The sequence below is a fragment of the Calliphora vicina genome, chromosome 1 (assembly GCF_958450345.1).
Source record: "Calliphora vicina chromosome 1, idCalVici1.1, whole genome shotgun sequence".
Classification (NCBI taxonomy): domain Eukaryota; kingdom Metazoa; phylum Arthropoda; class Insecta; order Diptera; family Calliphoridae; genus Calliphora; species Calliphora vicina.
Genome location: NC_088780.1, coordinates 139,261,804 through 139,333,892, shown reverse-complemented (window position 1 = coordinate 139,333,892; position 72,089 = coordinate 139,261,804). Strand labels below are relative to the sequence as shown.

The following is a 72,089-nucleotide window of genomic DNA, read 5'->3' as shown; positions in this document are numbered from 1 at the left end:
AAATATAAATTGGAGTTAGCCATGTGATCAGACATTAGTGACAATTAGGATTCAATTACTACATGCCTAACTTCTGGGTTACAGCTAAATATGTTAAGGGTAAAAAACCAGATATCGAAAATAACTCGTCCATATACAAAAAAAACCCAAATTGTGATTTATATTTTTGTGATAAAAATAAATCACTGAAAATAACACTTATAAAATGATTTTTATTTAAAAGGTTTGGTATGACCTTTATTCGTTTTTGTAGTTTTTTAATGGTTTGGTGTGAGATAAACAATTCATTTGTTCTTGTTCTTAATAACTGTTACTTTCTCTTTTATTTACATACAGTAACATATTATTAGTCATTTTTAACAAATTATAGAAATAATATGATAAGTATGAAGTAATGAAGTCTGAGTAACAGAAATAAGATTATTTTTTTAATTTGTTATAAATCTTTTGATAAATTTTATATATTTAAGCGTTGATTTGCATCAAATGATTTTTTGCGATTTATTTTTTATATTCACAAATAAAAGTCACAAGCTAACCTTTACGAAAAAAATAAATTATAAATCACTCATCCAGATTATTTGTGTTTGTTTCTTTTCTATTTCTCTTAACCCCAAACCTAAAATGTTCTCGAATAAATCACTCTCTCAGTGATATATCACAAAAGTTATTTTTAAATGGCTGCGAACCCATTATTTTCGGTCTCTGTAATAAACTAAAAAAAATCACCGAAATCTTGTCTATAAAATTTAGAACCTTGTAACTTTTTACCGGATTGTGATAGAGTAATAACGCATATAACAATATCGCTCATCCATATCTGCCGAACAATACGTTTATACAACTCATAATCCAAATGATGAAAGTTGTAAAAACTATTCTTTTAGATTCAATGAATCATTTATTTTTCAACTTTATTTCATCACGGATTCTGAAATTTGTCTTTTTTTGCTAGTATCGTCATTTACACAAATTGATTAGCTTTAGTTTCCAAATCCTAAACACTTAAGAAATAATGAAAAATTAAGGTTGGTTTCATAGATGTTAAAAGAAAAGTGTTTTTGCCCATATACGACACTATTTTCATTATAAACTTTAAACTGTGCAAAAGAAGCTGTTGCTGAGGATGAAGTGTTGCTTTTTTTTCTTCTTCATTTCATGATTAACCATTTTTTCGTTGTTGTGGCTGTTGTTACTGGTGCTGGTGCTGGTGATGATGATGTTGATATTGATGTTGAGATGGCAGATGTTGTAGTTGTAGTTGTTTTAGTTGCTATGTATGATGTAAAACTGTTAGATATTATTATAAAATTTTGTTACCAGTTTATATTATGATGGATTATTTATGAGGTAATGCTTCATTCGCCATGTAGCTCGTGGTAATAATTCGTATGTTAAGCCACCACCAAACTGGTGGCCATAAAAAGGGAAAATATTGTTTTTTTTCTTTTCTTCTTTTTGTCAATTTGTATTTAATGTTTTTTGAGGAATTTGGTAACTTTTATGATTTTTATTTAAAAACAAGCCATAAAGTGAAAAGATTTTAAGATTTTATACAAAAATTCTGTGTTTGTTTGTTGAAAATCAAAAGTCTTAAGAAACAAACTTCTTATTGTTTGGTGGAAGAAAACAAAAGACTTAAGAAACATACTTATTGTTGTTTTTGTTGTTTATAATTTATGTTAGTTTTCTAAACGTTTTATTGTTATTTTAAACCTAACATTTTGTATTAACTCTATCCCTGTCCGTTCCACACTTAAGTGGCTGCCTGTGTGTGACAAGAAGATGGCACGGTAGCATTATATTCGTATTATTTTCATTAATTTCAAATTTTAACAACTCTATTCCAGTTGTAGTTTTGTTAACAAGGTTTTTTAGCTGCCATTCATTTCCATACAAACAATAGAGCCTCTCCGAAAACCATAATAAGTCCATGTTATCTGGTGGCTGACTTTGGTGTGTTATTAAAGTGTGAAATGAATAAAACATTTTTATTGTTTAATGTTTTTAATTAAATTAAGATAAATATGTAATTGGCTTTAAATGAAACTCTACTTGACATTTGTGTTACAATAACTTAAAAAAAATAAAAAATAAATGAAACCACAGCGAAATACTGAAACATATAAATTAGTAACGCCCTTCAAAAAGTTTAACTGAGTTTTAAAAACATTTTGCATAATTTTGTAGCCATTTCGTTCAGGCTATAAATTTACGCATAAATGTTTTTATTTAAACATAAAATTTGTTGTTATATGTTAAAAAAACATAACAATTAAATTAAGTTATACAAAAATTTCAAGAGAAAAGTTGTTGCATTCTGAAAATGCACAAATGTAATTTATCAGAAACCATTCATCGTTTCTAATTTTTGACTTCTTTTAACCCTATAATTGCCAATATTTACATACATAAATATTTTAATTCTAAAATAACCAAAATTAAATGTAAAATTTTTCAATATTTGGAATTTCTCATGGAAATAGCTATCTCATGGAAATAGCTAATTTTATATATTTTTGGTGAAACTTAGGAAAAATATAACATGATGTCTAGTATTTACAACAACAGTACAAATTGGAAATTAACCCTAAATGGCACTTGGGGTTAAGATGACACTCAACTTATAAACGTCTTAACCCCAACCGATTTATCTAAAAATTTTTTAACTCGTCCATATACCAAAAATCCCAAATTGTGATTTATATTTTTGTGATAAAAATAAATCACTGAAAATAACAGTTATAAAATGATTTTTATTTAAATGGTTTGGTATGACCTTTATTCGTTTTTGTTGTTTTATAATGGTTTGATGTGAGATAAACAATTAATTTGTTCTTGTTCTTAATAACTGTTACTTTTTCCTTTAATTACATACAATAACATATTATTAGTAATTTTTAACAAATTATTGAAATAATATGATAAGTATGAAGTCTGATTAACAAAAAGGAGAATTTTTTTTTAAATTGGTATTAATCTTTTGATAAATTTTATATATTTAAGCATTGATTTGCATCAAATTCATTTTTGCGATTTATTTTTCATGTTCGCAAATAAAAGTCACAAGCTGACCTTTACGAAAAAAATAAATTATAAATCACTCATCCAGATTATTTGTGTTTGTTTCTTTTCTGTTTCTCTCAACCCCAAACCTAAAATGTTCTCGAATAAATCACTCTCTCAGTGATATATCACAAAAAATTATTTTTAAATGGCTGCGAATGAGAATTTACCATTGAAATGAAAGTGAACCCGTTATTTTCGATCTTTGGTTAAAACAAATAGTATTCGAACGTGGTAAGGTCTGGACTATAAGGCGGAACTTCATTCCAAATACTTTTTAACAGGTATTACAACATCGTTGTCATGATGGAATATTACGGTTTCATGTCTGGCCGTATATTCTGGGCGTTTATCGGCCAATGCTCGCTTCAAACGGATCAGTTGCGTGCTGTACAAATTTCCTGTGATGGTCTGGTCTGGTTTAGAAGCTCATAATAGATTGGACACTTTTGCTACCATCAAATACAGAGAATTACCTTAGCGCCATGGATATTTGGCCAGATGGTTGGACGACTTCTTACGCTTCGGGTTATCGTAATGGATATATTTTTCATCGCAAGTAATGATTCGGTACAAAAATGATTTTCTTTTGTAGCGTTCGAGCATATTTCAATGTCTCTCAGTTGCAATTTGCATGGTACCAAATTTCCCTGGTTTTGGATGAATCCTGCTGCTTCCAACGGTTTCGAAATTGCTGCTTGAGTAAGCTCCCAATGATTTTGCAAGCTCTTGCTGAGATTTAAAACAATCTTCATGGAGTAATTCCTCCTATGTATACTTGGTCTTCAAACTTTTTTGACTTGCCTGGGAGATCTTTGTCTGACGTGTCAAAATCACCACTTCTGAACCGAACTAACTATCTCTCGCATGTTTTTGTAAACGTAACAATTCTTTATAACCTATTGGAACTGTCATAAAGTTAGAGTACTTTGTATGAACAAAACATTATATTCAAAGCAAAAAGTATATTAAAAACAAGTAAGAAAGTATGATCGGTCAAGCCCGACCAATTAATACCCTACACTAAGTAAAAGAGCAAAAACATTTTTGTTTTAAAATTTCAATAATTTATATCTTTGAGTGATTTTCGGAAGCCAGCCAGCCAGCCGACCAGACGGACGGACGGACGGACGGACATCGTTTAATCGACTCAGAAAGTGATTCTAAGTCGATCGGTATACTTTAAGGTGGGTGTTAGACTAATATTTTTGGACGTTACAAACATCTGCACAAACGCATAATACCCTCCCCACTATCGTGGTGTAGGGTATAAATAGGTCTAGAACGAACTAACTGAATAAATAGTTTTGTTGTGTATTAACAAATGCTTTATTCAAGTTCAAAAATTGTAACCAGCTTCTCGCATAATTTTCCACAATGGCTGCAGACAGGTTGTCTACCATTTGTCTGTGTTAAATATTTCACCTACTTTACTCATTCTAACACCTTTTTACTTCATTCAGGTCAAGGCCACCACAGACTTACGACCACGTTGGGAAAATCAAACTACAAAAAATACAATAAAAAAAGCATTAATACAATTATGTTTCTATGACATTTACATCAATACAATCAATAAATTATTTAATAAGAATCATCATTAATTTTGATTAAAACATCGCTAAATATTATTAAAAGAAACTGTCAAAACGAAAAACTGTCAAAACCTCATTAAATGTAACATGATACTCGCATTCATTGCAGACATAAATAAATAAATATTTAAATATTAATAATCGTAAAACACGTAAATAATATTATTACTAATGCCTTAATACATTCATATGCAAATAAAAAATCATAAAAAAATCATAAATATACAACATGTCGAACATATGCAAATTAGGATTATTTTAAAATAAAAAAAAAATAATAGAAAAAAAACGAAGAAAAACTGTTTTTTATCTTTATTATATTTTAAAGGTAGTTGGTTGGGTCTACATGGTCAAGTTGCAGTGAAAACAATAGAAAACATTATGTTTGTGTTTTTAAATAAACTTTAAATAAAAACTAATGAAAAAATACTTAAAAAAAAACTACAAGACTCTTAAGTGTGCAAGCAATTTATGACCAAAAGATTTGTTAAATGTGATTAGTAAAAAACACACATTGGGCCTTATTTTATCTTAAGTTTTATTCGAAAAAAGTGTGAAATTATGTTAATTTGTTAAAAACAAATATCTTTTGTTTACTGATAATAATATAATCTTAGCTATTAATAACTGATATCAAATGTATATCTTAACATGCCTACTTACTATGTATATAAATAAAAAATCTTTAAATTTTGTTTAGAAATATAATAAATGTATATAAAATTGAGCTTATGACAATTAAATTATATTTTATGATGACTTAAATCTCAGCAAATTATAGTAAACAATATAGTGTGTACAAGAAATTATTGCATTGTTTGAAAATATTTAAATTCGAAAACATACGCACGACCATTTATACTAATTTTGATGAATAACAATGGGGTATTTAAAATTTAAATTTTTTTCCGGTCTTTATTTCAAATTAAATCAATGATTTCTTTGTTCAATATGTCGCAATATTTTTTAATTTTTTTAATAATGGAAACCTTATTGTTTTCTTGGGAGACAAAGATAAAGGAACTGAAATTTGAAACAGTAAACATTTATTTCCAGGTTTCTTAAAGAAATAAATTATAAATTGACGAATTTACTGCACTCAGCTATTAATGTAAAATAACACTTTTTGCCAGAACTTGAAAAACGACCAGGCCTAGGTGTGGATATACTAAAAAAGGGACCTTTTTGGAAAAAAAAGTTCGATTTTGAAAAAAATAAAAAAAAGTGAAAAATTGCATGTTTTGAGTTACAAAACATTTATTTTGAAAGATATCCTACTCGCATCCCACTAAGCGACCAAATAGGTCTGAAAGGAAAATATCCAAGCTTTCTTTTGAGCAAAAAAAAATTAAAAAAAGGGTCCATTTTGAAAAAAAAAGTCACAAATTGCATGTTTTGAGTTACAAAACATTTTTTTTGATATATATCAAAATCGCATCCCACTAAGCGACCAAATAGGTCTTCAAAGAAAATATCTAAGCTTTATTTTAAGAAAAAAGGGCCCATTTTGAAGAAATATGTCACATATTGAACTGGTTTCAATTATTTCATAATTAAATCAAGTATTCATTTGCTCAAAAACAAAATTTCTTGATATTTTCTATTGAATTTTGAGTTTTGAATTTGATTATTTTGACAATTGAATATACAATTTTCGTTATTGGTTGAATTTCAAATACAAAAATTATTGAATAGATAATTTTCGTAATCGAAAACACATTTTTGTTATTTTTTGTGTTTCAATTACGAAAATTATCTATTCAATAATTTTTGTATTTGAAATTCAACCAATAACGAAAATTGTATATTCAATTGTCAAAATAATCAAATTCAATAGAAAATATCAAGAAATTTTGTTTTTGAGCAAATGAATACTTGATTTAATTATGAAATAATTGAAACCAGTTCAATATGGAATAAATGTTTGAATTGAAATATAATTTTTTCTGTGTATGCACTGTGGTAGAAATTACTAAAAAAAATGTATTAATGAAAACTTGATTAACTTTTACAATTTTCATCCGATTTGAATAACTAAAACCTTGTTTTGTTAAGAACTAAATTTCCTTTACACGTTGTTATAACTTTTTATAAACATTCATATAAAATTAAGCAATGAAAACCGACTAAAATCAAAAAAGTTGATAAATTTTGCATTTCTTTTGGATATTCTTAACAAAAACAATACTTATAACTTACAAATGTATCAAAAAAACCACACCATTTTAAAGCGTAGTCCAACAATTTAAAGTTGGACTAAAACTGACTGAGTTAAAGGTCGATAAGTTGACGAACATCACTGAAAATGTTTTTTTTAGAATAACTTCTGAATTTGAGGGTGTTTCTGAAATTTTTAGACATAATTTGTAATGTACTCAGCAAGACCTATAACCCACACTTGATAGTTTTCCAAGTTTTTTTTTCCATCGTAGCACCGTGTAATGGATCAAAGTCACATTAAGCCATGTCACAGTTTTTCATTTCGTAGAAAAAGAATGCAAACAAAATTATTGCAGCCCAAAATAATTTATTGAAAAAATGTAGGAGGGTGGGTCAATAACTCTGCGACTTTTCCAATTTCCCGGCTCTTAACTAAAAGGACAACACTGCTCCCATCAACAGACATCTGTCAGTTGACTTCTGTCAAAATTTGAACAAACTGCGTCATTTAGTTTGTGTTTAACAGCCATTGCTAGCCGACTACCTCGTGACTTGTGGAGAAATTGGGAAAAAGTTAATTTCGTCTGCTCATTAAGCATTATTTTTTGCAGAAAAGAACATCACTCAAATAAAGGCTAAGCTTGATAAATACTATGGGAAATCTGCACCTTCAATTTCAATGGTAAAAAAGTGATTTACTGAATTTCGTTGTAGCCGTACAAGCACGGAAGGTGCCGAACGTCCAGTTGAGGTCTCTATACCCGAAACAATTGAAAATTTTACGATATGGTGTTGGCCGATCGGAAATTTAAATTGCAAGAGATTGTGTAAGCCATAGGCATCTCACATGGCTCAGTGGTTTCAATTTTGAATGATCACTTGCATATGAAAAAGCTTTCCGCAAGATGGCTGCCGCGTTTGCTTGGATGCACAAAAGGCTATGTAAAAATCCATGAATTAGGCTACGACTTGTTCCCTCTTCCACCTTATTCTCCGAATTTAGCCCCGAATGACTATTCCTTATTTCCAAACCTGAAGAAATGTTTGTACAATATAAATTTAATCAAAGTATTGGCCTAGTTAAGTTAGCTATGGTCTTTCCCATCATGCTGGTAACATATGGATTCCGAGCCAAAAGAACTGCTCATCTTTTGAAAAATGAATTTCTTTTATAGCATTCAAGCATCATTTCGGACATGCAAAATCGTCTTTCAAGAACTCTCGACTTCAATTCGTATGGTACCAAATTTCCCTGCATTTAGAAGAATCCTGCTGCTCGCAAACATTTCGAAGTTGCTGCTTGAGAGGCTCCGAATTATTTTGTAAGCTCTTGTTGAGTTTTAAGACAATCGTAATGGAGTCTTCAAATCTTGGTCTTCAAACATTGTTTCTGGCCTGATCGATCTTTGTCTTCTGTGTCAAAATCAACTACTGAACTGAAAAAACTATCTCTCGCACGTTGAAACCGATGGAACACATTCACCATAAACTTTGGTGAGCAATTGGTGAGCAGCGGCACTTTTTTCAAATTAAAGAGATACAATACCAACAAACATTATCAACAGAGAGTATTTGTGGAAAATTTCAGCCAGCTAGCTCCTTTCAATTGCGCTCATCTCATATTTTCAACAGACAGACATACGGACGGACATTGCCAGATCGATTTAGAATTTCATAAGGACCCAGAATATGTATACTTTTGTGGGTATGCGATGAATATTTCCAAGTGTTACAAATGGAATGACAAAATCAATATACCCTCCATCTTTTTTGATTGTGGTTATAAAAAATATGAATGTATAAAAAAAATGTGAATAGATCAAATTTCAGATGCTCTATTTCTAAATGCTGGCAACAAGTGTCTTTGTAAGCAATTTCAAGGCATAACGAAAGATAAATAGATAAATGAGTGTAAGATGGCTAATTTGAATGTTTTAAACTCATCATCGAGTGAGTGCGGACAGACAATGTAAATAATATAAATAGGCAGACAATTTGTAGACAAATTAACAATCGAACCAATTAAAGATTTCTTATGCCGAATCAGTGGTTATTGGATTCAGTTGTTGATTTAGGTTTTAGGTTTAGTTTGTTTTCATTGTGGTTGTTTTTGTTCCTCATCGATATAAATTTTAATATAGTCTTTTGTTGTTAATAATTTTATTGGGCCAGTCTTAATTTGTTTATTGTGGGATTTTGATATGAAATTAATGAGATGTTTTGTATGTGAATGTTTTTTTATTTTTTGTGGTTCTTCTTTTTTTTGGTTGTTTGTTAAAATCTAAACAATAGCACAACATGACATTGAAATTATTAAATAAATTATGGATAAAATGTTTTTATCTTGTATTTTCATTCAGATTTGAGTGTTAATAAATTTGAATGTTGATCAAAAGAGATAATCTTATTAATACAAATTTAATTAAATCATAGTTTATTCTTATTATGCATTTGATGAAGGATAGATTATACAATTATTTAAATATTTTATGATTTATTTTTGATTTCTAACGTTTATGTCTTTATTAAAAGTTATGAGATTTTAAAGAAATTTTCAAACGGAATTGATTTAATTTTGGGTTCTTTATTATTATTATAAGACAATTGTGAATATTCTTGTCATTTTCTGAGGGAGACTAGGGACAAACGTTTCCCGATTTTTGCACTTTACACTATCATTTCAGAGTCCTTAGAACTAATTTGTGCAAAATTTTATCAGGACAGCCGCATAATCAACATCTTTATGACTGCTAAAACAATATTCCATAGACATTTCTAGGTGAATTCATGGACCGATATTGACCATTTGCAATACCAAACAAACCTTATCAACAGAAAATATTTCGTTTGGGCTATATCGTGTTTTCAACACACAGACAAATGGACAGACACAGCTAGATTGTCTTAGAATCTTATAAGAACCCAGGATATATATTGGGATTTCATGTCAAGTAAACCAACTTTTGAAATCGATGTCTTACGATCGAAGACAGCGTCGTAAACTAAAACACTGCATAGTGGGGCAGATTCATAATATTGTGGAAGTAAATCTGTCATTTCAAACTGTCTGTTCCGATTGACATGATTCACATGATTGTAGTAAATGAGTATTCGTGTTTAATTTTAGCTAGATGCTGAAAAAATCAAACAAAAAATGTTGTGCCCGATTGTACATTTCCATCATGTAATGATACTTTTCATTTCTCATCCGCTATATTTCGTACATGTATTTCAGCAAATAGGGAACTATATTAGCTGAATTTATAAGCAAAAATTTTCCAAGTTAAGGAAATCATTTAAATTATATTAATATTTCCTATTTTAATGTTCACACGATTTAATGCAACCTTGACTTTAAGCACACATCTAACGCTTTTGCTGCACATTTCAACAACAAATAAAATATTTCTGAAGATTAAAACACGTTTAAACTTCCACCTTAATTTTCATATTAAATATTAAAAAAAAATAAAAAATAAAGCAATTTTCAATAACAAAAATAATTACTTTATTCAATGGAATCAGTGTGAAACGAAACAAAACAAAGCCAACAACAACAAATTGAATTAACACTTTAACACAAAATTATATATTTGTAAATTATGGAAAATTTTTAAACATTCATGACTCCTCATTTATTTTGTTCCTCCGCTACAAAAAAAAAACATATTGGCATGATTATTAACTGTAGTGTTAAAATTGGGCAAGAGGGTTTGGTAAGACTTTACAAAATTTTGGGGGAAGGCTCAAAAAAAACCCAACAACAAAAGAAATAGAAAATACCAAAAGATTTCTTTTAAAAATGCAAATTTTGAGGTTACAGCATTTGGTATAAAAACGTACAGACCGTTAGACAGAATTGCTATAAACATGCATAATGGCTTGTGCTGATGATGATTTCAGTCAATTGGGCATAAATCATTTTGCATCTTCTTCTTAGTTCAGTACTTATTTTAACGATGTTGTTGTTTTGTTTATTTGTTGGTGCTAATGCTGTCATTATTTTTGTAGCAACATTACACTTACAACAAACTGCACAACACACACACACCTACTTGTGCACCTTTTGGAAAATCCAAACGATAAAGATATGGAAAAATGTATGAACATTTCAAACTGACAGATGATTTCCCAACACATTGTTTTCAAGTGTGTGTCGTAAAAATGGAAATAAGCAAATAATTTATTTTAAATACGAGCTTTTTGCAAATACTGATTTAGAGCTAACAATTTTAGAATTTTTAATGTCTTGGAAATAAAGCTGCAATGAAAAGCACTTTGAATCTCAGCTAAAACCTTTATTTTATATCCCAAGAAAACGTAATAAGGTATTTATTGAAACGAAATGAAAAATGTTGATCAATGAAATGAATTTTTGTACGTTTAAACCTACGTTCAGAATGCCGGAGTTACTACACTCTGCACTGCAGTAGAAAAAAGCTTGTACAAAATTGCGACCTGTAGTTTGATTACAAGGTTTACATGGACAGACAGACGTGTTTGTGTTTCTGAGCAGATTACTGTAAGGTGTTGGGACAATATTTCATCACGTTACAAACATCAGCACTGACCCAATATACCCTCTCCACTATGGTGTTGTAGGGTATAAATAAATAATTGCATCAGATGAAGTAGCATGCTGCCTTTCGTAGGCTAGCCAAGGGACATTATAATCCATTTTTAAAGAATGTTTCAAATTCATTTAAAAAAAATTTTAAAAACAAAGCTTTAGTTATTTTCAAATATTATTTTCGAAAAAAGTATGGAGTATTATTGAGTACCCAAATGAAAACATTCTAGTTGTATCGAATAATCCAAAGTATTTTACAGCACTAATACATTGTGTGTACTATGTATTTTATTGTTTCTATAATATCTTAATAAACCACTCGGTTTTAAATATTTTGAAAACGAAACAGCGGTTTTGAAATTCTTCAGTTTTTTGAAAACTATAATTTGAATTTTCAGCTTTTATAATTTTTTATCTCATATTAAAACCAGTCGTTAGCGTAAAAAACAAAGTTTGTTTTGCTTCGAAAATCTTAAATATTTTTAGGTAAACAAAATTAATTTTTTTTTCTAAAGTTGTTTTTTAATTTTTTGGAAAAAAAATTTTCGAATTGTTTTAAATTTTTTTTTTTTAATTTTAAAATTTTTTTTTTTTAATTTAAAAAAAAAAAATTTTTCAACTTTTTTTTCAAACTTTTGGTGAAAAAAAAATTCGGGTTAAAAATTTTTTTCCGGTTTTGACCCATTGTAGGTCTAACTTGCTCCAACTTGCCGTTGTCTTTGAAATAACTATCATTAGATATCCATGCTGTCTATATTAATGACTTAGTAATCCAGATATAGGTCAAAAATCGAGGTTGTCCTAGTTTTTTCCATATTACTCAGCCATTTGTGGACCGATTTTCGTGTATGAAAGTTATTTGGGGGCTTTGGAAAGTTGATTTCAACAAACAGACGGACATGGCTTAATCGACTCAGCTATCTATAAGGATCCAGAATATATATACTTTAAAGGGTCGGAAAATTATATTGTGGAAATTACAAACGGAATGACAAACTTATATATACCCTTCTCACAAAGGTGAAGGGTATAAAAATGATCTGAAGCACACCGATTACTCAACAAAACGTATGATGAATATTTTCCATAAGTTTCAATGTACGGGAGGTGGTTTATGCGGTTCAGAATGATTTTGATATGGAAGATAAAGATCGTCCACACCTGCCAAAAAAGTTTGAAGACCAAGAATTTGTCTTCAAACTTTTTGTTTGAAGTGACGCCCAGAATATGCGGCCAGATCTGAAACCACATGTTATAATACCTGTTAAAAAGTATTTAGAATAAAGTGATTGGGAAGTTTTGCCTCACCCACTTTATAGTCCAGACCGTGCCCCGTCGGACATTAGTGATTGCTACTAATATAACTAATTTAAAACCCATAATAGTGTAGGCCACAACATGTACTGTATTTATTCATACAACGCACTCAAAAGCTGAACTTTATGAACCGTTTCAGTCATGTTTGGTATTGGGTTAAAGTGCATTAAATAATACATCACAAACTGCTAAAATTATAGTTGTGAGTAACTTACTTTATTGGCAGTGAGCGGTCAAAGTCAAATAATTTTTACAAATTTTGCGTGCTGTTGTTAAAATTGAAAATTGTGATATTTCGAGAGCTTATATTTTTTGTTAAATCTGTTAAAAGTAGAAATATTAAAATGGAACCATCAACTTCAGGTATTTGAGAACATAAATAAATAATTTTTGTTTAGATAAATGTTTTGAAAATATTTTTTAAGATTTAAAGTTCTCCATTATTGGGGTTTTTTCGATATATAGATTGAGTTTAAAAAAAATCAGGGCGAGATCGGGTAAATTCCATTAAATGCTCTTAAAATATGAACTTTCAGCTTCTATATACAGAAAAAAAAAAACGTGCGGGTTTATTGAGGTTTTTTACTTATTTAAGATATAGTGAAAGAACTCCTCTAGCTAAAAAACATATTCTGATACAAAATAGGTTAAAAAATTTTTTACATTTTTTTTAAAGTTGTGTTTTTATGTATTTATGATTGTTCATTACAAAAATTTATAATATTGTCTTTTGTAGCTTTTTTTAACAAAATTTGTACATTTATAAAATATTATAAAATTTAAGTTTTGAATTTTTTAATAGCATATTAAGTATGCTTTTATTTCCAGTTTAATTCATTAACTTATCGCTTTCCATTCCAAAGTTACAGCATAAATTGTGAACTAAGGTCTTTTTTTTCCAAAAAAAACAATAATGCGCTTAACGGGTTAAATTTTTTTTATTTTAAATGCTGTGTTTTTATGTATTTATGATTATTCATTACGAAAAAATTATAATATTCTCTTTTATGACTTTTTAGGAAAAATTTTTAAATTTATACAATTTTGTGTAAAACAAAAATTGGATTTTAAATTAAATTTATACTAATATAAATACATATAATAAATTTATAATTTTATTTTTTTAGTAGCACATGAAGTATGCTTTAATTTCCAATTTTATTCATTAATTTATCGCTTTCCATTCCAAAGTTATAGCATAAATTGTGAGCTAAGGTCTTTTTTTCCAAAAAAAACAATAATGCATTTAACGGGTTAAAAAAAATTGTTTTAAACTTTTTTTTCTAAAGTGCTGTGTTTTTATGGATTTATGATTATTCAGTACCAAGGCGTATTAATCAGGTGAGAGCGTCTCGGCAACAAATACAACAAAGACAATATTTCTTAATTGTCAAGAGAGTGAGAATGTCAAAACAGATGTGACATATGAAAAATATAAAAAAACAAACAAATATAAACTAAATGAATTACTGGAAGTTTTTATATGATAAAAAACAAACAAATACAAAATCAATTATTGGTAGTTTGCTCTAGAAATGTTTTTTTGCAGGATTCAATATTAAAAACGTCGAACCGGAGCAAAAAGCTTGATGATTCCAGTGGAACTATCAACCTAACCATTTAGCTATGTCCGTCTGTCTGTTTGAAACACTCGCACTTCCAAAATACACAACGCAATTTTGCTAAGGAGTTTGCAAAAGCTATCCAGTAGGCAAACAAATCTTATGGACTAAAATGGGAATCAATCTCTAAAAAATTTGAAGAATTTTCTCCAAACAATTTCCAATATTTGCTTATTTTGATATTTGCTGCACAAATTTTTTAAACAATTTTCAATTTTTTATCATTTTCAATTTAAATATTTTGAATGTCAACAACAAACAGTAAACATCTTTTTGACACTTTCAAACACAACATAAATAAACAAACAATAATCAGCTGTGCTCGTAACTTCACCTTATTGAATACACCTTGTTCAGTACTAAAAAATTATAATATTCTCTTTTATGACTTTATTGAAAAAATTTGTAAATTTATACAATTTTGTGTAAAACAAAAATTGGATTTTAAATTAAATTTATACTAATATAAATACATACAATAAATTTATATTTTGAATTTTTTAATAACACATTAAGTATGCTTTAATTTCCAATTTTATTCAATAATTTATCGCTTTACATTCCAAAGTTACAGCATAAATTGTGAAAAAAGGTATTTTTTTCCAAAAAAAACAATAATGCGCTTAAAGGGTTAAAACATTTTTTTTCTAAAATGCCGTGTTTTTATGTGCTTATAATAACTCATCAATAAAAAAATATAATATTTTAAAACTACGGCTTCTATGAATTAATCGCCACTTTGGGTACCATTCAACCCACTGTACAACGCCTCATACAATTGTGTACGAATTAAATTTCTTAATAACATTGGCAATCGTATTTAACTGACATTATATCTACATATGTCACTACTAACAATATTTATTATGAGGAAGTTACTAAAATTAATTAATTATTAATTTATGAATTCGAGTTGATGTTTAACAATCTACATATGGGCAATTCCATATCATCGTACGTGACATTTGTACGCCTATAGAGTGCAATAGATTTTGCAAAAATAAGAGTATCTGGAAAATAATTTGGTATTTATGTTCCATTCAGAGGGTACTATATTTTACAAACATAATAACTTCTTTCGAAACATTATTGTCCAAAATATTGAGCGAAATAAGGGTATATCGTACGTGACATATAACGGAAGAAGTTTTGAAATATGAGAAAATTTTAAAATCGTGAGATGCGTTGTTTTCTTTTAATTTCTTACACTAAATCAAATATTTTTCCTTTTAAATCCGTCATATTTAAATAAAAACAATCTTTGGATAATATCATAATAAAGAAAATTTAATATCGTGCGTAACATACCGCACTTGACAGATTTTTCTCTTATAGTAAAACAATATATTCTGTAAATATATGTATATTTACAGAATATATTATAGAAAATATATATTCGGTTTCTAAAAACAAGTTGATAATCGCAAAAAACCAATCAGAGTCAAATTCATCTTAGCCTATACCAATTAAGTTTTTTTTATTATTTTTGCCCTTAAAATGTTGGAAGGTTTTTTGTTTTTTCAGTAGTGGTTGTCATTATCATACATATAAAATGTAAAAGAATGTTAGAAATTGTTTTTGTTAAGAAATAATCGAATTTAATTAATGACTTAATAACAAAAATAAAATGGAATTTGATTCGCTAGGAAATACCTAACTTTTATTTGCCTAGTAAGTTTAAAACTAGTTGCATTTACCAATTTTGTGTTGCCCTATAACATACATTTCAAACAAATATTTAATGGCTCAAAAACAAGTGAGATTAAATTGAATCTAACTACTTGCAAGCAACATATAACTTGTCATAATCAATTTGTTTCCACCTTTTTTCTAAATGGCATTGCCATACACAGATATGTTTCTATACAAAACTATGAAGATTTTAAGTGCTTAATAAAAAATATAAATAAATTATTTAAAATCAAGTTTATCAAAAGATTATAAACAAAACACACATTTCCGTAATATTTCAAACAAATAAACAAAAAAAAAAATTTATATGAAAATTTAATTAAGATATGATGTTCATGCAACAACGCATATCTATGCAACTTCAAATATGATGTAGCAAGATATATTTACTTGTTTAAATAGGGGAAAATACAAGTAAGTAAATGGCATAAGATGGGTAGCCTACCTTTATTGTAGTACTACAAAATGTACTGAGAACGAAAAGATCTACCATAAAATCATGAAAATATAAAACAAATTACTCACTTTTGAACAGCAACATGCCAAATACCATCCTATCCTTGTCTAGACCTGCAATAAAAAATAACTGTTATATTTTAGTAAAATTGTTTTATGCTAAATTCCCAATTTTTAATTTGATAAATTCACTTAAATTTATTGTTGGGGGATAAGCTAGTTCCTATGCGCATTTCACTGGTTGCTTAGGCCAGATCATCAGGAAACCTTTTTCCAAAAGGCTTTAGAAAAACTAAAGATATTATACAAATAAAACTATAGAGTGTTTGAGAATTACAGACACTCAAGTTTTATTTAGCAAAATCAAATGGAGTACGAAAAGTTTCAGCTAAAGAAATTCTAAATCAAACTAAAGCTAAAGGAAATATAATAAATAAAAATCAACTAAATATTTGATACTTTATAGAAAAATAAAAGTAAAAATCATGCATTTAAGGGTTAAGACCAAACTGTTTAGGATAATCTTAAAATTTTTTTGGTGAATATCATCCATACACGCAGAGAAAAAATAAAGTTGTGCATGTTTACTGTAACCATTTCTATATTGTCACAAGTTTTTTAGCAATAGTATAGTCACAGTAACAATTTACATGATTGTGGTAACCATAATATGGTTAATTTACGATTCACATAATTGTATCAACCATATATATGGTTACAGTAAACAAGTATATGTTTGTGACAACCATATTTATGATGAATAATTTTATCATAATATGTTGTAAGTCCTTCATCATATAAATGGTTGTCACAAACATATACTTGTTTACTGTTGATACAATCATGTATTTAGAGCATTTACAACATTTCAAGTGCAAAAATAATACTTTAAACTAACTTGGGGTATTCACACGGTCTACTATTTGGTCATATTGTCATAATGTCCTAATATATGATGATAGTTTAAACAAATTTTTGTTGTGTTTCAAACAAAAAAGTTCGAAACTAATAACACTATTTGAACTATGTGTTGTCATAAAATACTACTTTTTTTGTTTAAATTGTGTTGTCATAAAATACTACTTTTTTGTTTAAAACACAACAACTATTTTAATATATTAGGACATTATGACAATATGACTAATAGCAGACCATGTGAATACCCCTACTATATTTAATTTTTTATTTAATTAGTATGTTTTAGGCTAAAATGACGGTGAAAACTAAGCTCCCAAAAAATTTTGATAGATTGAAGAAATAGCTATCTAAATTTTGACCCCCTCTGACTAAGTGAGTTCTCGACCGTTCTTATTGAAAAAATGTGTCTGAATTACTACCCAATAGAACTACATTTCATCCGGATCGGATGACATCGATTTCAAAAGTTGGTTCATATAACATGAAATCCCCCATATACTGTATATTTACAGACAGATAAGAGAAAAATATGTCACGTACGGTATGTCACATACGATATTAAATTTTATATATTATAAAATCATCCAATAATTATTTTTATTTAAATATCACGGATTGTAAAGGAAAAATATTTGGTTTAGTGTAAGAAATTAGAAGCAAACTAATGCCTCTCACGATTTTCAAATTTTCGCATATTTCCACATGTACCTCAAAATTACTTCTGTTTTATGTCACGTACGATATACCCTTATTTCGTTCAATATTTTGGACAACAATGTTTCGAAAGTTCGTATTATTTTTTTAAAATAAAGTACCCTCTGAAAGAACATGAAAACCAAATTATTTTTCAGAAATTCTTATTTTTGCAAAATCTATTCCACTCTATAGACGTACAAATGTCACGTACGATGACATGGAATTGGCCATATGCAGAAGTCATGACAGAAGTCATTTTTTGATGATCGATCCATAATTGACCATAGTTACCATATAAAACCCATTTCCATAAACACTTTTAAGGGGCTTAAAATTTCTTAAAAATTTTTGATTCTTAATAAAATTTATAGAAATAATTCACACCACCTAATTTCATGGCGATCGGCCCATGGCAATCATAGCTTCCATATAAAGTCCACTTTGGAAAATCACTCACGAAATAAATTATTTTTGCTGATTTACTGAGTGTAGGTTATTATATGCTCGGGCAATTTCCACCCACTTTCTTTGTTATTTTTACACGAGCCTGTTTTACACAGATAAACAGAAGGACTAACTTTCTAGATTTGTATAACAAACGTATGAGAAAGCTCGAGTTTTTGTATTAAAACAAAAGAAAATATTGTCTCACAACAACTAATAGTCACCTTAAAATCAAAAATATCAATATTGGCCATAAAAACTCGTTCATATAAAATTTAACAACAAAATAAACCCATTAATCGTAAAGCATTTAAAATTCTCATTTTAGAGTCAATTAAAATTTTATTAATTTACTGCTGTTAAACATTTTTCACGCTACTTAATGATAAACTTAAACATTATAGGGCTTTTTTTCTAACCAGTATTTAGTTATTAACAACCACTGTAAACTTTTTGATTTGAGTTGCTTGTTTTTAACAAAAATACATTAACCTCAAAAATTAAATTAAACAAAAAAAACAAAAAAATCCAACTGAAAACAATATTAATTGAATTTGACGTAATTGATACAAACAAACTTTTAAATAAACTGTTGGTTGGTAGGGTCGTTTGTTAGATTGGTTGGTCACCGCAACACATTATTGATTATTGGCAAATTAATTATAATCTTTATCCCATTAGTTTCAATGATTAACGTATTTATACATTTACATATTTAAATGAAGCCATTAATGTTATTAATTAAAGTAATTTATATTTTTAACAGTAAATAGCCACATTTTATAACTATTCATAAATTATGTAGATGTATTTGAAAAGAAAAAAAAAAACAAAATTCACACAGAATTGTTAGAAATGTGAGTGTTAAAATTTTGCAAAAAATGTTTTCTTGTTTTGATTTGAAAATCATGTTGAAATCAAAGAGACAAATCACAGCGCCAAATCATCTAAAAAATATTTATAAATGCTATAAAAAAAGTGTGTCAATTGTTTTGTTCATAATTAATTAAAAGGGGATTAATTTAATATTTTATTTATAAAAACATATTTAACTTGTTATTTGGCAACATGTTATGTCTATTTTGATAGCAAAAATATTCAATTTCATTTGAAATTTGCAACATACCCAACCTTAAATACCCTAAAACTTTTGCTATAAAAATGTTTGTTTTGTTTTTTTGTTGTTGTTGTTATAAACAAAAAACTTTTTAGCGCAATAATTGAAATTCAAGTATTTTAAGTTCAAAATGCCATCAACGTGACTGAGCACATGCTGTGCGATTTTGTACCGTAATTATGTTTCTTGTTTAACAGAAATACTTGTAATGGAGCTGGACTTTAAAATGTGCCAACTAAAAATTAAGCTAAATTAACTAAAGTGTTTTACTATGAAAATTGGAGCAGCAAATGTTTACAAATGTTGAAAAACTTTATTTAGTAAATGAAGTTATTACACCAAAGTCATTTGGTGTTTATGTTATAAAATGTGACTCATTATTGAATAATTTTTATTTATAGTTTTAAGGAAATACAAAATTTGTATGCCCACATTTACCCAAAATTGTTATACCCATCAAAAAATAAGGGTGGTTATTAATTTTGTCATTCCGTTTGTAACATACCGAAATATTGGTCATAAGATTCTAATACGATCTACACGCAGAAAAAAAATATAGTTGGGCATGGTTACTGTAATCATTTAAATAGTGTAACAAGATTTTTTAACTATATTATAGTCACAGTAACCATTTACATGATTGTGGTAACCATAATATGGTTAATTTACGATTCACATGATTGTATCAACCATATATATGGTTACAGTAAACAAATATATGTTTGTGACAACCATTCATATGATGAAGGACTTACCATATTATGTTGCTCTCGGCTTAAGGCTTATCATAATCTGAGAACAACATATTATGATAAAATTATTCATCTTAAATATGGTTGCCACAAACATATATTTGTTTACTGTAACCATATATATGTTTGATACAATCATGTGAATCATAAATTAACCATATTATGGTTACCACAATCATTTAATTGGTTACTGTGACTATAATATTGTTACAAATCTTGTAACACTATTTAAATGATTACAGTAACCATGCCCAATTATATTTTTTCTCTGCGTATAGCCATGGCCATCCGTCTGTCCGTTGAAAACAAGGTCCCAAACGAAAGGAGCTAGCTGGCTCCTGTTTATAAGATTTGCTTGGTATTGAAAATAGGCAATATCGGTCCATGATTTTACCTAGACTGCATATAAATGTCCCACCGGAATTATGTCTGATAAAATTTTACATTAGTTCTAAGTACTCTGAAATTATACTGTAAAGCAGCGAAGCGCAAAAACAGAAATTGTAGTTTGTGTGCATGTATGGGTAAAAAAATAAAAAATCCGCAACAACATCAAGCAATGAATGAAATATTTGTATTTTTACGCTCTACTGTTTGTAACTAAATGAGTTATTTGTGTTTTTTACGCTCTGATGTGTGTTTTGTTTACATTCGGGTTGTGTACGTGTAAATTGACGAAAATCATCGTGATCTGAACAATATGAACGCCTACCAATGCTGTAAAGTATGGCGCAAATCGGGAAACATTTGTCACTAGTCCCATAGAAGATCCCACTCAGAAAATGACTTGAACATTCATAATTGTCTTATAATATCACTGTTCACGAAATTTACACTTTTTGTTCCGTCAAGAGAGCCACCCATCGGCTTAAACTAATTCGGGTACGCTGAATTCAATGGTGCTAACCGTTTTTTTTAGTTTAGCTCATATTTTAGAGATATACCGTTATTTCGAAAATGGAGGAGGTTTAATTTATTGAATATACTGAAAAAACGAAATTCGGCAATAAAATTACCTTTAAGAGAGGCTAAACATGTTTTTGATCTTCGCAGTCGTTTTAGAAATATAAATTTTTTTGCAAAAAAAAATAATTTTTTTTTAGCAAAATTGAAATTGCTGCTTGAGTAGCTCTCAATTCTTGGATGCAACCATAATCTTTGGTGAGCAATTGGTGTGCTATAGCGGCACTCTTTTTCAAATTAAAGAAGTAATGCAAAACTTCCCGCATATGATGCTTTGTTGGCACAAAAATATGTCTGACAGAATTATTGAAGATTTTGATCCCGAAGATATCTGGGGTCTTCAGAAAATTGATTTCAACAGACAGACAGACAGACGGACATGGCTTAATCGACTACGCTATCTATAAGGATCCTGAATATATATACTTTATAGGGAAAAATGTAGAAATTACAAACGGAATGACAAACTTATATATACCCTTCTCACGAAGGTGAAAGGTATTAAAACAAAATAAATTTTTATATCAATACAAAATGTACTATGCATATTTTAATAGGCTTTAAATGTGGCAATTATTAAAGATTTTACTTTGATTAACACGCATCTTTGAACTAATCATCTAAAACACATATTTTCTCTTTACAACTCCTACAATCCTTTCGGGCATTATTTTCCACAAAAAAAATTATAAATTTCAAAATAGTCGTAATCATATTTCTATAACTGAATATTTATACTTTGGGCATAATTTGCACAGTAAAGTGCTTGCAAATATTTACCCAACACTGACTGGTATTCACTGATTATCCCTACAATGAACGTGATGTACAACAGGTGGTTGAATACTAGTATTTAAATGAAAATTTCAACTTAAACAAAGTAATAAAAGAGAGAAAATGTTGGTGTGCATAAATTTGTAGCATTTTAAATGAATTAGTGAATTATTTAGTGGAGAAATTTAACAAAAAATAAACTTAAACAATATTCACGTTTCATTTATGAACATTTAGTGTTGAATTCACTACGAAGCTGTACAGATTAACAGCAAAATATTTAGATACCAACAAATAACTGCAATAAAAACAAATAAGAGAGCTATATTCGGCTGTGCAGTATCGTTTATACCCTTCACAAAAATATACTTTAAGTTAAAGACTGAAAACAATTTTTGGTGAAAAACAATTAATTTATAAAAAAATATTTTTCCCGATTTTGACCCATTGTCAGTCCAAAATTATATGACGTCGTTGAAAATGTCTTTAAAATTTTTATCATTAGATCTTCATATTGTCTATATTAATCCAGATATAGAAAAAAATAGACCAATAATCGAGGTAATCGTTGGTTTGCTTATATCTCGTGCGCTGAGTTGATTTCAACATCCAGAATATATATGGGGGATTTCATGTCAAGTGAACCAACTTTTGAAAACGATGTCTTCCGATCGGGATGAAATTTATATAGCTAGACAACTATTTCTTCAATCTTTCGAAAAAAAATTAAAAATTAAATAAATCGAATAAGCTAAGTTTTCTTTTGAGCAAAAAAAAATTAAAACAAGTTAAACTACGTTTCCGCATACACCGTAATCGGCACCGAAAACGAAATTCCATACATTTGCACCGAAAAAATGTTCTGAAACGAACTTTTTTTTCGGTGCAAATGTATGGAATTTCGTTTTCGGTGCCGATCACGGTGTATGCGGAAACGTAACTTAAGAGAGCTATATTCGGCTGTGCCGAATCTTATATACCCTTCACCAAATTATACTTCAAAATAAAAATTTTAAATATTTTTAAGTAAACAAAATTAATTTTTTTTCCAAAGTTGTTTTTTTAATTTTTTGGAAAAAATTTTTTTTCCAATTATTTTTAAAATTTTTTTTTACATTTTTTAAATTTAAAAAAAAAATTTTTTGTTTTTTAATTTTTTTTAATATTTAGCGAAAAAAAATTTGGTGAAAACAATATTTGGGTTAAAAAATGTTTGACCAATTGTATGTTTTGAGTTACAAAACATTTATTTTGATAGATATCCAACTCGCATCCCTCTAAGTGACCAAAAAAGTCTTCAAGGAAAATATCTAAGCTTTCTTTTGAGAAAAAGATGCTTTGCCAAAATGTCAAATTTTGACCCCATCTAACACAGAGAGTTATCGACCGATCTTGTTGAATTACTATCCAATAGAACTAACCTTAGTGCAAATTTCATCCCGATCGGAAGACATCGATTTCAAAAGTGGGTTCACTTGACATGTAATTCCCCATATACTTTATGTATAAAAATTGAGAAATTACAAACAGAATACTTTAACCCTTACCACTCATGGCGAAGTGTATAATAAGGAATAAGTCGATTGTAATTGCAGTACTTTATATTTATTTAGGTTAAAATAAGATAAAAAACAGAGTACAACAGTCATCAGTTGTCTGAAACATATGGGCAATTTCACGAGAAAGGAACGGAATATTTAAAAGCTATTAATAGTGTATTAATGTAGTTAGGTCTCTATCCAGTATTTATACAATAAAATATCTCTATTGGTTTTTGTTTAATAGGCTTAAGTACCAGTCGCGAATGTACGGGTCGCGAACGTACGATTTTTCCATATGTTTTTTTATTATTTTCAACATGCATTTTCCCATAAATATCTTCAAAATTCCTTAACAAACGAGTAAGAATGTATGATCGGTCAAGTCCTATCATATAATACCCTACACTAAGTAAATGAGCAAAACATTTTTCTTTTAAAATTTCAATGAGTGATTTTCGGAAGTTATGGGAGCTATGACCAATTATTGACCGATCACCATGAAATTAGGTCGTGTGATTTATGTCTTTATGAAAGTTATTTATGTTGAATTTTATGTGTGCACCAATGTTTTTAGGAGATTTATGCACGTTAAAGTGCATCGGGTCGTATGTGGAAGCTATGACTAAGTATGGACCGATCATAATACAATTTGGTGACATGAATTCGGTATATATAAAACTTATTTGAAACGATATTTGTGTATTCTTTCTATATAAAATTATTCTGTACGTGTGTTAGTAACTGAACTCCTCCTTAACGCCTGGGCCGATTTCGATGACATTTTTTGTGGGTGTTTGAGTGGGTGCCTGGATGGTTTAGATTTACAAATGACCTATATAGGTAGAATGGGCGTGGCACCTTCCATACGAATAGATACCGGGCGAAGCCGGGCCGGTCATCTAGTATACCTATATAAATTAAGCATTTATGACCGATAAAGTCCAATTTCGTACCGACATTTGTATGGAGGCTATGTGAAAAATGGACCGATTTCAGCCAGTTTCAGCTTGTTCCTTGGGCCGAAAAAATAATATGTACCAAATTTGATCGAAATATCTTCAAAATTGAGACTTGTACTTTGCGCACAAGGCTTACATGGACAGCCAGCCAGCCAGACGGACGAACATCGTTTCAGATCGACTCAGAAAGTTATTCTGAGTTACAGAAAATCACAGAAGATCGAATGCATCATTCTGATACGTGTTAAGAAAATAAATGCATTCTTTATGAAAAAAATTTACTTACGGTCGCGAACGTACGAAATTTTGCAAATAAAAAACTTTATTTAATTGCAAACCAGAAGTATTTTTATTTACAAATTAGTGACACCGAACTTAATTAAAATCTGTTATGTCTGGCTCCAGTTTAATGCAAAGCAATTACAATAAAATTATGTTTTCGGTCGTGAACGTACGATTAAAACATAGATAAGAAACAAAGTAAAAATTAACCATTAATCGAACTTTTTTGTTCTCCTTCTTACACTTTTCTCTTCTTAATTGATTGTAATAGTGATTTTGAAGAAAGAGTGCAAACATAATATATTTTTTACATGTATAATAATTAAATATAAAAATGTCTTTAGAACTAGCTTAAAAAGAAAATATAAAATATTCCAGCCCAAATTTCTCAATTAAAACAGCTGAGATATGCTATGAAACCATTGTATTATAAAAACATAGACTGTTTTTTATAATTATAAAAAATAAAACACGATGATTATCAACATTTCATTTTTCGATCCTGGTAGACCATTCAGGGGAAATGCCCATATGGTTGTACTATAAGAGAAAAATCTGTCACGTACGGTATGTCACGTACGATATTAAATTTTATTTATTATAAGATTATCCAAAGAATGTTTTTATTTAAATATGACCCCTTATTTCGTTCGATATTTTGGAAACAATGTTTCGAAAGAACTTATTATTATTTTAAAAATATAGTACCCTCTGATTGGAACATAAAGACATAAAAATTATTTTTCAGATACTCTTATTTTTGCAAAATCTATTCCACTCTATAGGCGTACAAATGTATGTAGCCTAAATACAAAATCGGTTTGATTTTTTAACTAAAATTCCAATATCTAAGTAAAATCCTTCAAACATTAATAAAAACTAATACCACTTACTGAAGCCATAGTTACTAACTATAGTTCATATCTAAACCAAACTAAGAAAATTGTATGCTTTAAAATGCGTTATTTTATGTAATAATTTGTAAGAAATTTTTTAAAACAAATCTATGTGCTTCACCCAACAATGAACCCCCACACTTTTGAAGATTTGAGTAATTTGTAATAATTGCTAAAAATTAATGAGCAAACAAGAAAAACATTTTAAGATAAACCAAAGTAACCTACATTTGTTTGTACGAATAGATTATCTCGATTACAACAGAAACACTTTAAACAGATTTTAAGCCAGAAATAGTAGAAACAAGAAAACAAACAAAATGTATGGCTCATTAAATTGTACTATTTACTAATAAGTAATTTGCATTATTTAAAATTGTGTTAAAATTTCTATTTGCAGACATACATAACCTGCCTCTTACTATTTTTATTGGCCTCACATCGAGCTCTGGCAGATGAGGATAGTTCAACGGAAACCAATGAGATTATACCACGTGAGGCCATACAAAAACTAGATTTTTCAGTAAGACAAGCTCTACTACGTGCCATAGATAAATTGGAACAGGAAGCCAATGAAGATGCGGATAATGAGAATGAAACTAATGAGGATGAGGATAACAAAGAATCTACAACGATTGTACCTTCCAGCATAACCATACAAAGTACAACAGCTCTGCCGTTAGCGACACAAACCAAAGATGAAATACTGGAAGAGAGTACTAGTTCCAGTGATATTTTTCCTTCGGTGCAATTTTTCACTGCCACCTACGATGAGCACAGTGCCCAAGAACAGCCTTTAGCTGTTTTCATCGATAAGTCCAAGAATAAAATTAATAAAAATTTGGGTTCTCCCGTTGTGGTGTCGACCAATGTCAAGGAAGAAACAAAAGCAAATAATCAGGCGGCCCGCAGTGTCAGCAATACGAATGTGCAAACTAATGAAATTTCTTTAAATACTTTGGATGAGATTAAATTCGAAATACGTAATACAAAAACAAATCAAAAACCTTCAACTACCACGGAAACGTATGTTAGTAGCACCACCTCAACAACGACCACACCTCGTCCCAGAACGACTAAGAAACGTACTACCACTACAACGACCACCACCACAACAACCACACCCAGACCCACCCACAATGAAGATGGTGAAAATATCGAAGTGGTGGCCAAAGATGATATACGCATACAGGCAGCTCCTCTTGTTAGTGCCTTCACTGTGGACTTGGATGAGTTGGGCACGGCCAAGAAAGTCATACCCATTATTGATAGGCCTGCAGCGACAGCAGTTACCGCCATTGCCAGTACCCAGAGAACCTCATCGATATTTCAACCACCCTTGTTCGGACCCACTATAACCAAATTAAGTGTGCTACCAGCCGAAGCTCAGAGAACAGCGGCTTTAAAATTAGCTAACAATTTGCCACCGGCAGCTTTGCCGACTCAGTCGACATTTAGTTCATCTACAGTGTCTAATATATTTTCGAATATTGTGCCCACATCTGGTCATTATATAACGGTAAATATATGAGTTTCTTTACTGAACAAAATTTAAATAATAATTTTGAATAAGCTCTTTTTAATTCACGGTTGCTCAGTTGAATAATACCATTTCAGTCTAAGAAAGTCAGACCTTTCATATTATCTGGATTAAGCTATGAATATACAGTTGTGTGGCCTTTATATTGAACCTTTTCGATTATCGGTGCTACCAATTGTTCTCTCTCATTTAAAAACCAAATGCTGAAAATTTTAGCTAAATCGGATATCGTTTAGAGGTTGCAAGTAGCAATATTAAAAAAAAAAAAAAATTGAAAATATTCAATGTTGAAAACAAATTGCAATTAAAAGTTCGTTTTTTATTTTTCATGGATTTTTTAAATATAAAATGCTGGCATAGTTAACCATTATAATTTTATAACAAACATTTTTAAATTGTCATGCGTATTGCAAATCCCGTATTTTACATTTTCAAAAATTTATTTAACGAAATATCCATAAATTATTGCCGTTTCTCTAAATACGAACGAACATTTTCATACGTATTTTATATTGAAAACAACAAATAAATTTAAAAATTTGGGATGCCAATCCCGAAAATCCCTTGATTTTTCGTGATGGTGAAATTTGTGAAAAACAGATTTTTGATATTTTAGGAAGATTTTTGAAGCTCCCAAAATACGTAAAAACTAATCTAATCTCTCTTCAAATCCAAACGAATCCAGATTTTTAATTTTAATCAGGGAGCAGCAGGTCTCCCTTGCATTGACAGACTTATACACAAGTTTAATAATAAAATCGCGTTGACTATGAACGATGAGGATTAGGGACAAATGTATCCCGATTTCTGCAATACTTTGCAGTATAGTTTGTGCAAAATTTTATAAGGATTGCCGCATAATCAACATAGTGTACTGCTCAAACAGTATTCCGGGGGACAATTGTATGGGGCTTGGGGAAATCATGGACCATTTTCAATACCAAACAAACCTTATCCACAAAGAGTATTTGTGGATAATTTTAGCCAGCTGGCTCCTTTCGTTTGTGCACTATCGTGTTTTAAACAGGCAGACGAACATTTTTTGTTATAAAATAAAAAAATACTTTTATATTTTATTGTAGGGAGGAAACAAACATTTTAGACAAAAATTGTACAGTTTCAATTGTAAACTACTCTTAAACTGCTACTCACACAGAGAAAACAGATTCATTGTCACAACCGAATTTGTCGCCAATCGAATTTTGTCGGTTGCATGTACTATCGCATAGTTCGGTTGTAGTTGCTGAATATATTGATAGTCACAACTGCTAAAAAAAATTATTCGGTTGGAATATAATATATAAATTTAATATATTTTTATTAGGCTAGTTCAATTAAAAAAATATTATTTTTTTTATTATGCATGTTTTATTAACGTTTAGTAGCTGAAAAAATTATAAATAAATGTACATTTCTAAACATATGAACACGTAGAGATCATTTAGATAATCAGAAAAGCCGCTTTTAGCAGAATTGAAAAATTTGTCAGCCAAACATGTATTTTATGGCAGCTTTATACATCGGCACACAACAAACTCATAACTTAGTTGACTCGATACATAGGTTACATATCGATCGCAAAATTAGGTAATTTTACAGAACGACTGATGTATATATAATCTTCACGTGGTGTTCCTAGCGAGAATAATAAAGACAATGACTATTTTTTAAAGAAAATACCATAAGTCATAAATTATTTTACCTTCATTTCGGATCTTCATGACCAGGAACTAAGTCAAACTATTTAAAATGAAAAACTTTCCAGAATCGATAGTCAGCAAAACGACCTTCTACAATGAACTTATAATCTTATAAGGTAATGTGCCGCCAACAGGTCTCGGTAAACAAACAGCCAATTTTACGATAAATAACGGAAAACATCAGAAATAAGGTTATGGTTATATTTCAAGAAGGTATTAAAATTACAGCATGGCTATAGCTTCTTGATCTAGGCAAATGAAATACAATAAGTACATAAATCCACATTTCTCTTAACAATATAATCGTTACCCTTTTATAACACATATGAAAATGAATCGTAATGTTTCTGAAGGCAGCATTGCTTGCTTGGGTACAGATGCATATGTAACCACTTAACTATGTAGATTTTCAAAACGATTCTCATTTGTAGAATTGCTGAGGAGAATTTACAAAACAGTATAATCAATGATTTTCAAGGAATATCTTACAATTTACCTTTATTCCGTACATTCTTCATCAGGGAGTAAGTCACTTCATTTACTATGAGTCATTATGATTCCCATCATATTTTGTCACCAATCTACTACAAGGGCCATATAATTCTGTAATCTTTCCACTCCATTGCAACTACAAGAATGACCAATATACTGAATAATATCAGAAATACCAGTAAGAGGTTGTGAAGAATTTTAAGAAGGTGTTTAATAAAAATTCACACTAGCCCATATTTCTCGATATAAGCAGTATAATTGTTGACCATTTTCCATTCTGTTTACAAGATATATATCTGTTGAAATGCATAATGAAGCAATGAATATACGCACACTTACCCCTGATTATTCTAAAGAAGTCCTACCGCTTTCTTGAGTCAATTCACATTAATTTATATTTTAATTTATTTAAATTTTTATGTAAACAATTTCCGATGTAAATAACTTTTATTTTAATTAATATTTATTTATTTTTGAAAAAAGTCAAACGAAATTTAATTTTTGGGTTTACGTACTCTTTTGTCGGTTGGGAATATAGAATACTTGAATTTATTTATTACTACAACTGAAAATATAGTTAAAGTTCTAGTTACTTGAATTAAATTAGATTGTGTCTGCCGATTTCGTTGAATTTATTTTAACCAAATACAAATTGATTACTGTAACTAATGTTGCTATTGTAGTAACCACAATTCCGTTATAGCTATGTTTTTACAGCTATAATCATGGAAAATCTGTTGAATTTATGAATTTTTAGTAATAATAATAATATTTTAGTTACTTTTATAAAATTTTCGTAATAGCAACCGTATTCCAACCAATTTGTTTTCTGTGTGCAATACAAAAGTTGTAGAATTTTCAGTTTTTTTATGGATTTCTCACCGTTTTAAAGTTCAGAATCCGGGGTCCCGAAAAATCCCGGGATTTACATTTTTAAAATCCCAAAACCCGGGATTTGTAAAACCCAGTCCCGTTTGGCATCCCTATTGGAGACCAATTTGAAATTAGCGAATTACAAAAAACAATATACCCTTCACCAAATTATACTTTAAAATAAAATGTTTAAATATTTCTGGGTAAACTGAATTTAAACATTTATATTTTTTTTCAAAATTGTTTTAATTTTTTAAAATTATTTTTTCATTTAAAATTGTTTTTTTAATTATTTTTATTTTTTTCCAAATTTTTTTTAAATTTTTTTCCAAATTTTTTTTTAAAATTTTTTCCAATTTTTTTTAAAATTTTTTTTTTATAATTTTTTCAACATTTTTTTTAATTTACTATTGAAAATTAGTTATAACAAAAAAAATTTGTTAAACCAGGACAACCTCGATTTTTGGCCTAATTTTGATCTATATCTGGATTATTAAGTCATTAATATAGACAATATGGATATCTAACGATAGATATTTCAAAGTTCTTTGCAACGATGTACATAAGTATATAGTAATTTGGACCAACAATGGGTCAAAATCAAGAAAAATATTTTTTAAACCGAATTTTTTTTCAAGAAAATTTTTTTTTGTCATTAATTCTTTTCACAAACAAATTCAAAATAAAATTTAAATTTTGTTTACGTAAAAATATTTAAAATTTTTATTTTAAAGTATAATTTGGTGAAGGGTACATAAGATTCGGCACAGCCGAATATAGCTCTCTTACTTGTTTAGTCTATCTTCGCTGTCATGAACATTTTTGACCCCATATATAAAAGGCTTTCTAGCACATTGTAGAAATTTAAAACTGTAAATTAGCAACCCAACAAATGTTGGGTGTTATTTAATTTTTGTTTATATAATCTATATCGTCACTAAAATGCAAAAGGGCCTATCATCACTTTTTTAAATTTTTCAGGAGAGACAAAAAATTTAATAAAATGAAAAGTGTTGTGGTTGCAAATATGATTTTCTTTCTTTAATAAAGTCGTTATTTTTAAAAATAGAAATCTAAAAATTTGTGAAGTCGTATGTATGTCTTCATGCTCTGTACCAATATGCATTAAAAACTCAATTTTAAATTTTTTGGTTGTTACGGCCTTTGGCATTTCAAGTGACGATATAGGATTCATCATTTTGAAACATTTGAAACATGTTGACGACATTCATTTACATATTCTCTGAATTTATTTTCAGAAACAGCCACAGAATCAACAGCAACAACAGCAGCAGCAGCAGGGCAACAATGTCAACAATTATTTGTATGAAAAGCAACGTGAATTGGAACAACAAATCTATCAATTAAAATTACAAGCCCAACAGCAACAAGAACTTATAATAAGACAACTGAAACTATTGGAAGAGCAGGCCAAACAGAGAAGCAACCCAACAAGTGCCACACATCTAGCCCAACAACAACAACACCAGCTCCAACAACAACCACAACATTTGCCTTTAGTTCAGCTGCAACAACAACAAGAGCCAGGATTTACAATAAGACCTTCTGTTGAATTTATACCAAGTACACAATCAAAACTTGCTCCCATCTTTCCGACATACTCATTGGAGCAACAATTACCCTTGAAAGAGTCAAATGGCAAATACATAAATGGTGTCCAACAACAACAACAACAGCAGCAACAGAATAATGGATTTTCTAATAGTATTGTACAACCACAAAACCAACAACAGCAGCAGCAACAACAACAACAACAACCACAACAACGATTGCCAATTGAAAATAATCCCATACAACATGTATTTCACAAATTGCAAAATTTACAAACATCCAATACACAGGCAGCATCCAGCATTTCAAGCATACAAATACAGCCATCGAATCAATTGAATATTGCACCAACATTTGCGTCATTGCTGCCACAGGTGCCAGCCGAATTGTCGCTAGTACAACCATTGCCACAACGTAATTATCAGCAATTTCAACAAAATCCTCTTGTACCACAATATGTGACCAATGCTTTATTAGAACGCCAACAGCAGCAGCAACAACAACAGCAGCAACAACAGCAACAACAGCAACAACAGCAACAGCTTCAACAAAATAGAGCTCGTTTATTTCGCCAAGAGGGCGATACCTCAAATTTCGGTGTAAATCAAGTACAAATCCAGCCCAGCAATAATATATTCTCATCATACAACCAACAGCAGCAGCAGCAACAGCAGCAATCCACAAATAATTTTGATAATCAAAATTTTTATAGACAACATTTAATACCATCATTTAGCAATCAATTACAACAGAATGCTCAACAATTTTATCAACAACAAAATCAGCAGCAACCACAACAACAGCAGCTGCAACAAAACACCCAAACAGGTAACTTAAATTACAATCAACGATTTCACTGGAATCGTTTCAATAGCTTAAAAAATAATTTAGATGAATTTAATATAATTAATAAAGTTTTAGCTCTTAATCATGGTATTAATAATTTTGCACAACAATCACTTCTACCACCATCACAATCTCCAGCACCAGGCACGCAACCACTCGCACAGTCAGCACGTTTCAATAGCAATATTTTCTAAGCAATGCCAAGGACAACAAAACAAAACATGCGTTTATCAAGGACTTTAAACTTTGTCTGCAACAACTATCTCTATCGCACTGTCTCTCAATCTCTTTCTCTCTCAGTTTCCAAAAGCGTTATTCATCATCTCGTCTCACTGTCTATGCACTTTGTATTATAAACACTTTTAATCCAGCAAACCATTTACTCTAGCAGCCACCAATTTACCACAAATTTTCTTCAATGTATCCTTTATTTTGCACATTTTCTTACTAAGTTTTCATTACAACTATAAAATTGTTAAATTTAAGTTATATTAAGTTGACTTTTATGTTTATTTCTTTTATTTTTTTTTTGTTATTTGTTATATTTTACGAGCGTGTTGTATTAAATTTAAATAATTCTATACAATTTGTTTTTTATATGAAATGTAACTGTTAATTTGTAATAATTTATTTGTAAAAATAAAATGTTTTTTATATATAAAAAGAAAATGGATTTTGTAAAGACCTTTACTTTTTTTAAAGGGTTTGTATTATATCATAAAATTGGACAAACAAAACTGTTAAAAAAATAGACTACGAGAGATTCCGAAAAAAACTATTTACAATCAAAAATTGGTAATGACTTCCAATAAACGGAAAACATACTTTTCAGTCTTTTTAAGGTTCTCCGTCATCTAAAAATCAATGCCGAAAATTTCAAAAAAAATTTCAGGGGAATTATCTATCTTCTTCTATATAAATAAAAATCAAATGTCGTTCGTTGGTAATTGCATACGTTGAGAACGGCCGGACCGATTTAGAAATTTTTTTTTTTTTAAATTTTGGTCGTAGTCCAACTTACGTTTTTACGGAATGAAAAATTGACCACGCCCACTTCTACGCCCATTTTTATCGATTTATCTAAAATCGGAAAACGGCTGCACCTATTTCGCCAATTTGTTTTTAAATGTTCGTAGTAAAATTCGTAAGAAAAATAAAGCGAAACTTTTTATAAAAACTTAAAAATTTTTTTGGAAAATAAATTTTATGCATACATTTTATGAAAGCTTTATTCTTTGCCTATTAAATAAATAAAGTAAATAAAAAATAAAAAAAACTCGAAAACGAGATCACGTGAAAATATCCAGTTTTTCGTTGTCATACATAAAAATTAATTTAGAGGATGCAAAAACATTTTTTATATAAGGAGATACCCTAAACTTTAAAAATCTAATTTAAAGTATGTATTTCAGTTTGTCTACATTCTAAATCCGCTAATAACTTGGCCAATAAGCGTTTAATCAAGAAAAGGAGCTCGATCTGTGATCACTCATATTTCTGACCAAAAATCGATTTTTTTTATATAAAAACTCAAAATATATAAATTCGCTAATAACTTGGCCAATATGCGTTTAATCAAGAAAAAGAGCTCGATCTGTGATCACTCATATATCTGGCCAAAAATCTATTTTTTTATATAAAAACTCACAATAATTAAATTCGCTAATAACTTGGCCAATAAGCGTCAAGAAAAGGAGCTTGTTTTTTATATAAAAACTCAAAATATCTAAATTGCTAACAACGTGGACAATAAGCGTTTAACCAAGAAAAGGAGCTCGATATGTGATTACTCATATTTCTGATCAAAAATCGATTTTTTTTATATAAAAACTCAAAATATCTAAATTTGGTAATAACTTGGCCTTGGTTTAATTAAGAAAAGGAGCTCGATCTGTGATCACTCATATTTCTGACCAAAAATCGATTTTTTTATATAAAAACTCAAAATATCTAAATTCTCTAATAACTTGGTCAATAAGAGTTTAATCAAGAAAAGGAGCTCGATCTGTGATCACTCATATTTCTGACCAAAAATCGATTTTTTTTATATAAAAACTCAAAATATATAAATTCGCTAATAACTTGGCCAATAAGCGTTTAATCAAGAAAAAGAGCTCGATCTGTGATCACTCATATATCTGGCCAAAAATCGATTTTTTTTATATAAAAACTCACAATAAATAAATTCGCTAATAACTTGGCCAATAAGTGTCAAGAAAAGGAGCTCGATCTGTGTTCACTCATATTTCAGAACAAATATTGTTTTTTATATAAAAACTCAAAATATCTAAATTTTCTAATAACTTGGTCAATAAGCGTTTAATCAAGAAAAGGAGCTCGATCTGTGATCACTCATATTTCTGACCAAAAATCGATTTTTTTATATAAAAACTCAAAACATATAAATTTTCTAATAACTTGGCCAATAAGCGTTTAATCAAGAAAAAGAGCTCGATCTGTGATTACTCATATTTCTGACCAAAAATCGATTTTTTATATAAAAACTCAAAACTATAAATTCGCTAATAACTTGGCCAATAAGCGTTTAATCAAGAAAAAGAACTTGATCTGTGATTACTCATATTTCTGGCCAAAAATCGATTTTTTTATATAAAAACTCAAAATATCTAAATTCTCTAATAACTTGGTCAATAAGAGTTTAATCAAGAAAAGGAGTTCGATCTGTGATCACTCATATTTCTGACCAAAAACCGATTTTTTATATAAAAACTCAAAATATCTAAATTCGCTAATAACTTGGCCAATAAGCGTTTAATCTAGAAAAGGAGCTCGATCTGTGATTATTTTTAGACTTAGGTTCTTTGTCTCTCAGTAACGCTTCTATGTATATTTTATTCTATGACCATAAGATTCATTGTACATATTTTAAAATCAAATGTAAATCAAACATAACTCAAACCTACATATGTATATGAATCATTCAACAATACGTTTTTTTTTCTTTATAACTATTTTTACCCATTTCAAACCGCTTCTCACAAATTCACAAATCGAACACAATCATTTTTTTTAATTTGGACAGGACAACGCATGTTTCTGAATATCAATTTGTTCTCAATATTAGTTTTCTTTTCTTTGTAAATAGTTTTTTTTTGTAGTTTGTATGCAAGAATATGAAAAAATTTATCTCTGATTTCAATAAAATTTGTGAAGCAACAAAACATTTATTTTTAGATATATCCCACATGCATCCCACTAAGCGACCAAAAACCTCTTAAAGGAATGGACCTAGGCTTTCTTTTGAGCAAAAAAAAAATAAAAAAGGGCCCATTTTAGATAGATTTTGATTTTAAAAATTCAAAAATTGTATGTCTTGAGTTACAAAATATTTATTTTCATAGATATCCCACTAAAGCTTAGTACTCTGTTCATATTTGCGAAAAATTATGGTTTTATCATGCGAAAAATTTTATATGCAAAAAAAAAATTAAAAAAGGATCCATTTTGAAAAAAAGTCAACAAAATACAAAAAGTATATGTTTTGAATTACAAAACATTTATTTTGATAGATATCAAACTCGCATTTCACTATGAGACTAAAGATGCATTCAAGGAAATTATCTAAGCTTTCTTTTAAGACATAAAATGAGTCCATTATGAAAAAAAAGTCAAAAAAGTTGATTTGATTTCGGAAAAATAATATTAAAAAATTTTTGTTTTTTTATGTAAATATTTTTTTTCGAATGATTGAAGAAATAGCTATCTAAACTATTTGGGACACATTTTGCTAAGAACAATAGGTAATAAGTTATATGGATGAGAAAAAACACATGTTTGGGCAAATTTTGACCCCCTCTAACCGATCTTGTTGAAAAATTGTGTCTGAATTACTATTCAATAGTTCTAACCTTGGTGCAAATTTCATTCCGATCGGAAGACATCGATTTTAAAAGTTGGTTCACTTGACATGAAATCCCCCATATATGTATATTGTTACGAAATTGCACTATCAATTTTAATTTAACGGTTTTAACGTCTAGTTTCTACATCCATCATCTTATGTATATATTATCATAAGTTGATACTTCTACTTATCAGCAATGTAGCTCCAGAAATAGAACATTCTAGTTGTGTCCATTAGATAATTTATGAAACTTCTAGAAAATGGCACTACATAAATAGTAACAGCATGTTGCAGTCAGTCAGTGTATTGCAGGCGCTGTTAGACTTAACATCAACTGTATTACCAGTGTGTTTATTAACAGAGAACAACTATTTAAATTGTTGTGTAGATTTAAATAAACAAAGAGTTGTAACAAATTTTAAACTACTGATCGCTTTTATTTGCATTTAAAAGAATACAATTAATTTAAAGGAAATAAACCATCGTTTTGAAAAGGTAAAAACGTAACAATATAAACAAATTTTAACCAATATTATTGTCACAAACAAAAAATTGTTTAGGTTGTGGTAACCGAATTTATTGATAATAAAATCATTCAACATAAATGACCGAATTTTTCTCTTGTGACTGAACAATTTTAGTTGGGATGACAAAATTTGAGTTACTTAAATCGTAATTCTTCTATGTTAACTGATTTTCTGTTGCTTGTATCGATCTATGAATTTAATAGAATCATTCGATTGGCAATATATCACAACCAATCTGTTTTATTACTGAAGTAAAAATACTATTAGTTTAAGAAGAAAAATTATTAAGAAATTCCCCAAATTTACCAAAAATTTTTTACGATTAGGAACCCTACTCAAGAGTTATGCAATTATGCTCTAATTTTCATCTCATGATTTTTAGATAACGGAAAATAATTTTAGATCCTAAGAGCCACCCTAGTATACATAGTAGAGGGCATATTTTATATTTCACTTTTGCATTAACCCTCGTAAATATATTTGTATTATTCAAAATCTACAAACATAATATTAAACCAAAAACCAAACAAACCTTATCAGCCCATTAAGAAATTATAACACATATACAAATGTGTATATTAGGGTGGTCCCAAAAAAGGATTTCATCAATTAAAATAATTGTTAATTTTAAGATACCATTTCTAATAAAATTTGTATTTTTATATCATAAAAATTTATTTTTTTAAGATTTTTTATAATTTTTTTTACATTTCTTTGAAATGTTTATCGAAGTTTGGAAAAAATCACAGAAAATCGGGTATGATTTTAGTATCGCTTTCTTATTATTCTATATAACAAAATTTCATATGTTTCGTCAGAAAAAAAAAATTAAAACTTTTTTGTTCTTTTATCCAGCAAACTTGGAAGTATTTTTATTGCACTATACAAATGAAACAATCCTAATATACTAAATATAGATTTGTTTTAAAATAAATTTTGCAAAATACTTTTGTTACTATACAATGATTATTAGCATTTCAGACCCAGTGCTGATGTTTTATATTCCCAGCATAAATATAATTATCTACATACTGGGTTGTCATTCGAACAAAAATCATACGAATAATCGAGTAAAAAATTTATTTTTTTAATCGAATGAGTAACATTTTTCAATTTTGAATTTTTAGAATAAAAAACAAGTAAGAAAGTATGATCGGTCAAGCCCCACCATATAATACCCTACACTAAGTAAAAGAGCAAAAACATTTTTATTTTAAAATTTCAATAATTTATATTTTTGAGTGATTTTCGGAAGTGGGCCTTATATGGGGGCTATGACCAATTATGGACCGATCACCATGAAATTAGGTCATGTGATTTATGTCTATATTAAAGTTTACTATGTTGAATTTTGTGTGTATACCAAAAATTTTAAGCGATTTATGCACGTTAAAGTGATTTTCGGAAGCGGGCATATAATTATGGACCGATCGTAACAAAATTTGGTGAAATGAATTTTGTGTACATAAAATTTATTTGGAGCGGAATTTGTGGAGATACATATATAAATTAAACATTTATGACCGATAAAGTCCAATTTCGGGAGGACAATTTAATGGGGGCTAGGTGAAATAATGGACCGATTTCAGCCAGTTTCAATAGGCATGGTCCTTGGGCCGAAAATATAATATGTACCAAATTTCATCGAAATATCTTCAAAATTGCCTGTACTCTGCGCACAAGGCTTACATGGACAGCCAGCCGACCAGACGGACGAACGGACATCGTTTAATCGACTCAGAAAGTGATTCTAAGTCGATCGGTATACTTTAAGGTGGGTGTTAGACTAATATTTTTGGGCGTTACAAACATCTGCACAAAGGCATTATACCCTCCCCACTATGGTGGTGTAGGGTATAATGATTCGATCAGGCTACATGATCAGTGTAGTGTAATTTAAACTGAGATTTCAGCCATTAAAAGCGCGGTACACTACATAAAGTACTAGAAGTTATTTGGTGTGATTATCCGAATTTGAGATGACAGTAAACCTGCTATTAAATCCCTCTATTCGACATCCAGATTGGTACGTGTATGCCGTACCAACGAGAGGGCGAGACATTTTAACCTGAAGTTATTCTGGGTGTTCTCGGCAATACTATAGCTGATGAATTGGCCAAAGCAGGCCCACGTCTGCAAGTCGACGAGATCGATCATTGGTCGATCTTGTTGTATATAGCGCAAATTTTTTTTGCGTCTACTCAGCTCAGATGGTCCAGTTTGACAAAATTGTAGAAGAAACTACTATCGTTTGACGATCGACTTTAAATTAACACACCAATATGAGAACTTTATGAAACCCAATATAAAAACGAAAACCATGTAACTACTAAATACCTAGGAAAGGTTAAGGTTAATTTTTTACTCCTTGAAATAATCGAGGAAATTTTAAAAATGAATCGATCACAAAAATTATAAATTTTTGTTCGATTTAAATAAAATCCGAATAATTGACAACCCTAATACATTCTAAATACATATGGATGGAAAATCTGAACTTAGCTGAGGTTTTTTACCCAATGTGTTCTAAAAATTCCGTATCAAGAAATGCTGATATAAAAAATAATAAAATAAACATAATTGGGATTTCGTACTTATCAACAAATATGGTAAAAAAAAACTATAACAAGAACATGGTCAAGGTCACAAAATGTCATACTACATAAAATACATATTTGTACTTAAATTAAACTAGAACCAAACTGGCTGCATTCGTGGAAATTCGATGGAATTACCATGCATAACAATATCTTAAGTACATAACAACAAACTTATTTAAACATACAGACGTTGTGCATTTAAACTGAAATAATTTTTGCTACACCTAAAAAATTTATGCAATTATCGATTTGCAGTAAAAAATTTAAATCGAGAATTTTGTTGGTTAAGACATTTTCGTTGTTAGAGCTCGATATAAGCAGAAACGACATCACCTTGAACCATTAAAGCTGCCGGAGAACTGAAGACTGTAGGAGCAAACAAACCCGAATAGAACAAATTCTTGGAGGCCCTATGTCCCTTATAGGAATTACAGGAATCCATAAACTGGCTTCAAAAAACATTTGCTGAAATGTATGTATATTTAATTTTTGGAAACAAATAATTACTCATAACTTGGATATCTTCGCTTTTTTTTTAAAACTTAATAACGACACTGTGTATAATTATTTTCATTTAAACAAATATATTATATACCTTAAAAATAAGGTTTATAAAATTGCTCTAACTAAAAGCCTACATTTCTACAGCATGCAGTCATACATTTTGTAAACATTGATCATTTAGTTCAGGTTCAATAGCGTCATCAGTTAGTAGAATGTGTTAAAACTGGAATAACTAAGTGCATAAATATATATTAAGACTCATATTGTTGATCGTAATCGATTGAATTATTTTAAGAGAGAAATCTTTTCTTTCAGCTTTCTACTGCTAAATGTAGAGTATCTCAAATAAAATCTATGTATACTATCATTTACGAAATGAAAAACACAGTTTTGTTTTTATTTCTAAATAAAAATTCTAATAAGCAACAACTCATTCATAAAATAATACAAAGTTCTTATCGTATTTCTAATAAAACTAAAAATATTGTACAAAATAATTAATATACAGTTCAAGTTAATCTATAATCTGGTTTTAAACTAAATAAATTGAAAATGCGTGTAACAAAATAAAAACATTATTAAATTAATAGAATTGCACGAGCAATTTAATACGAACATTTATTTCTCAATGTAAACAATTGTATTAAATTCTCCTTAAAGATGGACTTAAGTATTAGATGTGCAAACAATTCAAATAGAGCTGCCGGATTTTTAATTTTTACTTAGATATAAAATCGTCCCATATGTAAATACAAAAAATTAAGTTTTGGAAGCTCTTTGATAAGGTAGAACTAAAATCACTCAATGAATAGTTTCTGAATAGTCCGTGTTGAAAAAAAAATCAACTAACTCGGTCCATAAATAACCGAAATATAAACGAAAACTGTTTTTTTTCGGTTTTAGTGTAATCTTTAATATCCATTCTAATTACACACAAGTAAAAATTATTTATCGGAGATGCATAGTGGACGGACTTAGCTTTAAATGCAAATACCTGTCCCTTTATATCTGATAAAAAGATCAGTTTATAGGAAAAAAATGTTTGTTAAAATTTTGAAGGGTGCCGGCCGGAATATTGTAACACTAGGTCTAAAAGTTATGTGCGGGAAATTTGAGCCGATGATTTCGGGACGGTCAAAGGTCAGATATATGCAAAATTTCACTATTTATATGAAATAAATTTGTGGAACTCCTTAACTTTCTGCATTATGTTACAGAAATAAGTAGATTTACTTATATTAGTGAAAATTACAGTAACAAAATCTTTTGGAGATTAACCCTATATCTCCTTTGGGTCAAAATGACCCACAAACTGTATTATCGCTGAAATTCAGAATAATGCTAATTTTTCAGGTCATACCCATTCGCAAGTATATCCAACAAAATTAAATTTTTTTAATCTCAATTTTCAAATTCTTAAAAATTTTGTTAAACAAATTTCGGGATTTGTTGATCGTCACATTGGGATTTATTGAGATTTTAATAGGGTTTTAAAATATGAAATATGAGGGTTTTAAATTATGTCAATACCTCCTACAATATTTTTGTATCTGCGATTTAAATTTAGCAATTTACGAGAAAAACTAATTTTTTATCCATATTTTGGAGAATGAGCACAATTTCCTTACTGTTATGAATTTTAAGTAAAACCTATTCATAATATTATAATTCAGGTAATTCTAAATACAGTCTGAAAGTTTTACTAAAATCGGAAAATGTTAACCTTTAAATCGTGAAGGTCAAAGGCCAAATTTGTTTATATTTAGCGAAATATAGTTAATGTTAAATATACCTTATTTACAATAACAATGCAAAAATGGAAATTAACCCTTAAAAGCACGGCTGGTTTAATGTTGCATCATGTTTCACAACCTTTCTATTTATGGAGACTAATTGTGGACAATGTTGTTTACCGGACGATTAACAGCAGTTAACATAACTGTGAACATTATGAACATAGCTGTAGAACATACAACATTAAATAAAATCTTTGAGTTGATCATTGTAAAAATAGAGCTTTCAAGAAGCATCGAAAGATTGAGCTGGAAAGTTCTAGATGGTAATTGGAGATATAAATAGTCTTGATTCTTATAAAATTCTGAACCGATTTATCTTTCTCCGTCTATTTAAAAATGTAAGAAAACTAGGTCCATGCGACCTTATAATGATTATGGTTACTTATAATGATTATGGAATACTTAAAAAAATAAAAATCTTTCATAATGTTTACAGAAGGTTATCAAAGACTAATAAAAATCCTTTTTAATGGTTATGGAAGACCTAAAACATAAAAAACTTTTAATGGTTTTTAAAGACCAAAACAATATTGGTTATTTGTAACTGTTATTCAGAAATCAACAATTATTTTGCCATCTACAATTTCCCATAGGTTTTCTATGAGATTGAGATCTTGCGATTGTGCAGGACACAACCCTAGAGACATCTTTGGGGTTATAGTTATGCTGGAACCTCTAAACTAGTATCATATTTTCATTAACATATGGGCATTTCCACCGAAAAGTCCACCCAGACAGAAATATTGGAAGTTAATCAACAGTTTTTTCTTTCTTGTATTATATAAGATTAATATTCAAAATTAATTAAATTAAAGAGTTAAAGGCTTTCCTTAGTTGCCAATATGCTATTTATGTACATATGTGAAAAGCTAAAACAAAATTAAATTTTTTTTTATATGGGGGATTTCACGTCAAATTAACCAACTTTTAAAATCGATGTATTCCGATCGGGATGAAATTTACACCAAGGTTAGACCTATTGGATAGTAATTCAGACACAATTTTTCAACAAGATCTGTCCAGAACTCAAAATTTTTCTTAGCAAAATGTGTTCCAAATAGTTTAGATAGCTATTTCTTCAATCTTTCGACAAAAATATTTAAAAAAATAAAAAAAATTTAATATTTTTTTCCAAAATCAAAAACTTTTTTTACAAAATGGGCCCTTTTTTTTCTTAAAATAAGCTTAGATATTTTCCTTGAAGACCTATTTGGTCGCTTAGTGGGATGCGTGTTTGATATCTACCAAAAAAAATGTTTTGTAACTCTATACATGCAATTTTTGACTTTTTTTCAAAATCAAAAACTTTGTTGACTTTTTTTTCAAAATGGACCCTTTTTTTAATTTTTATTTTTTTGCTCAAAAGAAAGCTTGGATATTTTCCTTTCAGATCTATTTGGTAGCTTAGTGGGATGCGAGTGGGATATCTTTCAAAATAAATGGTTTGTAACTCAAAACATGCAATTTTTCAATTTTTTTTTTTTTTTTCAAAATCGAACTTTTTTCCAAAATGGGCCCTTTTTTAAAATTTTTTTTTTTGCTCAAAAGAAAGCTTGAGTCTATTCCTTTAAGATCTATTTGGTCGCTTAGTGGTATGCGAGTGGGATATATAGCAAAATAAATGTTTTGTAATATAAAATTTTTGATTTTTTTCGGCAAAATCTAACTTTTTTTCAAAAGGGGCCCTTATATGAAAGCTTAGGTCTATTCCTAAGAGCTTTTTGGTCTCGTAGTGGGATGCGAGTGGAATATCTATCAAAATAAATATTTTGTAAGTCAAGACATACAATTTTTGTGTTAGAACATTTATTTTGATACTATCCCACTCGCATCCCACTACGAGACCAAAAAGCTCTTAAAGGAATAGACCTAAGCTTTTTTTTGAGCAAAAAAAAAATAAAAAAAGGGCCCCTTTTGAAAAAAGTTCAATTTTGCCGAAAAAAAATCAAAATTGACGTGAAATCCCCCATATACAAATTCTGAACAGAACAAACGCACCAAAATTCAAGCGTTGATTTGCCTTTCATAATTTGAAAATTTTTTAAATTTTGTTTTTGCTTTCCACATATGTAAATATCATTTTGGTGACGTGATTTACAAACATAGGGCCTAATTATAACAAAAAACTCGGTTATTAAAGAAATAGTTAATTTTATATTCATTTTCAAAAATGTGTAACGTCACGCCATATTGTGAGTAATTTCCTTGTAATTTCCTTGCATGGATTAAACTATGTCCATCAATTACAGGCCGCAATTTTGAAGATAATTCGATCTAATTTGGTACATACGTTTATTCCAGCCCAAGGACAAAGCTAATGTCCTCCGGAAATTGGACTTCATCGGTCATAACTGTTTAAGTTATATAGATATCTACACAAATTTCGCTGCAAATAAGTTTTATATATACGGAAGTCATGTCACGTAATTTTATGATGATCGGTGCATAATTATTCATATCTCCCATATAAGTCCCGCTTCCGAAAATCACTTTAACAAGCATAAATTAACAAATAAAAAACGAGTAAAGATTTTTAAGTTTTATAATTTGGAAAATAAATGTATATTATTCCGAATCCTACTACAAAAGGTTTTATACAAAAAGTCTTGCCCAATTCGCAGAGTTATGCAAGTCAAAACGCTCTTCTGTTTTTGGTAACTCCTTAGGGACAATTGTTTTTCTGAATAAAGTGGTAATTAATTACTTCGCAAATACAAAAGAAACTTTTTACAAATTTGGTTTTTTCGTTATTTTCTTTTAACATTTTGTCACGGCATTATGGAAATGCCCATATATACTTAAAATATTAAAATTTATATGTATTTCATTCAAGATTCAAGTCAAATATTGTAAATTTTATTAATAATTTAATTTAGAATGAAATTACTGTTGTCATTAAAATATCGTTACCGATATAACTGCAATTAGATACCGTCACAGCTAAAATACAGTTACAGAAATAATCCAAATTAACGTTCCCGTTACCTTATAACCGTTTCAAATCGGTAACCAACATTAATTTTATGTATTGAAACTTTAAAATAACTATAATACAAATTGCTTACGATCATGTTCGGCCCCCCTCAGGTCTAAGTACATATTTAGATAGTAATGAAATCTTTTACTGGAGTCCAAATGAGTTGCGGGAAATCTCTACCGTTAAATAAATAAATAATCTGGCATCTATGCAGTAAATACACATTTAATTTTGAAAAATGAGATTAAAAAATTAACACAGAAATTAATAATCGTATTAACAATTTGCTGCTAACAGTAGTAATTTTAAAAAGACTCTTCCGACAAATCAAACAGTACACACTCAACTGTATAACGGAACGGAACAGACCAGAACTGAATACAATACGATACGATAACTGGGAACTAAATAGAAAAAAGCAAAAGTGTACGAATAGAATAGAAATCAATCATCCGTTACACGTGCTACATATATATACACCAACATTTGAGAACTACTTACAAATGTAGATATATATGTATGTAAGTAACTGTAATTTGAAAACAAAATTGAAATACGGAAATATTGTTTGTAAACAAACACCGTTTATAACAGTTACACATTAGAATTTTAAAATTAGTCTTAATTAATTGGTGCTACAGAAGAGATACAATAAATTAGAACTAACAAAAATACATATATTTAATACAAAATAAATAAAAAGAATGTGATGATTAAAATGATAAAAACAAGTCAGATTTAAAAATTAAATTCATAAATAAAATAATACTAAAAAAAAGTAATAATTATTTCATTAAAAAAAACCAGAAAGTTAATTCAATTAATACAATGATCAAGCGAAATAATTTATTTCTTTGCGTCTCTATCGTGCTGATGACAACATTAAATTTATGTCTTTCGAAACCTACGACATCTGCCGGTACAATCGATAATAATGACACTGAAACTAATGGCAACTCACAGATATTTGTCAACGAGATTATTCACATATTGGGCGATAATGGCGAGGTCAACACAATTTCTAGTAAAGACAGTGATTATCGCAGCCATTATGCAGCTCAAATGTTGTCATACATGAATCGTTCGGTTTATCCCTGCGAAGATTTCTATGAATATGCCTGTGGCAATTGGAAAAATGTAATAGATGAGCGCCAGGCTACACACAAACGTAATAATATTTTGGATATCGTATATAAATTGGCCGATATTGTGGATAATCTTTTACAAAGACCCCATATAAATGATGTGGCGCCAGAATATGCGGCAGAATTTGAGTTGGCTAAAAAGTTCTACAGCAACTGCCTGAAAGCTGAATTACATCCCATGCGCGCCTCTTCAGAGTATTTGGCGATTTTAAAAGAAATCGGTGGTTTTCCAGCTGTCAATGCTGAATGGAATGCCGAAAATTTCCATTGGCTTAATATGAGTGGCCACTTGAGCAATTACGGCATTAAGAATATTGTAAATGAAGCCATTCTACCCGAATATCCTTTTCCACCATATTTCAAAATGCCAGAATTTGGTTTCGACATCGAACTGCACTATGAGACCATAGAAAATACTTCCTCGAATGCCTATAAGGAAAATGAAAAACGTATGCGCGACATCTTGACCATTTATGGGGTGGAGGAAAATCGTATTGCTGGCATAATCACTGACACATTTGAATTTCTCAAAGAGATTTTGAAAGTTAAACAACAGTTCAATGAAGATGACTTTGAATGTAGTTTTCTCTCGAATCTTATGGAAGAATCTGAAATCTCTGCCCTAAAAAATCAATGGCGCTCGTATAATGAAATAGCTTGGATGGGTAAACGTTGGGAAAATATCAGCGACGAATTAGAGGACTGCTGTACACCCTGCTTATATTTGTATGACAAAATTTCTACTATTTGCGGAAAGCACAAAGAAGCGGCTGCAAATTATTTGTCACTTAAATTCCTATATCATATGGATTCTCGCATTAAGGATACAAAATTTCAAAAAGATTTCTGCACTTTAAGCCTTAAATCATCGATGAAATATTTCTTTGATCATTTATACATGAAGGTAAGAGCTTACATATTATGACTCACTTAAGTTTTGAGTGAAAACAATTAATTTAGCTTTAAATTATACAATTGAAAGTCTGTTAATTAGTTAATCATCTAAGGAATATAGTAGTAATTAACATTAACAATCTAATAGGCCATAAATTAATTTAAACTGTTCGAAGACAGAAGTAAGTAGTATTGAATGAGTTTGTAGAATGATTTTAAAAGGGCTTAATATACATACATATTTAATTGTTAACTTGATTGATTGTTCGACTGTTGAAGTGATAAAATGTTAGTAGAATAAAATTTTGTAACTCAATTTGCTACACAGCAATGTACAGTAGGGTGGCCCTTAATTAACGAAAGTTAGATTTTGGCCATTCTCAGTTTGGTGAAACCAGTTTGGTGAACATTAGTAAAAAAAAAAATCATCCTGAAAAAATTTTAGGTAAATCGGCTGGGGTTTTGAGATGCATTTACAAGGGGAATATGCATTTTTTTGTCAGTTTTTGTAAAAATTTTGCAATTAAAAAATTACTTTTGCAATTTAATTTAAAAGAATAGAAATGTGTATTTTTTTTAATGGCAGTTTCAAAAATCCATTTTCAAATTTTTAAACATTTTGTTAAACAAATTTCAGAATTTGTTTATCATCTCATTGGGATTTATTGAGAACATAATAGAGAATAAAAATATGAAAAAACAAGTATGAGAGCTATATTCGGCTGTGCCGAATCTTATATACCCTTCACCAAATTATACTTAAAAATATATTTTTTTTTAAATATTTTTATTTAAACAAAATCAATTTTTTTTTTTAATGTTTTAAAATTTGTTTAAAAATTTTTTTTTTCCAAATTGTTTTTTAATTTTTTTTAAAAAAAGTTTTCTCAAAATTTTTTTTTTAAATTTCTTTAATTAATAATTTTGGAAAAAGAATTTATGACAATAAAAAATTTTTGATGAAAAAAAAATTCGGGTTAAAAAATATTTTTTCCCGATTTTGACCCATTGTATGTCCAACTTACTATGGTCTTATATACGTCGTTGCAAAGGTCTTTGAAATATCTATCACTAGATATCCATATTGTGTATATTAATGACTTAGTAATCCAGATATAGTCCAAAAATAGGTCAAAAATCGAGGTTGTCCTAGTTTTTTCCTTATATCTCAGCCATTTGTGGACCGATTTTCTCGACCGAGCCGGACCGGAAGAATTTCGGAAATATTGACGTGTATGTAAGTTATTTGGGGGCTTCGGAAAGTTGATTTCAACACACAGACGGACATGGCTATATCGATTCCGCTATCTATAATGATCCAGAATATATATACTTTATGGGGTCGCAAAAGAAAAATGTGGAAATTACAAACGGAATGACAAACTTATATATACCCTTGCCACTCATGGTGAAGGGTATAATTATGAAAATATCTCTTATAGTTTTTCCGTACCTGTGATTTAAATTTTGAAATTTTTGATAAAAATCAATTATTTGGCAATTTTTTGGCGAATGAGCTCTATTTCGTTACTGTTATAAATTTTAAGTAAAACCTATTCAGAATATTATAATCCAGATAATTCTAAATATACTCTGAAAGTTTTACTAAAATTGGAAAACATTAAATCGTGAAGGTCAAAGGTCAAATTTTTCAATATTTTGAATTTTTAATTTAAAGAGCGAAATGTTGTATATTTTTGCGCCGATTTTGATGAAACTTAACAAAAATATAACACAAAGCCTAGTATTTACAAAAACAGCAGAAAAATTTAAATTAACCCTTTGCAGCACTTGGGGTTAAAATGAACCCAAACTCTTAAAATCATAATTATCCCTACACCACCATAGTGGGGAGGGTATTAGTTTGTAACACCAACCTTAAAGTATACCGATCGACTTAGAATTACTTTCTGAGTCGATTAAACGATGTCCGCCCGTCCGTCTGACTGGTCGGCTGGCAGTCCATGTAAACCTTGTGCGCAGAGTACAGGTCGCAATTTTGAACATATGTCGATCAAATTTGGTACATATTATTTTTTCGGCCCAACGAAGCCTATTGAAACTGGCTCAAATCGGTCCATTATTTCACCTAGCCCCCATACAAATGTCCTTCCGAAATTGGACTTTATTGGTCATAAATGTTTAATTTATATATGTATCTCCACAAATTCCGCTCCAAATAAGTTTTATATATACAAAATTCATGTTACCTAATTTTGTTACGATCCATAATTAGTCATATCTTCCATATAGACCCGCTTCCGAAAATCACTTTAACGTGCATAAATCGCTTAAAATTGTTGGTATACACACAAAATTCAACATAGTCTACTTTAATATAGACATAAATCACATGACCTAATTTCATGGTGATCGGTCCATAATTGGTCATAGCCCCCATATAAGGCCCACTTCCGAAAATCACTCAAAAATATATATTATTGAAATTTTAAAAGAAAAATGTTTTTGCTCTTTTACTTAGGGTAGGGTATTACATGGTCGGGCTTGACCGACCATACTTTCTTACTTGTTTTTTTTACATTTCTATTCTTTTGAAGTAATTTTTTAATGGCAAAATTTTTAAAAAACTGAAAAAAATGCATTTTTCCCCTTGTAAATGCATCTCAAAACTTCATAGGGCTTGCGGCACGTCTTAACCCCAGCAGATTTACCTAAAATTTTTTCAGGATGATTTTTTTACTAATGTTCACCAAACTGGGTGGTGAGAATGGCCAAAATCCAACTTTCGTTTATTAATGGCCACCCTAGTGTACAGTGCCTTTTTTTCGCGGTTGTTAAAAAAGTTCACGCACCAAACGCAATTAAGTTTTTTATTCAATATTTTCAATTATTTTGAAATAAATCTATTTTATTTTAATAATAACTGCGGACATATTTCAAAAGACAATTTTTAAATAAGGGAAGTATTCCTCACACTTGCAAAAAAAAAAATGAAATTATTTATATAATTTTTCACAGGAAAAATAATTTGGTTTATTTTAGAAATTTGTGATGATGTTTTTGATTCCAAATGACCTAAAAAAGTGATTTTCATTACTTATACAACATTTGCCATCACGTAGTGGTATGCCAAAAATTTCGCTAAAATTAGTTATATCCCTAGTGTACATACTAACTGCACAACATAAAATTTGGATTAATTTATTTGTTTCGTTGATTCGTGAATTGATTTTGAATTAATTCAAATGAATTAGAAAAAATAACAATATACAACACCAAACTAAATTTCGAGGCCCTACCAATAAATTTTGATAGAGGAGACAAAAAAAAGACACGTGTATCGGCGTTTTGAAAGTTTACATCTGAATTTCATTTGAGGTGGGGTTAAAGTTTCCCAACTCTGCCACATTCTTATTGTTAATCGTCATAAGAAACCATGTGATCCTTACATTTTAGGTATAAACTGTGTTCAGCAAATTTATGTAAAATGTTACGGAGATCATTTTTGTAGAATATGTTAACCCTCTAAATCCTCAAGGCATGGGTCTTTTTTGTCCTTCTTTTAAAAATGAGCTAAAAACACCATTACAACAGGGATTTAAGGTGTTAAAATGTTCCGCAAAAATATTATCCGTAAAATTTTACTATAAGTCCCTAAATACACCAAAACGGAAAATTCAATCAGAAAGTCAGAAATAAGACATAATAAAAGAGAGCCGAGGGTTAATTTCGCATTTATTAATAATTTTATATTAAAGAACACTTTAGGTATAAAATGCATTCAGCAAATTTATGCAAAATGTTACGGAGAACATTTTTGTAGAATATGTTCCCTCTAACTCCTCATAGGCATGGGTGTTTTTTGTCCTTCTTTTAAAAAAGAGCAACAAACTCCATTAAAACAGGGATTTAAGGGGTTAAAATGTTCCGCAAAAATATTGTCCGTGAAATTTTACTATAAGTCATTAAATACACCAAAACGGAAAATTCAACCAGAAAGTTAGAAATAAGACACAACAAAAGAGAGCTTACGGTTAATTTCGTATTTATTAAGAATTTGGATAGGAAGTCTTCATAAATTACATTTTTTTAGCTCTAGGCAATTCCACTTTATTACCATACGCATATTTCAGCTATAAGCTGAAATTTTTATTGATTTTTTGTCTCCTCTATCAAAATTTATTAGTCGGACCTTGTAATTTTGGAAAAAAATTGATTTTGTTGTATAGTGTAATTCATATGAATTGAATTGATTGATATTTGAATTGATTTTTTAAGTAAATCGACAGAAATCACTATCGTTTTGTTATTCAACTAATTTTGTATATAAAAGACAGCAAGCATTACTCTCGTTTTGTATGTATATCAGCTAGTACAGTCCAATGACAAACAATTCATAGATTTGAAATTCCCAAATCTAATGAATCTAGCGACAGAATTCGGGATTCAACTATTAGGTATAGGCGAAAATCCTAACAAAATGGGAAAATTTTGTTTATTTTCTAATAGAAACTTAAATTTTTATTTTTTATTCCCACTAGATCTGCTCTTGAATTTGAATGATTGCAGCTAATTTTTGGTTTCATTCATTTGAATTGCAATTCATTGTTCTAATTCATTTGAATGAATTCAAAATCAATTCAAACGAATTTGAAATGAATTGCAATACACTTTAACAACTTCATTTGAATTGAAAACGAATTGCAACTCATTTTTACAAATTCATTTGAATTGGAAATGAATTGAAATTCATTTCTGCCTAATTCGTTTGAATTGATTCAAATTTCATTCAATTCTTTTTTGGTTGTGAAATGAATTAATTCAAACGAATTAATTCGTAACGAATTAAAATCAAAAAACAATGATTCATTTACAGCTCTGATTTGCACAATTATATTTTCTGAACACAATTTACAAAATTTTCAATTTTCTATTATTATACCACTCATTCCGTTTTGTAATGTCTACATTTTTCATTTGCGAACCCACAAAGTATGTATATTCTGGATCGTTATAGATAGCGAAGTCGATATAGCCATTTCCGTCTGTATGTTGAAATCAACTTTCCGTATCCCCAAATAACTTACATACATACATCAATATATCGGGAATTCTTCAGGCTCGGTTGCTATTTAAAATCAGTCCACAAATGGCTGAGATATAAGGAATAAACCGGGACAATCGTGATTTTTGGACGATTTTAGATCTATATCTGGATTACTAGACAATATGGATGATAGATATTTCAAAGTCCATTGCAACGATGTATATAAGTTGGACCTACAATAGGTCAAAATCGGGAAAAATATTTTTTAACCCGAATTTTTTTTAATCAAAAAATTGTTTGTCATAATTTTGTTTTTCAAAAAAAAATTTGGAAAGTAAACAAACAAATATTATTCAGCTGTGTTCGTAACTCCATTAGTCATAGCTCCCATATAAGTCCCGCTTCCGAAAATCACTTTAACGAGTATAAATCTCTTAAAAATGTTGGTACCACATATTATTAAACAGAAATAACTCTCATATAGACATAAATCACATGGTGATAGGTTCATAGTTAGTCAGAATATCCACTTCAGAAAATAAATTATTGAGTTTGAGTTCATTTACTCAGTGTAGGGTATTATATGGTCGGAATTGGCCGACTATAATTTTTTACTTGTTTTAATTATGAATTAAGATATCAATGAATTAAACTCAAATTATATTAATTAATTCGAAGATCTGGCTGTGACACGGAATTAAAATATAAAATCATCATTATTTTGTTTATAATTGTAATTTAACTGACCATTAAACCATTTTCTAAATAAATACACGATTTTCCTTTTTCCAGCTGTACTTCAACGATGAGTTACACGAAGAGGTATCTGTCCTTATCAAAGAAATACGTCAAAGTTTACGTTTAATTTTGCAAGAGGCAAATTGGTTGGATGAACCCACGCGTCAGGCGGCACTACTTAAGGAATCTACAATTGCCGAATACATAGGACGCTACGAAAACATGAATATTACCAAACGTTTAATAGAGGAATTGAAACAATTGAAATTTGTAAATGGCAGTTATGAGGCGAACAATTTAAATTTGCGTAAATTCAAACAATACATGACCCGCTTCAATGGTCTCAACTTTGAAGAATTGGATAATACTACAAAACCGCTGGATCTAGTGGTTGGCATGCAAGTGAACTCATTTTATTATAATCTTGACAATTCGATTTATGTTATGGCGGGCACTCTACTGCCACCAGTTTACAACAAGGCCTGGCCGAATTCATTGAAATACGGCACATTGGGCTATTTGATTGGTCATGAATTTACGCATGGCTTCGATACGGTGGGAGCGAATTACGATGAAGCTGGCCAAGCCAACTATTGGTGGTCTAACAAATCGGGCAAGGTCTTTAAGGAGCGCTCTAAATGCTATGCGGATCATTATCAGCGTTATTTGATACCGGAAATTAATCGCAACATTAATGGCAATCTAACGAATGATGAGAATATCGCCGATGGCGGTGGTTTGCGTGAAGCTTTAATGGCCTATCGTCGCTACATAAAAAATGTCACCAAAGAACTAGACTCGATTTCAGCATTATACAAGGAAGAACAAATGCCCGGATTAGATTTGTCGCCTGAACAATTATTCTTTTTGGGCTTTGCCCAGCTGTGGTGTGCCTCGTATAAGGAGGCCGACTACTGGGATGAACTAACGGATGAACATACAATCGATAAGTATCGTGTTCTTGGTGCTGTATCGAATAATGTTGATTTTGCAAAAGTCTACAATTGTCCGGTGGGCAGTAAAATGAATCCGACGTCTGATAAATGTGAAGTATGGTAGTCATTTGAGGTTATTAGCTTTAAGTAGATTAGCTTAATTTTTTGTTATTGTTTAAAAGTTGTATTGTAAATAAAAATGTACGTATATTTTTTTTAAAAATGTTTAGGCATTATTAAATTTTCTAAAGTATTGATTTGGAATGAAATACATTTTAGTATGCTTGCAGAGGAGATGTTGCAGAATTGGAGAATTCATCTTATCTTGATCCTTAAACGTAGGTTGAAATTAACTTTCCAAAACTTCCGAGAATTTTTCTACTGAAAATTTAAATTGGTAAAAATATAAAATATTTGGTAAGTCTAGTATAATAAAGATTTAATCCTAGAATTAACATTCATGAATTCATAGTCCAGATATTGAAGGATATTTTAAAATCGTACTAATTTAAAATTTTAAAATGGTACTAATAGAGAAAATAAAATCGGAACATGAACTTTGAACCTAGTAATGGTGTTCTGCAAATCGAATCCACATGAAGTATTTGTTTTACTTTCGATTATACAAAATCGAGCAGAACATAAATTTCTCAATTATTAGTTGTGCTGATTTTTTGAGCTGATAACTCAGTGCTCAAAAGATCGGACATCGTTATATCGACTACCCTACATATTAGGATCCAGAATATGAAGTGAGTGGCAATACAATAATGAGTGGCAATCATTGGCGTAGATAGAGGGGGGCTTTCCAGATAAGAATTTGGAAAGTCGCATACACATTTTTTTGGATTTGTAGATTCTTCCGTTAAGAGATTCCAGTGCCCTAGAACATTAATCATGGGGTTTTTGGAACCCAAAAAGTTAAAAACTATTCCAATGCCAAACGTACAACGGAGCACATGTAATATTTGGTTTTAAAAACGGTTTACAAGCAAAAATAAAAACTATTCGAAACCAGAAAATAATAATGATTTAAAAAGCCTAAGCCAAGCACTTCAAAATAAACAGTATAAAATAAACAGCCTTTGCACGACTAGATGGAGTTGTAGATATGAAAATTGTAAGTCAGTAATTAGAAATTACGCTGTAATTAAAAGTGATCTTGAAGATTTTTATATAAAATCAACATTAGGTAAAAGCTAGAATCTGGATTTGCCGGATTATATTCCTTCAGTTGATTATTAGAAGTTAAATATATATAATCCAGTAATAGATAGCATAGTTTTTAATATCGAATACCGATTCCAAAACGTTCCATTACCTAAAGCTGTTAACAATTTCTTTAAATTAGATTTCAATGGCGCCGATGAATTCATTATTAATTACAAAAATGTTTTGCAAATTGATTGAAAATTATAAAAATATTTTATAAAATAAATTAGCAGTTTTAAATATTGAAAATGAAGTAGTTATGTTAGCAAACTGAATTTTTGTGATATTTTAGTTTTGTTTTAATAAAAACTTATTTTTTTTATAAAAAAAATAGTTTATTTTTACTATTTGGGAAGGGCACTTGCCCACCCCAGAATAATAGTCTAGCTACGCTTATGTTGGCAATACAATAATAATTAAAACAAAAATAATTTAACAGCTTGATTATGAACATAAGAGATTTATGAGTTATCATAAATTCACAATTTTACAAAAAGAAATTTAAAAAAAAGCTTCTCCATAGGATTTTAAATTTGGACCATATTTATACTACTGGAACCACAATACATCAAAATTGTGTAGTGGTTTACAAAGCCTCTAAAATTTGTACATATTTTCCTTGGCCATACAATATTTTAAATTCTCCAGAATTTCGAAATTCGCTTAGTTTGGTTTTTCTATATGATCAAAGATTATATTGTTTGATAAATGCGAGGAAAAAACCTAAAGTAATAATGTTAATAATTGTAGAAAACTACCCGCATTAATATGAGAATGAAATAAATCTGTAACTTCTAAACGGTAAGTCCGGTTTATATTTTTTTGGGGTAATTTTGACCAATTAATTCATTGCTTGGAACTAATATTCAAATTAATATTATAGAAATTACAAACGGAATAACAAACTTGTCACAAGGTATATAACTAGATGACATCGACTAATTGTAAGATGAAATTACTTTAATATCTTCTCTGCCACCCCACTGTGCAACTATAATTGCACAGCTGTTTTGGGATGCCGCTGTCAACAATTTTAGGTTAAGTTTACACAACAAAAGAATTATTTTATTTTTTGTTTTTAAGCAGTAATTTTAGGAAAATGTTAAGACTTAATATTTTAAAGCAATTACCACGAATTACTCTAGTTTCATACGGTAAACATGCAACAGTGACTTCAATGCAATGTTGCGACACAAATAAACTAACTCAAAGTGCAACACAACTTCCTTTTAATGCGACAACAAGAAATGTTTTCATTTCATGCCGTTTGGAGAAATACAATCGCAAGTCGGGTGCGAAAGACGCAGAATCAGATAGTGAAGATGAAGCAGGACCAGAATTTAAAGATGAAAGAGATTCAAAGGTGGTGAAAACCAAAGTAAATTCATTAAGAGCCGATTTATTGTTGAAAGCCGGTCTGGGTATAGCAAGGAAGTAAGTTTGCTGGTATACGGTTATTGAAGAACTAGTACCCAATTTATTGTATTATTTGTACATATATTTTAGCAAAATAGAAAATATCTTTTATGAAAGTAGAATTCGCATTAATGGCAAAAAGTTGGCCAAGAAAAGTGTGCAGGTGGGTCCTTAAATTTCAATTGTTAAAGTCAATTTTTTAAACTAAAAATTCCTATTGTCTATTTACAGCTCAACGAAGGTGATGAAATTGATGTTATTCGTGGCTTTAGCCAACAAAATCCTTCCCATTTGGTGGTTTCACGTGTGGTTATTTTATCGTCCTCTGAGCGGGAAGAGGGTTATAGTGTAAATCTGAGACGTTATAAAAGTTTATTAGTTGAAAATTATGCTGGCGTTAATGCCTTTAAATCATCTGCAGTTTCTGATCATTAAATCTTATATATAAATACGCCAAAGGTTTTTTGTGGTACAATTTTAAGTATGTTATTGTCCACCAATATTGATGAAACATATATGGTTTAAAAGGTTTTTTTCTCTAGATGTGCACAATATAAAAGGATTCCTTCCATAAATTTGGTAAAAAGCGTTTTAAAAGTGGTCAAATTTCGCCCACCAGGCGATCCTAGTAATAATAAATGAGCCAAACCTGTTGATTTCGAATGCATATAATAAACGAAACATGAAGAATTAATTGCAAGTCTAATAAAGTAAGTATACATACTTTAAAATTCTACCATCTCGGCATAACGACTAAAAAATATGTAATTAGAAAAGTATGAGTTCAAGTTTAAGGTTCTGTATATGGATTTACTTATGTATAAGTAGGGCCTACTATTACAGATATCTACATATTTTAGTGACTATTAAATTATATTTAGAACCAAGCATAGAGCAATGCATATAGGGCAGAAACCAGAAAATACTCTATGTCATCGCGTAAAGCCCTGAAATGTTTGTATCGAAAGTTGACATATTTTCTAATTTCAGGAAAATACAGTGCTGTTACAAAATGTAGAATTTGTAAAATATAAAAAAAACAAAAAATTTATTTTCAGTTTAATTTGCTGGCTTTTTCTTTTTATTCTTTTTGCGTTTCTTTTTAGGGTTTTTATTTGGATTACCTTTGATTTTGTGCACTGTTAGCGCCTTATATTCTTCGCTCAGAAAATCATCTGAATTCTCCGAAACATCAGCATCTTCCAAAGCGTTAGTATCCTTAGTGACTGTAATGTCTTTATCAACATCCAGCTCCATAGGCTCAGTTTCTTCAGCAATTGTTGATTTTGAAATGGGAATTTTATCCATTATTTCCGATAAAGCATCAACTGCTTGATCTCCATCTAGTTTTATATCATCCATTTCAACTTGATTGTTTTTACCGAACGATATAAAGTCGCCCGACCAAGGTTTTACCACATTCTCTGATATTGCCTCTTTATTCACGTCTGCTTTAATTTGTTCTTCTGAGTTTTCTTTTTTTGGCTTTATCAATTTCTTTTTTAAATGTTTCTTTACTTTTATAGCCTCTTTTTTAATTTTTGCTGGTTTCTTACGTTTCTCTAACCATTTGTTTAGTTCTACACTAAGTGGCAGCAAATTCTTTGGAAACACCATACACAAGGCTTGTACCCCAAATAATTCCTCTATAAAATTTTCCAACTTTGGTTGGGCATATACCGGCTGTGTTTCATCCTTGACTTGTGCATTTCTCGCCACTAAACTAATTATATGATTCGGTTTAATGCTCAGCGATATGAAGACACAACCACTTGTTTGATTATTTATTTTGCGAAGAGAACTTTCCAAACCCAAACATATACCTTTCTGGGTGGCAAAAGGTCTGGGTTCTAGTTTACTTTCTTTAATTGCCTTTTGTAAAAGAGATTTCAAATGGTCCATTTCTTGTTGGTCTAAAATTGGGCTGTAGAATAGACATTAATTGTCAGCAATTTAGTTCAGATTTCTGTCTGCTTACCATTTTGTTATGTTCGGATTCGCTAATATAGCTTTTAATTTCGGTAGCAACTTTTGTTTGCCTTTAGTTTCCTTGGCTTTGACCTTGGCCAAACTCATTTCTAAAGTATTTGTGTATTTTTAAAGGAAATAAATAATAAAAAAACTTTTCTCAACTATTAAACAAATGCTGATGCACATGGATTTGTTTTGATTTAGCTGAGAGGTATGTTCAGTGCATAGATGTTCAGTAATTAGAAATCATATGTTTACAGTGTTGCCAGTTCTAGTGAAATTTGAAATGGTAATGTTTTGTTCGTTATTCCAGTTTATTTGAAAAGCTAACGGTACCCTTAAATTAAATTTTAACCAATAATATGTGACCGGCAATAGGTTTCAATTAAAATCCAATTGCATTCATTTGTCGTGAAATATTTAATGAAAATTTATTCAAATGTAAATCCAATCGCATTCATTTGTCGTGAAATATTTAATGAAAATTTATTCAAATGTACTACAATTTGCTTTTGTTCTGATTTTTGATCGTATCAATTGATTTAAATGATAGTACTTGGACCTACCTGTGTTAAGCAATATATCTAGCGCATTTCAAATTTCAGTGATCAGTAAATTTTTACTATCGAAAATTGTAATTTCACTAGTTTAATTTTTTTTATTATTCACATGTATTATTAGTTGTGTTCGCGTACTTAATAATTTGTACAAATTATCACTGGAAGTTACGGGATTCCTTTCGTTTACTTTTAAGAACTTGTAACGAGAGATCAAGAGAGTGTTAAAAGTGACAGTTCGTAGATAGAGAACATGATCGATTTTTGTCCAGTAAAAAATATCCAGTAACTTTATTTTAGAGAGTAAAAATAAATTACTCTCAATCTGAAAAGTAACAAAAAAAGTACGCGAACAACAATTTGTAAAAATAAGTTGTATTTTATTATAAATTAATTTAAAACGTTTGTTTTGGGCTATTTTACTTCTTATCTTTGCAAAACTTGTAAATTGTATTAATTTTCAACTTTTTAGTTTTGTTTGCATTTGCAACCATATGTTTTAAACGTTTTTTATGTTGATATTTTTTACTGGAAAAAAAAGTCCAGTAAAAAATATCATGTTCTCTATCTACGAACTTTTAACACTCTCTGGCTCTCTCGTTACAAGTTTTTAAAAGTAAACGAACGGAATCCCGTAACTTCCAGTGATAATTTGTACAAATTATTACAAATTAAAGTTACTGGATAATTTTAACTGGAAAGTACGAGATCAGTAAAAACTTTGAAAAATTGCAAAATTAACAGGAAATGCAATTAAATTTCATTATCAGTAAAAATGTTAAAAGTTATAAAACCAATTTGGTACCTAAGAAATATATTAAATGGTTCAAAATATTAGCTAAGATCATCACGATTGTAGTTCCCAAATCAAATAACGCAAAGGTGAAGATGAGAATGAAGTTGTGAGATAATGAGAATAATTGACATTTTAAACACATTAGAAGAGTTCATAATGTTCACATGTAAACATAAAGGTTTTCAAAGACCCAATTATCTATAGACCCAAAAAAATACTAATGTTGTTTTAGTTATTATTTTTTTTATTTTAAACACTAGTTTTACTTAAAGCTAATAGAAATTATAAAATTTCAATAAATTATTTAGTTTAAAATTATAACTAAAGCTACGTGTACACGCTTGTCAGATCTTAAAACGTTGTCAGAAAAATGCGCAATGGTTAACACAACCATTTGAACTTATTTTGAAACATTTTTCTGACAACGTTGTAAGATCTGATAACCGTGTATCAGAGGCATACGTCCTTAAACTTAAGATTAAGTTAATTGAATTCATAATCACCCAATGATGGCATCACATCAGTAGCATATGTAAATTTCTTCGCTTTACGATTAGATATTTCCTTTTGGCGAATATCGGAATTGGTTTCTGAAAGTTCACCGATCAAGGATCTGGTTGACATATTTTCAATTTTCTCAGAGTCAGAAATAGTTATCATAGTAGAGTTATGCGATGTGGTTGATTCTGTAGTTATTTCATTGGTGGAGTAAACCTTTTCTAGAGAACTTTCCGTTGTAGAAGCAAAATATTGTGTAGTTTCGTTCTCATTTGTAGTAGTCTCAGTTTCATTTAATGTCATTTGTGTGGTAGATTCTTCTTTTTCACTTTCTGGCACGGCGGTTGTCTCTGCATTTTTTTCCGTTGCAGTTTGATGTAATAATTCCATTGTTTCTTGGATCGTGGCGAGTGTAGTAGAATCGGCAATTGTTGACTCATTCGAGTTTGTAACCATTTGTGTAGTAGATTCTGCTATTTCAGATTTAGACATAGAAGTTGTCTTTTCAAACATTTCCGTTGTGGTTTCATGTATTAATTCCGAAGAAGAATTGGGAAGTTCAGTTGTCGTTTCTATAGAAATGAATTCTGTTGTTTCACTCTGGTTTGGTTCAATTTGTGTGGTATATTCCGCTATTTCATTAGATTCTGACTTGGAAGTTGTGGTTTCATGTGATGATTGTGTTGTCATTTCTTGGCTCATAGCTGTTATAGAAGAACCAGGAAGTTCTGTTTTGATTTCGTTGAAATTTGTTGTGAATTCTCCTAATGTTTCTCTTGGAAATTCTGTAGAGGTTTCGTTGATATTTGAAATTTCTGCAATTATAGTCGTTGTTGCAATTGTTGATTGAGTTGTTCGGTCTTTGAAGAATTCTGTTGTAGTATCTTGGATCGCTTCAGTAACCTCTATATTTGTAGTTGATTCAACTAGTTCCACAATAGTTTCAGTAGTTGATTCCAATGTCAATTGTGCCTCTGTTATTACTTCAGTGGTGGTTTCACTTTGAGTGTTAGCTAGAGAAGTGGTTGATAAATCAATGACATTTTGAGTGGTGGATTCCAATAGTTTTGGTATTTCAGTAGTAGTCTCCTCGGGTAATGCAGTTGTTGCCAGATAAATAGAATCTACTAATGGTGTGGTGAAGGAATCGGCAGTATCATCTGTTGTAGATTCAATTACCCATGAAGAAGTTGTAGTTCCTTCATATACTTCAGTTGATAGATCACGGGATTCAGTTGAAAATGAAATCGAATTTCCTTCGGTTGTAGAAAACTCAAGAGATTCTGTTGTTGCTTTTGTTGAATCAGTTATATGAACATTTGTGGTTGATTCCATTAGTTCTGTTGTGAATTTACCAGCTTGACTTTCTGTGGTGTATTCCTCAGGACTCATATTTGTAGTTCTTTCATATACATCAGTTGTTAGATCACTGGATTCAGTTGAAAATGAAATCGAGTTACCTTCGGTTGTAGATACCTCAAGAGACTCTATTGTTGCTGTTGTCGAATCTATATCAGTTATATGAATATTTGTGGTTGATTCCATTAGTTCAGTAGAGAATTCATCCGTTTGTCTTTCTGTGGTGTATTCCACAGGACTCATATTTGTAGTTCTTTCATATATTTCAGTTGTTGGATCACTGGACTCAGTTGAAAATACAATTAAATTTTCTTCTGTTGTAGAAACCTCAAGTGATTCTATTGCTGCTGTTGTTGAATCTATATCAGTTATGAGAGCATTTGTGGTTGATTCCATTAGTTCTGTAGATAATTCATCCGTTTGCCTTTCCGTTGTATATACCTTAGGACTTGTAGTTGTAGTTATTTCATATACATCAGTTGAAAATGAGTTGGAATTACTTTCGGTTGTAGATTCCTCAACGAATTCGATTGCTACTGGTGTATCAATTGTTACTTCGGTTGTAGTCGTTTCGAGAATAGGTGAACTTGTAGTGTTGCTTTCTAAATCCACTTGAGTTGAGGTTACTGTAGTCTCTTCTGAAATTGTTGTGGTGCTGGTATTTGGTATTTCGGTTGCTACTTCAACTCCCTCAGTATTAGCTGGCTGTGAATTAATATTTTCTGTTGTAATCTCTTCAACAAAAGGCAAAATCGTGGAGTTATCAATCGATAATGTGGCGTTTTTTTCCGTTGATTCAACTACTTCATTGCTGTAGGGTGTTGTACTCCCATACCTTTCTGTTGTTTCCATAATAGAAGATTCCGTGGTTTTCATTTCATTATTTTCGACGTTTATTCCCTCAGTGGTTGAGGACTGCACATTAGCCAAGGTGACATTATATATTAAAGTTGGATTTTCCGTACTGGATACAATAATCGATTCTGTGGTACTACTTATAACATGAGTTCCATTTTTAATTGTTTCATTTATCAATGGTTGAAGCAAATTAAGTGAATTCAATATTTTATTAACATAATCTTTGTTGTAAATAAAAGTTTTCTTCGGAGGATTGTAAGGCTTGTATTGTTTATAGTTATAAGGTTTTTGATTTTTAATATATTGCTCTGCTAATTTAACAAAATCTCCTCGATTTTTAAACAAATTATAGGGATGTTGTCTCGAGTCGGCATCTTTCGTAATTCGTCCAAAGGATAGACGAAAATTATCTGCTTGATTTTTAGCTACTGGATTTGAAAACTGTCTTGTTACTCTGCCATAATTTAAACTGTTGGCCGTGGCAATTATTACAAAAATTATAAAAATCTTAGATGACATGTTGTTAAGAGTGTGAAACGTTAACTGTTGAGGTTTGCTGCTTGTCCCAGGCTTTAAATACTAGTGATTATTTTGTCGTTGAGACACTGTTACCTGTCCCATTTTAAAATCAAATCCCTATTGTTATTTACTTAATGCCTTTCATTTTAAAAAGGGGTTTTTCCATTTTCTCGTTAAAAGATTAAGTACCTTTTTTACCTGTACCTCCTTTGACATTGCGAAACTATGTAATAAATGTACCTATAATTTAGTTTTTGTTATTTGTTAAAATGTATACAGGTATGTTTGATTATATTGTTTATAATTCCAAGTGGGTGGTATATTTTTTAAACTACTAATGAGCTATAATTCCAGTTGTACTGGATTTTTGGAAATATTTTATATTTGCAGGGAATTTCAAAATATATTGTAATAATTTTGGGAAAAGCCTATTTTAAAAGGAGTGTAAACGTTTTGGCAGCATTAAATATGCACGTGAAATAATAATTAGAGTAATAAATGTTAGAAATTGGAAATACACATAAATGATAGCAATGCTTAACCATTTGAATGAATTCCAATTTTAATTATTCAGTATTTTTTGTGATAACCCAATGATGGATTTCTCAGATGACATCTGTTAATACCATTTCTTATCTATGATAAACTAGATTTTGAATAGAACATTTTGGAATTTTTAAAATTTTATAGTCAGCAGTTTTCTCAAAAACTAAATATTTATTAAGTTAGCCGAATAAATGAATTTCGCTGGAAATAATTTTATTTATGATGATTCTTATTTAGCTGATATTTCAATTCATATTTAAGAAAATATTTCACTTAATTTCAAAATTTTTATGAAAATTAAGTTAGAAATCGATCATATCTGGTATATATTAGTAGATATAATGCTTTGAGTTACCTATTTTTTAGCGGGTTAAAATTTTATGAACTTGCGGTCAAAGTTCGCCAATATTTTCTAAAGATTCATTATTAAAATTCTTCAATAAATATATAAAAGTCAGCTAGTTGTGAAAAATTACCTTTGATCGATGATTTACTGACCAATTCAGTAAAATTATATACATATATGATGGAAACGTTTGCAATAGTTCAAAATAATAAAGCTTAAGTAAATTCACCCATGTGTTTCTGAAACATATTTTGTTCGGTACATTTTTTATATGTAGTTTGACGTTGATCCTTGGCAGAAATATGAGTGATCTCAGATCGAGCTCCTTTTCTTGATTAAACGCTTATTGGCCAAGTTATCAGCGAATTTAGATATTTTGAGTTTTTATATAAAAAATCGGTGTTTGGTCAGAAATATGAATGATCGGTTTTTGTTCAGAAATATGAGTGATCACAGATCGAGCTCCTTTTCTTGATTAAACGCTTATTGGCCAAATTATTAGCAAATTTATCTATTTTGATTTTATATATAAAAAATCGGTTTTTGGTCAGAAATATGAGTGATCAGAGATCGACCTCCTTTTCTAGATTATACACTTATTGGCCAAGTTATAAGCGAACATATTTATTTTGAGTTTTTGAGAATTTAGAAATTTTGAGTTTTTATATAAAAAATCGGTTTTTGGTCTGAAATATGAGTGATCACAGTTCGAGCTCCTTTTCTTGATTAAACGCTTATTGGCCAAGTTATTAGCGAATTTAGATATTTTGAGTTTCAATATAAAAAATCGATTTTTGGTCAGAAATATGAGTGATAACAGATCGATCTCCTTTTCTTGATTAAACGCTTATTGGCCAAGTTATCAGCGAATTTAGATATTTTGAGTTTTTATATAAAAAATCGGTGTTTGGTCAGAAATATGAGTGATCGGTTTTTGTTCAGAAATATGAGTGATCACAGATCGAGCTCCTTTTCTTGATTAAACGCTTATTGGCCAAATTATTAGCAAATTTATCTATTTTGATTTTTTATATAAAAAATCGGTTTTTGGTCAGAAATATGAGTGATCAGAGATCGACCTCCTTTTCTAGATTAAACACTTATTGGCCAAGTTATAAGCGAACTTAGATATTTTGAGTTTTTGAGAATTTAGATATTTTGAGTTTTTATATAAAAAATCGGTTTTTGGTCTGAAATATGAGTGATCACAGATCGAGCTCCTTTTCTTGATTAAACGCTTATTGGCGAAATTATCAGCGAATTTATATATTTTGAGTTTTTATATAAACAATCGGTTTTTGGTCAGAAATATGAGTGATCACAGATCGAACTCCTTTTCTTGATTAAACGCTTATTGGCCAAGTTATTAGCGAATTTAGATATTTTGAGTTTTTATATAAAAAATCGAAATATGGTCAGAAATATGATCACGGATCGTAAAAACGTTTTGTGGACTATTGCGAAGATTAAAAAAAAAACCAGGCGTTCTGCGAGTTTAGATATATCGAATAAAATTGGGCGTTGTAAATTTTTCTTACGAATTTTACTACGAACATTTAAAAACAAATTAGCCAAATAGGTGCAGCCGTTTTTTGGTCAGAAATAAATCTAAAAAAGTGGGTGTAAAAGTGAGCGTGGTCAATTGTTCCTTCAGTAAAAACTTAAATTGATAATTACGAACATTTAAACAAAAAATTAGCCAAATCAGTGTAGCCGTTTTCCGATTTTAGATGAATCGAAAAAAGTGGGCCTGGTCAATTTTTCATTCCGTAAAAACCTAAGTTGCACCATTAGCAATATTTTAAAAAAAAATTATTAAAATCGGTCCGGCCGTTCTCAAGTGATGCAATTACCAACGAACGACATATGAATTTTATTTATATAGATATATCCATAATAAACTCTTTAAGAGCTTAAGAGATTAGAGTTTTAAAAATGGAATACAATATTTACATATTTTTCGAAAATCTTAAGAGATAATTTTGTATTGATTACGACTCCGTTATTACTAAATACAAGAACTATTAGGTAATAATTAGTTTTTGCATTTCGTCTTGTAAACTCATTTCTAAAATTCTGAATTTTATGTTGTTACAATTATCCAAACCGTAACTTTGTTTATCTTTTAATTTTAATAAAATTTATCGTTTTAAGAGTTCGCCATAAAAAGTAGTAAATTGTATCCGCGGAATCACAAGTTTTTAGTTATAAGCCGGTTCGTTAGAGTTGTTTTAATTGAATTTTACAGTATTTAATTTGAAATAAACATATGTTTGGCAGCTCCCTTTAAATAAAATAACTAAACGTTATCCAACACTACTTTAATTGTCCAAACAATTTACAACACTAATCATGCACTGAACACACCCAATGGCCGGCATCAAGTGACAGTCAGACGTGAAAATTTGTTTATTGATACAATTTGCAACGCGTTTTTTATAAAATTTTTAATAAAATCTGGTAAATATTATTGAAAAATTAATAGAATATCAAACAAAATATATAATTGAACTTGAAAAATCAATATACTAAATATAAAAGCAAATATTTGTATAATTAAATGATAAAAATTTATAAACATGTGTTGAGCTCTAGTAAACGTTTTGCTACACAATTGTTAAATGTGCCTCTTTTTTCCCTCCACAGAAAAGAAAACGTTTTGAAATATGGATTCAGATTTGTATGATGAATTTGGCAACTATATAGGTCCCGATTTGGACAGTGATGAAGATGAGGAGCAAAGTATTTATGGCCAGCAGGATCAACAAGATGAACAGGATGTTAGTATAAAAATATTTGATTAAATTCATTTTTTGTTAAAGTAATTTTCTTTATGTTCTTGTGCAGGAAGAGGCCATGGACGATGAAGAAGATCATAATGAAGATGAAGACAAAGAAGTCACTGCAGTTGTTTTACATGAGGACAAACGTTATTATCCCACAGCCGTTGAAGTTTATGGTCCCGATGTTGAGACCATAGTACAAGAAGAGGATGCCCAAGCTTTGGATAAACCCTTAATAGAACCAGTCAAGAAATTAAAATTTCAAATTAAAGAACAGGAATTACCCGAAACCTCTTACAACATGGAATTTATGGCCGATCTTATGGACACACCTCCGCTTATACGTAATGTGGCCTTAATTGGTCATTTGCATCATGGCAAAACCACATTTGTCGATTGCCTGGTCCGTCAAACACATCCCCAATTTGAAATGAACGAAGAACGTTCATTGCGTTACACTGACACCTTGTTTACGGAACAGGAACGTGGTGTTAGCATTAAGGCTACCCCGGTTACTTTGGTCCTGCAGGATGTCAAGCAGAAAAGTTATTTAATGAATATTTTTGACACACCCGGCCATGTAAACTTTTCCGATGAGATTACGGCGGCCATGCGTATGTGTGATGGTGTTGTGGTATTTGTTGATGCCGCCGAGGGTGTCATGCTAAATACGGAGAGACTGTTGAAGCATGCAGTGCAGGAGAAAATGGCCATTACATTATGTATTAATAAGGTGAGATGGATATGATTACAGAAAATTTAATCTGCAGTTTTAAACAGTCAAACTAATTTTAAGTACTATTTTATGCATCATATTTATCTCAATTTTAGATTGATCGCCTAATCCTAGAATTGAAATTGCCACCTCAAGACGCTTATTTCAAACTCAAACACATTGTTGAAGAGGTCAACAGTTTGCTGAGCACATATGGCAGTGCGGAGGATACTACTTTGGTTTCACCGATCTTGGGAAATGTTTGCTTTGCCAGTTCTCTTTATGGTTTTTGTTTCACATTGAAATCTTTTGCCAAATTATATGCCGATACCTATGAAGGCGTTAATTATATAGAGTTTTCCAAACGACTGTGGGGCGATATGTATTTCCACAGTAAATCGTAAGTATTGGCAAAATATAAACTAGATATAATTACATACCTCTACTTAATTGAATTTTTTGTTTTTTAGGCGCAAATTTACCAAAAAACCACCACACAATTCGGCTCAGCGTAGTTTCGTTGAATTCATATTGGAACCCATGTACAAGGTGATTGCCCAGGTGGTAGGTGATGTTGATACTACCTTAGCCGACACCTTGGCGGAGTTAAACATACGCATTACCAAAGAGGAAATGAAATCGAATATACGTCCTCTTCTGCGTTTAGTTTGTAATCGCTTTTTGGGTGATTTTAGTGGTTTTGTTAATATGTGCGTGGAACATATAAAATCGCCTTTGGATAATGCTAAATCGAAAGTAGATCATATTTACACGGGACCAAAGGAGAGTGATATGTATCGTGATATGATTGAGTGCAATCAGAATGGTTCTCTGATGGTGCACAGTTCGAAAATGTATCCCAACGATGATTGTACATTTTTCCAGGTTTTGGCTCGAGTTATTTCAGGAACTTTGCATGCTGGACAAGAAGTTCGTGTGTTGGGTGAAAACTATACCCTGCAAGATGAAGAAGATTCGCGTATTTTACAAGTCGGAAGATTGTGGGTCTATGAAGCTCGCTATAAAGTTGAATTGAATCGTGTTCCAGCTGGTAATTGGGTTCTTATTGAGGGCATAGATCAGTGTATAGTCAAAACTTCCAGTATTGTGGATATCAAGGCCACTGATGATTTGTATATCTTTAGACCTTTGAAGTTCAACACACAAAGTATCATAAAAATTGCTGTGGAACCTGTTAATCCCTCGGAGTTGCCCAAAATGTTGGATGGTTTGCGTAAAGTTAACAAATCCTATCCCTTATTGTCCACCCGCGTAGAAGAATCTGGTGAACATGTTATTTTGGGCACAGGAGAACTTTATTTGGATTGTGTTATGCACGATTTGCGTAAAATGTATTCAGAAATCGACATTAAAGTGGCAGATCCTGTGGTGGCATTTTGTGAAACTGTGGTGGAAACCAGTTCGTTGAAATGTTTTGCTGAAACACCCAATAAGAAAAACAAAATCACTATGATTGCTGAGCCTTTGGAAAAGGGTTTGGCGGAAGATATAGAAAATGAAGTGGTGTCAATAAATTGGAATAAGAAAAGGTTGGGAGAATTCTTCCAGGTTAACTATGATTGGGATTTATTGGCAGCCAGATCTATATGGGCTTTTGGTCCTGACAATACCGGACCAAATATTCTGGTGGACGATACGCTGCCCTCGGAGGTGGATAAAAATTTGTTAACCTCGGTGAAAGATTCCATAGTGCAAGGTTTTCAATGGGGTACCAGAGAAGGACCCTTGTGTGAGGAGCCCATACGCAATGTTAAATTTAAAATTCTAGATGCTGTTATAGCCAATGAGGCTCTACACAGGGGAGGAGGTCAAGTTATACCCACAGCCAGACGGGTGGCCTATTCAGCGTTCCTTATGGCCACACCACGACTAATGGAACCTTATCTATTTGTGGAAGTACAAGCACCAGCAGATTGTGTGTCAGCTGTTTACACTGTCTTGGCTAGAAGAAGGTTTGTTGTTGTACACTGCATACAAAAATTAAATGCGTAAATTTATTATTTCTTTTTGCTTTCTTACAGAGGTCATGTCACCCAAGATGCTCCTGTGTCCGGTTCCCCCATCTACACCATCAAAGCTTTTATACCCGCCATTGATTCATTTGGTTTCGAAACCGATTTACGTACCCATACACAAGGTCAAGCATTCTGCTTGTCCGTCTTCCATCATTGGCAAATTGTACCCGGTGATCCTTTGGATAAATCTATTGTCATACGTCCTCTAGAACCTCAACAAGCTTCGCATTTGGCTAGAGAATTTATGATTAAAACTCGCAGACGCAAAGGTTTGTCAGAGGATGTTTCCATTAATAAGTTCTTCGATGATCCCATGTTGTTGGAGTTGGCCCGTCAAGATGTTTTGCTTAATTATCCTCTATAAGAATATGCTATGGATTTTATATATTTACTTATAGGTATATTAAGATTCTGTTTTGAATAAAGTTTTTAAAACAGTAAATTTCTTTGTGTGCTTATTTAAAAAACTTTTCACACCAACAGCTTTTATGCATTTATGTAAGTGTAAAGCTAAAAATTGTATGAGTTTGAAGCTTTAAAAAGCTTATGTGTCACAAGTATCATTTTTTGTCAATAGATGTCCTTAACTGGGTGGTGAAGAAATTAACATTGTCAAGATTGGCCGTAATTTTAACGTGATTATTTATTATTATTTATTTCTATACAAGCAAATTATTAAAAATTTTCTGGCTTTAAAATTTAAAGTTTAAATCAGCGAAATGCAAACTCACACCACTACAGTTTTTAGATATTGTAGTTGTATGAGTTGAGAATTATTCTCTGGCAAAAACAAAAACAACTAGCTGAAATAATGAAATAAACAAGCATAAAAGCGTAACACAACCTGCTTCTATCAATGCTCATGCGAGACTGACTGTTTTTATACAATGTGTGTGCTTGCGTACATGTGAAAATAAAAACAAGAGAGCTCATTTGAGAGCTCATTGCATTTCGCTGGTTTAAATACATATATTTTATTATATTATCCGAATAATACTTCCATCTAAAACAGTTATTTTTCAACGTAAAAATAAAAGTTCGCATGAAACTCTTAAAAAATTGTTTAAATATGTCAAATGATCAAATGAGTTTTATTTTATGACGGAAAAAATAAAAATCCTCAAATGAGTTTTTTTTTATGACAGCTATTTAAAACTCCTTTTTTAAGTGTTTAATGCGAACTTTTATTTTTACGTTAAAAAATAACTGTTAACTGTGGAGTTGAGATCATTTTTTTAATATCGCCATAGATTCTGACACACCGTGACTCTAACATAGAGATTTTTTGATTTCATATTTTATGGATAACCGTTATATAGTAAAAAGCAAGTACCGTTGCTTTTTACTCGTTATACGTTCGAAAAGTCGAGAAATTGTTAAAATTAATAATAATTGAAAACCCTAATGAATACCATAAAAATTTGTTTCAAATTACACAATTCTTTAATTTTTGTGTTAAAATATTTTTTCATTTCATTTATTGTAATATTAAAAGCCACATTTGGCCAATTATACTAATACTAATATACATTCAATATCAATATTAATACTAAATATTACTAAGTTTAACAAATTCATATTCATTCATATTTTAGGTATTTAAAATTTTATGAACCAGGACATAATTATAACCTCAAAAATGAATAGGTATTTCGAATTTGAAAGTAGTGAATACAGCCTCCTTATTTTTTGAAAAACTTAAATCGCAATGTTTGTGGGGGGTAGTTGTTGTTTTTGCAACAACATCAGTCACAGATATAGATCAAAAACCACAACAAATGGTTGTTGTGGTTTTTTTTTGCTTATATTTCAGCTATTTGTGTGATGATTTTCTCGATTTTAAATAGAAACAAAACCGGGTCTATAGCGGATATATTGTTGTATCAACCATATAAGTATTTAAGTTATTTGGGGGCTACGGAATGATGATTTTAAAATACAGACGGACATGGCTATATCGACTCCGCTATCCAGAATAAATATACTTTATGAGGTCGCAAATGAAAAATGTAGAAACTAAAAACGGGAGAGTTTTTTTAAAACATTTCGATTTTGCTGGGGGAAATTCCTTTTTCCGCCACCCTGAGTCTGTGCCTGCCCTGCCATTGAAGTGGTAAGTTTTGTACGATTGTAACTTTTTAACCAACATGGATTTTTAGTTAATTTGTTTTGCTATTGAAGGTGTTTTATTAGTTCGTTAGTTCGGTAACGGTAAAAGCTGAATGGGTATTTTAGGGGTAACGGTAAACAACCTTACAAAATATGAAGTCAAAATCTATGAATATGTTGTCTAAGACGGTCTATATTAAATAAGTATTAAAAACACTTACCTCTAAAGTTTAGTGTCTAAACTATTCGTCTACGAAGTGAATATTTGCCAAATACTTTAATTCATTTTTTTGCACGCACAAATCACACTACATTTTTTATTTAATAAATTATATACATATGTATGTAGGTACATATTTTTTATTATAAAAAACATAATTTTTTATAAAAATAATTTATCTTTTCTGATTTTTTATATTTTATTTCCTTTTAAATAAACATACAAACAAATACAACAAAACATACGAGCAAAATACACGAAACAAAAAAATATGCGACAGAGACTGCGCTGTAGACTTCACTGCATTAAAATTTGG

General features: G+C 30.0%; 6 protein-coding genes across 6 annotated transcripts; 4 read left to right on the top strand and 2 right to left on the bottom strand.

The window, feature by feature from the left end:
• Nucleotides 1–1,158: 1,158 nt before the first annotated feature.
• On the top strand, nt 1,159–33,512 carry LOC135953158 (mediator of RNA polymerase II transcription subunit 13-like). Its single transcript, XM_065502876.1, has 3 exons — nt 1,159–1,284; nt 26,221–27,339; nt 31,685–33,512. The coding sequence occupies exons 1-3, from the start codon at nt 1,159–1,161 to the stop codon at nt 33,035–33,037; spliced, it is 2,598 nt and encodes an 865-aa protein (XP_065358948.1). The 3' UTR covers nt 33,038–33,512.
• A 12,212-nt stretch (nt 33,513–45,724) lies between these two features.
• Nep7 (Neprilysin 7) lies at nt 45,725–54,007 on the top strand. Its single transcript, XM_065515958.1, has 2 exons — nt 45,725–47,161; nt 52,952–54,007. The coding sequence occupies exons 1-2, from the start codon at nt 45,941–45,943 to the stop codon at nt 53,954–53,956; spliced, it is 2,226 nt and encodes a 741-aa protein (XP_065372030.1). The 5' UTR covers nt 45,725–45,940; the 3' UTR covers nt 53,957–54,007.
• Nucleotides 54,008–56,128: 2,121 nt separating this feature from the next.
• On the top strand, nt 56,129–56,917 carry LOC135957950 (mitochondrial transcription rescue factor 1). The gene is made up of 3 exons (XM_065508804.1): nt 56,129–56,478; nt 56,551–56,623; nt 56,692–56,917. The coding sequence occupies exons 1-3, from the start codon at nt 56,144–56,146 to the stop codon at nt 56,893–56,895; spliced, it is 612 nt and encodes a 203-aa protein (XP_065364876.1). The 5' UTR covers nt 56,129–56,143; the 3' UTR covers nt 56,896–56,917.
• A 590-nt stretch (nt 56,918–57,507) lies between these two features.
• On the bottom strand, nt 57,508–58,579 carry LOC135957941 (uncharacterized). The gene is made up of 2 exons (XM_065508792.1): nt 58,439–58,579; nt 57,508–58,384 (listed from the first exon to the last, which is right to left on the bottom strand). The coding sequence occupies exons 1-2, from the start codon at nt 58,534–58,536 to the stop codon at nt 57,520–57,522; spliced, it is 963 nt and encodes a 320-aa protein (XP_065364864.1). The 5' UTR covers nt 58,537–58,579; the 3' UTR covers nt 57,508–57,519.
• A 1,688-nt stretch (nt 58,580–60,267) lies between these two features.
• LOC135953149 (serine-rich adhesin for platelets-like) lies at nt 60,268–63,018 on the bottom strand. The gene has a single exon (XM_065502863.1). It carries the CDS (start codon nt 63,016–63,018, stop codon nt 60,268–60,270), a length of 2,751 nt encoding a protein of 916 aa, XP_065358935.1.
• Nucleotides 63,019–66,266: 3,248 nt separating this feature from the next.
• Nucleotides 66,267–69,886, top strand: LOC135963943 (116 kDa U5 small nuclear ribonucleoprotein component). Its single transcript, XM_065515957.1, has 6 exons — nt 66,267–66,370; nt 66,557–66,690; nt 66,758–67,426; nt 67,525–67,808; nt 67,879–69,381; nt 69,451–69,886. Exons 2-6 carry the CDS (start codon nt 66,577–66,579, stop codon nt 69,806–69,808), a joined length of 2,928 nt encoding a protein of 975 aa, XP_065372029.1. The 5' UTR covers nt 66,267–66,370; nt 66,557–66,576; the 3' UTR covers nt 69,809–69,886.
• Nucleotides 69,887–72,089: the final 2,203 nt, after the last annotated feature.

Bases quoted from the DNA above. Each gene is read 5' to 3' on its own strand.
- LOC135953158 (XM_065502876.1), top strand. From the start codon at position 1,159: ATGATTAACCATTTTTTCGTTGTTGTGGCTGTTGTTACTGGTGCTGGT. The intron at 1,285-26,220 runs GTAAAACTGTTA...TTCTATTTGCAG, and splicing joins TTTTAGTTGCTATGTATGAT to ACATACATAACCTGCCTCTT. The intron at 27,340-31,684 runs GTAAATATATGA...ATTTATTTTCAG, and splicing joins CATCTGGTCATTATATAACG to AAACAGCCACAGAATCAACA.
- Nep7 (XM_065515958.1), top strand. From the start codon at position 45,941: ATGATCAAGCGAAATAATTTATTTCTTTGCGTCTCTATCGTGCTGATG. The intron at 47,162-52,951 runs GTAAGAGCTTAC...TCCTTTTTCCAG, and splicing joins TTGATCATTTATACATGAAG to CTGTACTTCAACGATGAGTT.
- LOC135957950 (XM_065508804.1), top strand. From the start codon at position 56,144: ATGTTAAGACTTAATATTTTAAAGCAATTACCACGAATTACTCTAGTT. The intron at 56,479-56,550 runs GTAAGTTTGCTG...CATATATTTTAG, and splicing joins GGTCTGGGTATAGCAAGGAA to CAAAATAGAAAATATCTTTT. The intron at 56,624-56,691 runs GTGGGTCCTTAA...GTCTATTTACAG, and splicing joins TGGCCAAGAAAAGTGTGCAG to CTCAACGAAGGTGATGAAAT.
- LOC135957941 (XM_065508792.1), bottom strand. From the start codon at position 58,536: ATGAGTTTGGCCAAGGTCAAAGCCAAGGAAACTAAAGGCAAACAAAAG. The intron at 58,385-58,438 runs GTAAGCAGACAG...TCTATTCTACAG, and splicing joins AATCCGAACATAACAAAATG to CCCAATTTTAGACCAACAAG.
- LOC135953149 (XM_065502863.1), bottom strand. From the start codon at position 63,018: ATGTCATCTAAGATTTTTATAATTTTTGTAATAATTGCCACGGCCAAC.
- LOC135963943 (XM_065515957.1), top strand. From the start codon at position 66,577: ATGGATTCAGATTTGTATGATGAATTTGGCAACTATATAGGTCCCGAT. The intron at 67,427-67,524 runs GTGAGATGGATA...TCTCAATTTTAG, and splicing joins TTACATTATGTATTAATAAG to ATTGATCGCCTAATCCTAGA. The intron at 69,382-69,450 runs GTTTGTTGTTGT...GCTTTCTTACAG, and splicing joins ACTGTCTTGGCTAGAAGAAG to AGGTCATGTCACCCAAGATG.